Genomic DNA, 72089 nt, shown 5'->3' on the forward strand with positions numbered 1-72089 from the left:
AAGAACCTCACAACCAACACGATAAAGGGGTTGTCAATCCCTTCACGGTCACTTACGAGAGTGAGATCTGATAGATATGATAAGAAAATATTTTTGGTATTTTTATGATAAAGATAAATAAAGATGCAAAGTAAAATAAACGACAAAGGAAATAGCTAAGTGTTGGAAGATTAATATGATGGAAGATAGACCCGGGGTCATAGGTTTCACTAGTGGCTTCTCTCATGAGCATAAGTATTACGGTGGGTAAACGAATTACTCTCGATCAATTGATAGAATTGAGCATAGTTATGAGAATATCTAGGTATGATCATGTATATAGGCATCACGTCCGCGACAAGTAGACCGAAACGATTCTGCATCTACTACTATTACTCCACACATCGACCGCTATCCAACATGCATCTAGAGTATTAAGTTCATAAGAACAAAGTAATGCTTTAAGTAAGATGACATGATGTAGAGGGATAAACTCATGCAATATGATATAAACCACATCTTCGTATCCTCGATGGAAACAATACAATACGTGCCTTGCTACCCCTGCTATCACTAGGAAAGGACACCACAAGATTGAACCCAAAGCTAAGCACTTCTCCCATTGCAAGAAAGATCAATCTAGTAGGCCAAACCAAACTGATAATTCGAAGAGACTTGCAAAGATAAACCAATCATACATAAAAGAATTCAGAGGAGATTCAAATATTGTTCATAGATAAACTTGATCATAAACCCACAATTCATCGGATCTCGACAAACACACCACAAAAGAAGATTACATCGAATAGATCTCCAAGAAGATTGAGGAGAACTTTGTATTGAGATCCAAAGAGAGAGAAGAAGCCATCTAGCTAATAAATATGGACCCGAAGGTCTGAAGTAAACTACTCACACATCACCGGAGAGGCCATGGAGTTGATGTAGAGGCCCTCCGTGATCAATGCCCCCTCTGGCGGAGCTCCGGAAAAGGCCCCAAGATGGGATCTCTCGGGTACAGAAGGTTGCGGTGGTGGAATTAGGTTTTCGTGGTGCTCCTGGATGTTGGGGGGGGGGGTACGTGGATATATATAGGAGGAAGAAGTATGTCGGTGGAGCAACAAGGGGCCCACGAGGGTGGAGGGCGCGCCCAAGGGGGGTGGGCGCGCCCCCTGCCTCGTGGCCTCCTCGATTGTTTCTTGACTCCCACTCCAAGTCTCCAGGATCACGTTTGTTGAGAAAATCACGTTCCCGAAGGTTTCATTTCGTTTGGACTCCGTTTGATATTCCTTTTCGGCGAAACTCTAAAATAGGCAAAAAATAGCAATTTGGGCTGGGCCTCCGGTTAGTAGGTTAGTCCCAAAAATGATATATAAGTGTAAAATAAAGCCCATTAACATCCAAAACAGATAATATAATAGCATGGAGCAATAAAAAATTATAGATACGTTGGAGACGTATCAAGCATCCCCAAGCTTAATTCCTGCTCGTCCTCGAGTAGGTAAATGATAAAATAAGAATTTTTGATGTGGAATGCTTTCTAACATATTTCTCAATGTAATTTTCTTTATTGTAGCATGAATGTTCAGATCCGAAAGATCCAAGATAAAAGTTTAATATTGACACAGAAATAATAATACTTCAAGTATACTAACTAAGCAATTATGTCTTCTCAAAATAACATGGCCAAAGAAAGTTATCCCTACAAAATCATATAGTCTGGCTACGCTCTATCTTCACCACACAAAATATTTAAATCATGCACAATCCCAATGACAAGTCACATAATTGTTTCATACTTTTGATGTTCTCAACAAATTTCAATCTTCACGCAATATATGAGCGTGAGCCATGGATATAGCACTATATGTGGAATAGAATGGTGGTTGTGGTGAAGACAAAAAAGGAGAAGATAGTCTCACATCAACTAGGCGTATCAACGGGCTATGGAGATGCCCATCAATAGATATCAATGTGAGTGAGTAGGGAGTGCCATCCAACAGATGCACTAGAGCTATAAGTATATGAAAGCTCAACAAAAGAAACTAAGTGGGTGTGCATCCAACTCGCTTGCTCATGAAGACCTAAGACATTTTGAGGAAGCCCATCATTGGAATATACAAGCCAAATTCTATAATGAAAAATTTCCACTAGTATATGAAAGTGATATCATAAGAGACTCTCTATCATGAAGATCATGGTGCTACTTTGAAGCACAAGTGTGGAAAAAGGATAGTAGCATTGTCCCTTCACTCTTTTTCTCTCATTCACATTTTTTCATTTGGGCCTTTTTTCTTTTCTTTTTTGTGGCCTCTTTTTCTTTCATCCAGAGTCTCATCCTGACTTGTGGGGGAATCATAGTCTCCATCATCCTGACTTGGGACAATGCTCTAATAATGATGATCATTATACTTTATTTACTTACAACTCAAGAATTACAACTCAATACTTAGAACAAAATACGACTCTATGTGAATACCTCCGGCGGTGTACCGGGATGTGCAATGATGCATGAGTGACATGTATGAAGAATTATGAACGGTGGCTTTGCCACAAATACGATGTCAACTAGATGATCATGCAAGCAATATGACAATGATGAAGCGTGTCATAATAACGGAACAGTGGAAAGTTGCATGGCAATATATCTCGGGATGGCTGTGGAAATGCCATAATAGGTAGGTATGGTGGCTGTTTTGAGGAAGGTATATGGTGGGCTTATGGTACCGGCGAAAGTTGCGCGATACTAGAGAGGCTAGCAATGGTGGAAGGGTGAGAGTGCGTATAATCCATGGACTCAACATTTGTCATAAAGAACTCACATACTTATTGCAGAAATTTATTAGTTATCAAAGCAAAGTATTACGCGCATGCTCCAAGGGGGATAGATTGGTAGGAAAATACCATCGCTCGTCCCCGACCGCCACTCATAAGGAAGATAGTCAATAAATAAATCATGCTCCGACTTCATCACATAATGGTTCACCATACGTGCATGCTACGAGAATCACAAACTTCAACACAAGTATTTCTTAAATTCACAACTACTCAACTAGCATGAGTCTAATATCACCATCTCCATATCTCAAAACAATTATCAAGTATCAAACTTCTCATAGTATTCAATGCACTTCTATGAATTTTTTTACATTATTCCTAAAAGCAAATTTCCATGTTGTTCTAAAGGACTCTCAAAATAATATAAGTGAAGCATGAGAGATCAATTTTTTCTATAAAATAAAACCACCGCCGTGCTCTAAAAGATATAAGTGAAGCACTAGAGCAAAAACTATATAGCTCAAAAGATATAAGTGAAGCACATAGAGTATTCTAATAAATTTCAAATAATATGAGTCTCTCTCAAAAGGTGTGTACAGCAAGGATTATTGTGGTAAACTAAAAATCAAAGACTCAAATCATACAAGACGCTCCAAGCAAAACACATATCATGTGGTGAATAAAAATATAGCTCCAAGTAAAGTTACCGATGTACGAAGACGAAAGAGGGGATGCCTTCCGGGGCATCCCCAAGCTTAGGCTTTTTGGTGTACTTGAATTTTACCTTGGGGTGCCATGGTCATCCCCAAGTTTAGGGTCTTGCCACTCCTTGTTCCATAATCCATCAAGACTTTACCCAAAACTTGAAAACTTCACAACACAAAACTCAAAATAGAAAATCTCATGAGCTCCGTTAGCGAAAGAAAACAAGACACCACTTCAAGGTACTGTAATTAACTCATTATTTATTTATATTGGTGTTAAACCTACTGTATTCCAACTTATCTATGGTTTATAAGCTCTTTTACTAGCCATAGATTCATCAAAATAAGCAAACAACACACGAAAAACAGAATCTTTCAAAAACAGAACAGCCTGTAGTAATCTGTAGCTAAAGCAAACTTATGGAACCCCAAAAATTCTAAAATAAATTTCTGGAAGTGAGGAATTTATCTATTAATCATCTGGAAAAAGAATTAACTAAATATCACTCTCAAAATAAAAATGGCAGCAATTCTCATGAGCGCTAAAGTTCTGTTTTTTACAGCAAGATCAAAAAGAATTTCCCCAACTCTTCCCAACGGTTCTACTTGGCACAAACACTAATTAATCACAAAAACACAACCAAAACAGAGTCTAGATAAATTATTTATTACTAAACAGCAAGGAAAAATATTGGGTTGTCTCCTAACAAGCGCTTTTCTTTAAAGCCTTTTAGCTAGGCATTGATAATTTCAATGATGCTCACATGAAAGACAAGAATTGAAGCACAAAGAGAGAATCATAAAACATGTGACAAACACACTTAAGTCTAACATATTTCCTATGAATAGGTATTTTATAAGCAAACAAATTATCATACCAAGCAAAAACTAGCATATGCAAGGAAGCGGCAAGCAACGATAGCAATCTCAACATAACAAGAGGTAATTTTGTAACATGAAAATTTCTACAACCATATTTTAGTCTCTCATAATAATTACATGAAGGATCATAAGCAAATTAAACAATATAGCTATCACATAAAATATTCTCAACATGATCCACATGCATGCAAGGTTGACACTCTTCCGAGATACTGGGATTAACATTAGCTAAAGTCATGACCTCTCCAAACCCACTTTCATCAAAAACTTCATAAGATTGAACATTCTCAAAATATGTGGGATCTAAAGTTGACACTCTTCCAAACCCACTTTCAATATTATTGCAAATATTATCATCAATCTCATATTCATCATGGGGCTTAAATAAATTTTCAAGATCATAAGAAGAATCACCCCAATCATGATCATTGCAACAAATAGTAGTCATAGCAAAACTAGCATCCCCAAGCTTAGGGTTTTGCATATTATAAGCACAATTGACATTAATAGAATTTATATTATCATCATTGCAATCATGCTTTCTATTCAAAGATCCATCGTGAATCACTCCATAAAGTACTTCATCACAATTTTCAGATTCACGAATTTCAAGCAAAACTTCATAAAGATAATCTAGTGCACAAAAATCACTAGCAATTGGTTCATCATAATTGGATCTCTTAAAAATATTAGCAAGAGGATGAGGATCCATAGATCTTAGGTTCCCTGTTTAGCAATAAATAAACAACTATTCCAACCAAACGAGCAAACAAGCCAAGTAAGACATCAAAGCAAATGGAAATACGAACAGAAGAAGGGCGAATAAAACAGCAAGGGTGAAGTAGGGGAGAGAAAAACGAGAGGCAAATGGAAAATAATGTAATGTGAAGGATAAGAGTTTGTGATGGGTACTTGGTATGTCTTGACTTGTGCGTAGAATCTCTGGCAACGGTGCCAGAAATGGCTCGTTGTCGGGAGTCGAATCTTGACTTGACTTGGCGCGAATCTCCCCGGCAACGGAGCCAAAAATTCTTCTTGCTACCTCTTGAGCATTGCGTTGGTTTCCATTGAAGAGGAAAGGGTGATTGTCGGTGTCAAAACCGGCAGATCTCGGGTAGGGGGTCCCGAACTGTTCGTCTAAGGCGGATGCTAACAGGAGGCGGGGGACAAGATGTTTACCTAGGTTCGGGCCCTCTTGATGGAGGTAATACCCTACTTCCTGCTTGATTGTTCTTGATGATATGAGTATTACAAGAGTTGGTCTACCACGAGATCGTAGAGGCTAACCCTAGAAGCTAGCCTATGGTATGATTGTATGTTGTCCTACGGACTAAAACACTCCGGTTTATATAGACACCGGAGGGGCTAGGGTTACACAAGGTCGGTTACAAGGGAGGAGATCTACATATCCGTACTGCCTAGCTTGCCTTCCACGTCAAGGAGAGTCCCATCCGGACACGGGACGAAGTCTTCAATCTTTTATCTTCATAGTCCAATAGTCCGGCTGTCCAAAGACCCCCTAATCCAGGACACCCTCAGTAGCCCCCGAACCAGGCTTCAATGATGACGAGTCTGGCGTGCAATATTGTCTTCGGCATTGCAAGGCGGGTTCTTCTCCAAATCCTGAATATCTAAGTAGTGTCCGGCTCCCGTAAATGTTGGACTTCTTGGCTTCTGCGCCCAATAAGGGCCATCTTCCACACGTCGAGCGAATGCGAGGAGCCAGGGCGTTTTTACATTCCCCCCCCCTCACCAGGTAAGTAAATTGCCTATTAAAGGGATGGGGATTCTTAGATCCAATCCACACCATCTTCCCACGGCGAGAATCCATCGGAGCGCGTTCAGAAAAATCCATTCCATCATGGCCGGCCATCACAGCTCCTCCTCTCACCCCCGTAGCCCCAAGCCCAGTGATTGGGAGAAGTGTTCCGTCCCACACGGCCGATTAGTAGAGTTGTAGACCCAGGGATTTCTCCCTCCGGCATATATGGTTCCCGTCAGAGCCGGGCTCGCCACTTATAATGGCGGGGAGCAAGCAGAGAGCTTCCCCAATCCCTCCAAGGGGGAGCGGGTATGCCTTGTCCCTTACTTACTAAGGGGACTCGGATTTCCGATTCATCCGTTCCTCCATGGACTCCTGGAGTTTTACGGCCTCAAGTTGCATAATTTCACCCCCGCTTCCATGTTACACATCGCCGGCTACGCTGCCATTTGTGAGCTGTTGTTGGGCTGCGAGGCTCATTTCGAGCTGTGGAAAAGGCTATTCTGCCTTATGCCCCGCACACAGAAGGTGTCACTTTATCAAGTGGGCGGAGCCGAAATATGGCGCGCCGAGACCGGATACCCGTCCGGTACTCCAAAGAAGACATCTGAGGACTGGCCTTTGGAGTAGTTTTACATGGAGGACGTCCCTCTTCCAGACCCTATTCGGCGGGGTCTTACTGAGTTCGACAATGCTCCTCTGAAGAAACGTCGAAGTTGGCGCCCACGGAGCTCCCGGGAGGAAGATAACGAAGAAGTCCTTTATCTGATGAACCGGATTAAAGCGCTGGCTCAATCAGGATTGACAATAATCGAGGTTATGTCAATATGCATAATGCGGGGGGTGCAACCACTTCAATATCGAGGGCACCCCCTGTGGTGTTTTAACGGGGAAGACGATGCCACCTGTTGCGGGCGCAAGGGACCAGACTCACCAGCTGCTTTAGCAAAAGTTCTGTCTGAGTTTTTCAAGGGAGAGGAAGAGGAGTTCATCCACATTAAACCACGGGACAGATTCTCCATGTACAACCCTCCAAGCTGGGTGAGTTGTACCCTTTTACTCTCAACCTTCCCGCATTCTTCGTCGTAGGTACTCACCTTGCCATTTCACGGCAGGAACTATGAAAAGCGATAAGGGAGGTCAACAGCCCAGCTCCACAACAAGAGGACCCTGGCCGGGCCCTCGATCCCGGACTTGAAGAGGATCCGGAGATATTCGTGGAGCTGATAGACAGGCAATTCTATCAACTGAGCTGCGACGACGCCATGGTGGCCATAATGGCCGACTATCCGGGACTACTTCCTGTGTCGCACGTAAGAAAAACCAAAGTCCCAACTCCCAAAAAAGGATTCCCTTTTATGCACTTCACCTACCGTACACGTATGGTGTCTTATAGGGAAGGCCTTCGGGACGCTGTGCCGAATCTGCAGCAACTCGCTAACAAGAGGCGCCGAAGCCGGGTAGGAAAAAAAGAAAGGCGGTCAGGACAGAGACGCCATCACTGAGGTATAACACAAAACCCCATTCCGTGGTTGTCATCTTGCTTAAAATATAATGACATCCGTGTTTCCTAGAAAAAACGCCCGCCGGACTATATCCAGAAAGGCTGCCGATCACGCCTCGACCAGTCGGACTCCAGGGCCGGACATAGAGGCAGAAGCTAATGCAAGGCAGACACCGGATGTTCCTCCTATAGAGGATGGAGACAGACTATCCGCTACAAATTCCGAAGCGGAGAGCGCCATGAATCACAAGCGTCGCTGGGCTGTACGCCATGACACTTATTTCTCACTAGAGGCATTTGATGCCTTCAATTCCGGAGACGCGTACATCCGTGCTGCTCAAAATGGTCTAGCCAGAGCCACGGACCAGTATGTAAGGGATATACGGGTAAGTAAATCTGACGATTATATGTATTTGTAGCCCCTGAGACTTGAAACAGTTGACACAACTGATTTAAGGATCATTTATTTGAGTAGGTTCTTACAGAGAAGAATTCCCCATTGTCTCGAGAGCTGGAAGAGTGCAAGGCCCAGCTAGGGGCCGCTGTTGCCGCGTTGAGGGAGTCCGAGAAGGGTCCCTCTGGTAACACCTGTTTCCCTTGCAAAGAAGGCAGGTACCAGGTAGTATGCGGCATTTATGCAAATCTAACAATAGATGTTGCAGGTGACCTTAGAGTGAATCCGGAGGTCGTAGTGGTGAATGGGGCACGTGCTGATCGACAGCTAAATGCTGGTGAGCGCGTGCTTACGCGAGTCAGGCAGGAGAAAAACAATCTCTAAGACGCCAATACCCGACTAGGCGAGGAACTGAAAGATGTCCGGGCCCAGCTAGCGGACTCCGTGAAGGAGAATAAGCGGCTTCGGCGCGGCATTTTTAGTAAGTGCTTGAACGAACTTTTAAAGTAGTTCGGCGAAGAAGCTGGCTGACAGAGTTGTGTCTGCAGGTATACTGACGGGTCGTCCCACGGAAGAGATGCCCGGGCCTTCGGGTGATCTTCTACCAGAGCTCTCACAACTGCACGAGCAAGTTCGGCAGGTGATGCAGGGTATTGCCCAAGCCTTGTGGCCGTCCGCATCCCTGCCAGGAGGCATGGGAGAGCTTGTAGAGAAGCTCAAGGGAGCGCAGCGATGCTTCCGATTATGGAAGATATCAGCTTGCCGACAAGGTGCGAGGGAAGCCTGGGCTATGGTGAAGACGCGATCACTAGTAGAAAAAGGGTCAAACGTGAAGCACATTAGTGCCGGTTTGTATTTGAGCCGGCACTAATGTATACATTAGTGCCGGTTCCAACGGCTAGCTGGGCCGCTTTCATTAGTACCGGTTCGTGGCGAACCTTTAGCACCGGTTTGTGCCACGAACCGGTACTAATGATAGTGGTGGCAGGATGTTGTCAGACTGGGGCCCCTCCAGCCCCTTTAGTACCGGTTCGTGGCACGAACCGGTACTAAAGGTCGTCCTACATAAACCCTTCACACCCGAGCTCGCTCTGTTCTTCCCCTTTCCCCTCTCCTCTCTGTTCTTCCCCTCTTCCTCTTGAGCTCATCACACATTTTGCCCAAAATTTGTCAAGATTTAAAGGCCCCCATCCATTCAAATGATCACAAAGGTTAGCAACTTTGTCCTTTCATCTCTCATTGCTAGATTAGCTCTTGCAATGCTTTATATAGTGATTAATTTGTGAGTTTAGTAATTTGGGAGGATATATATATGTGCTAGTATTTGATTTATATGCAATCTGAGGTCAAAAATAACACTTAGTTTGCATATGTAGGTGTGGTTTACTTAGTGCCTTCTAAATCTCCATCGTAACCACCGTCGATCGCCCGCACCGTCCCGTCGCCGGCACCACCTTGTGGTGAGCCTCTTGTTCATGAAATTTTATATAAAAATTGATGTTTGTGTGATTCGGATATATAGTTACTCATATAATTATCTTACCCGTATGTTGTTTGTTATACATATAGTGCCATGGTTTTGATATCCGTCCCCGTCGGCCCTCGTCCTTGTTATGATTCGGATGTGGTATACATATTCTCTTTTAAAACTAGTTGCATTTCGTGTTTATGACAAATTATGCCCATCAAGTTGACATAGAATTTTTTCTAGGAGGTATGTGAACCGGAAATTCCAACCGACCCTATTGTCGAGAGGTTAAATTTAGTTGAAAGAGAAAACAAGTACTTGAAAGAAAAATTGAAAAGAATTGAGGGGGAGAAGATGGAATTGGAGTTGCTTGTTGCCGATGTCGTCGATGATCACAAGATCAAGATGGAGAAAATGCGCTTGAAGATTAGAAAGATTAGAAAATATGCCATCGATAGTGAGGCTTGGTATCATTATGTTGTTGGATCCATTGTTACCTTAGTTGCAATCTTGATCGTATTTGTTGTTGCATTTAAATGCTTTAGCTAGAGAGTTATTTGTTTGTTGCATTTAAGTGTTGTATGAACTTTATGTATGAACTTGTATTAATTTGTTCTATTCGGTGTTGTGTAATGAAGATGAGCCGGCAATGGATGTATGATGACCGATGCTCTCCCCAGTTCGTTGAGGGCGTGCATACTTTTCTGCTTGCGGCTGAGGCAAACAAGCGGGCGGATGGTTTTATGCCTTGTCCATGTGCTCGCTGTAAGAATGGTCACAATTACTCTACGTCAAGAACCATTCACGTCCACCTGTTTAAGTCCGGTTTCATGCCCCACTATAATGTTTGGACCAAGCACGGAGAAAGAGGGGTTATGATGGAAGACAATGAAGAAGAAGAGGACGACGACAGCTATCCTGGCCATGGGTTCCCTGAATACGATGATACAATAATGGGGGAAGAAGCTGAGCCAGTAATGCGGGAAGAAGCTGAGTCGGCAATGCGGGAAGAAGCTAAAGAAGAGGCATCAGATGAGCCCGTTGATGATCTAGGTCGGGCCATTGCCGATGCAAAGAGAAACTGCGCAAGTGATTTGGAGAAGAAGAAGTTGCAGCGCATGTTAGAGGATCACAAAAAATTGTTGTACCAGAATTGCGTAGGTGACAAGAAAAAGCTGGGCACCACACTGGAATTGCTGCAATGGAAGGCAGAGAATGGTGTATCTGACAAGGGATTTGGAAAGTTGCTGGTAATGATAAATGATATGCTTCCAAAGGACAACGAATTGCCCGAGAGTACGTACGAAGCAAAGAAGGTTGTCTGCCCTCTAGGGTTAGAGGTGCAGAAGATACATGCATGCCCTAATGATTGCATCCTCTACCGCGGTGAATACGAGGATTTGAACGCTTGCCCGGTATGTGGTGCATTGCGCTATAAGATCAGCCGCGATGACCCTGGTGATGTCGAGGGCGAGCGCTCCAGGAAGAAGATTCCTGCCAAGGTGATGTGGTATGCTCCTATAATACCACGGTTGAAACGTTTGTTCCAAAACAAAGAGCATGCCAAGGCGATGTGATGGCACAGAGAAGACCGTAAGAAAGACGGAAAGTTGAGAGTACCCGCTGACGGATCGCAGTGGAGAAAAATCGAAAGAAAGTACGGGAAGGAGTTTGCAGATGACGCAAGGAGCATATGGTTTGGTCTAAGCGCAGATGGCATTAATCCTTTTGGGGAGCAGAGCAGCAACCATAGCACCTGGCCTGTGACTCTATGTTTGTATAACCTTCCTCCTTGGTTGTGCATGAAGCGGAAGTTCATTATGATGCCAGTGCTCATCCAAGGCCCTAAGCAACCCGGCAACGACATTGATGTGTACCTAAGGCCATTAGTTGAAGAACTCTTACAACTGTGGAATGGAACAGGTGTACGTGCATGGGATGAGCACATGGGGGAAGAATTTGACCTAAAGGCGTTGCTGTTCGTGACCATCAATGATTGGCCTGCTCTCAGTAACCTTTCAGGACAGACAAACAAGGGATACCGCGCATGCACGCACTGTTTGGATGATACCGACAATATATATTTGGCTAATTGTAAGAAGAATTTGTACCTGGGACATCGTCGATTTCTTCCGAGCAGGCATCCCGTAAGAAAGAAAGGCAAGCATTTCAAAGGTGAGGCGGATCACCGGACAAAGCCTCGCCACCGTACTGGTGCTGATGTACATGATATGGTCAAGGATTTGAAGGTGGTCTTTGGAAAGGGTCCTGGTGGACAACCTGTTCCGAATGACGCTGACGGACGCGCACCCATGTGGAAGAAGAAATCTATATTTTGGGACCTGCCCTATTGGAAAGACCTAGAGGTCCGCTCCGCAATCAACGTGATGCACGTGACGAAGAATCTTTGTGTGACCCTGCTTGGCTTCTTGAGCGTGTATGGGAAGACAAAAGATACACCTGAGGCACGAGAGGACCAGCAACGTATGCACGGAAAAGACGGCACACACCAGGTTCATGCAAGCTACGCTCTTACCAAAGAAGAGAAGGAAATCTTCTTTGAATGCCTGCTCAGTATTAAGGTACCGTCTGGCTTCTCGTCGAATATAAAGGGAATAATAAACATGGCAGAGAAAAAATTCCAGAACCTAAAGTCTCATGACTGCCACGTGGAGGTCATTGAGTTTTGTATTGACTTTATTCCTGACCTTAAGCCGATTGGTGTTCCTGAATCGCAGCATAAGGGCGGACTGGATGGAAAAGGCACGCTAGGAGGGGAACAAATAATATGTATGGACGGACATTCTCTCACTGAAGCACACTACACAGTTCTACAGAATTCCGCCTTGGTGGCTCCGTATATGGATGAACACAAGAATTTGCTATGCTCCAAACACCCGGAGCGGTCTAATGACTGGATTACACGTGAACAAACCAGGAGTTTCGCCAGCTGGTTGCAGACACGTACCATGCATGACGCCTCTATTGAAGATGACCTATACTTGCTGTCCCAGTTACCATCTTCGAATATAATGACTTTCAAAGGGTAAGAGATAAATGGTAATACATTTTACACGATCGCCCAAGATAAGAAGAGCACCAACCAAAACAGTGGTGTCCGCTTTGATGCAGAAACCAAGACGGGAAAGGAAACATATTATGGTTATATACAGGACATATGGGAACTTGACTATCGACGTGGTTTGAAGGTCCCTTTGTTTCGGTGCAAATGGGTCAATATGACACGAGGCGGGGTAACAGAAGACCCGCAGTACGGAATGACAACAGTGGATCTCAACAATCTTGTGTATGCGGACGAACCATTCGTCCTAGCCAATGATGTGGCACAGGTTTTCTATGTGAAGGACATGTCTACCAAGCCGAGAAAAAGAAAAGATAAGGAAGCGAATGCATCGTACGATGAGCCAAAGCGGCACATAGTTCTTTCTGGGAAGAGAAACATCGTGGGAGTGGATGACAAGACAAACATGTCAGGAGATTATGAAAAGTTTGATGAAATTGCTCCATTCACAGTGAATATTGACCCGAGCATCCAGTTAAATGATGAAGATTTTCAATGGCTACGGCGCAAAGGGACACACGCGAAGAAAAAGTTTCACACCCAAAGATCTGGGATGTGATCGGCTTCACTATCATCACTTTCTTCTGTGTTTCACACCCAGGAGGGAATCTCTGTAATAGTTAGGGTAGTTAGTTATGTGTTTTGGCATTTGAAACACGAAGAAATTTTATGTGCAAGCAAATTCTTTCATGCATTTTTTCAGCTAAATGGCCCTGAAATTGAAAATCATTTCAAATGAACTCAGAAAAGGTTGAAAGTTGGCATGGTATCATAATTTCACCCACATAGCATGTGCAAAAAAGTAGAGAGGGTTACCGCAAAAACTGGATGCACTTCGTGTACAAAATGGACAATCTCTTTCGAAGTATCAGGGTTTCGGACGAAACTCATCCGTTACAAAGGCATTTCATTTTTTAAATAACCTAAGCATTACCAAATTGAATATAATGATAAAACACACTAATATTAAACATAAGAAAAAAGAATCACTAAAAATTCTATTTTCAAAGTTAAGTTATTCACAAACTAGTGATTCACACAAATTTCAAATAATTCAAAATTTAAACTATTCAAATTTGTAAACTACCGGTACTAACAGAAAGTTTGTAATTTTTTTTACCTAAAGCAAAAATATTCACAAACAAACTCTAAATACAGCAAAAAACAACTCTAAAATAAATAAAGCAAAAAAATAAGAAAAAAAGCCCACCTACTGGGCCACAGCGACCTGCATACGACTAGAAACCCAAATTCTAGCTGGGCCAGGATGCAGGCCCGCTAGCCCAGTAGGCCCAACAGGGCATCGCAGAAGAGGTAGGCCCAGAAGGCCTGCTTAAGAGAGGAGCTCGAGACAGCAGCGACAACGGGGCTTATAAGCAGGTGCGAGTGCCCCTCGGCTAGCGAGGTGGGACTAAACTTTTGCGCCCCTCGCTTGGCAGCACACACCCTTTAGTACCGGGTCGTGGCTCCAACCGGTACTAAAGGGGGGCCTTTAGTACCAGTTGGTGCCATGACCCAGTACTAAAGGGGGTGCGGTTCCCGCCGCTTCGCCTGGCCAAAACAGACCTTTAGTATCGGTTGGTGGCTCCAACCGGTACTAAAGGTGGGTTCTATATAAGAAAACACTTCAAAAAAATTGTCAGTTTCTCATCTCTTCCTGCTTCTTTCTCCTCTGCCCCGTCGCCGCCGCCCCTCGTCGCTGCCCCCGTCGCCGTCGCCGTCCCCGTCCCCGTTGTCCCCATCGCCGCGCCATGCCCCGTCGCCGCGCCCCGGCCCATCCTCCCGTCGTCCCCGCCCGGCCTGTCCTCCCGTACGTCGTCCCCTCCCGGCCCATCCCCGTCCCCGTTGTTGCTGCCCCGTCTCCGTCTCCGTCCCCGTCCCCATCGCCGCCCACCATCGTCGCGCCTCGCCGGTGAGCTCCTGCCCCGGCCACCAACCACACACACACACACATTGTTATAGAATTGTTAGCAATCTTTCTGTTTTGTAGTTATAGAATTATTAGAAATGTTAGTTTTAGTTATAGAAATGTTAGTTATATAGAAATGTTAGTTATATAGAAATATTAGAAATGTTAGTTATATAGAAATGTTTTTTAGTTATAGAAATATTAGAAATGTTAGTTTTAGTTATAGAAATATTAGAAATGTTAGTTTTAGTTATAAAATTTAGAATTTGCATATATGAAATCACAATCCATCATTTAAAAAATGTTACTTTACTTTTGCGGCATATAGTATTTGTTGTCGACGATGCCCGGCCCGCATCCTCGCCGTCGACCCGTTCGCGACGACGTCCTGCTTCAGAGGACCCATGTCCGGGACTGGGCTCCGCCGGGCTGGCACTGGGAGGTGCTACCTTCAGGGGCGCGACGCTTGGTGAGGAACCCGGCCCGGGTCCCGTCGTCGACCCTCATCTCCTTTGGTGGCATTCGCGTGGGCCACTTTTGGTGCGGAGGGAGCCGGCCCAATCGGAGGTGGTATGTCGCCGTGTCAGGGAGGAGGACGAGCACGTCCATCGCTACATGGCTGCTATGGACGTCAGGTTCTCCAATACCTGGCAGGTTCTTTTGGGAGATCACCCGAGCTATGATCCAGTGATGGTTCCTTCTCTTTGGGTGTCCACCGCCCGCACCTCAGGAACCGCGAGTGGCCTAGATTACTCTGTAGTATTCGATCTTTATTAGCTTGCTAGCTAGCTAGCTAGTGATGTATTCGATATTATATCTATTATTCGAGACGATGTATTCGAGATTATATCTATTATTCGAGACGATGTATTCGAGATTATATCTATTATTCGAGACGACGTATTCGAGATTATATTCGATGATGCTTATTATGTACTATGATTGATTCAGTTTTTCCTTATTAATTGATTGCATCCATGCATTGTAATTTGAATATATTTCTTTTGGATTAGTTAAACAAAACCTATGGCGGACAATACCGGCAGAGAGGGAGAAGAGGCCCTGTTCAATATCATACGCAATCCTCGCGGGCCAGATGATGATCAGAATGAAGAAGATTATGACGGCTCCGAATATCTAAACAACACCGGGGAGGGTGATATGATATTCGATCGCGACGACCGAATTGATGAAGTCATGAACTATGAACATGACGAAGAAAATGTTGATCTTGAAACAACAAAGACCGGCGAGGTATATATATTTATATAAGCAGGCATCTGGTGATCATCACATGTTTTAAATGACTTGAAGATATATTAACGAATCGATCTTTCTTCTTTCAGCCATCCGGATCGAGCAAATCTTCAGGCAACAGGAAACGAGGCCCGAACAAAAAGTTGAAGGAGGGCGTAAAGTACAATATCGAGGCCATCAAACCTAATGGCGAACCATTAGCGCCTAAGAAGATTGCGGACAAGTTCATTCGTCAGTGCGGAGTTCTTGTGAAGGACCAACTCCCGATCTCCCTTCAAGAATGGAGAGAGCCAGCAAAGCCACGTCCAGGAGTTACTTTTGTCGACGACAGACAAAAACTTCTGCTTTGGGAAACGCTCATGGAACATTTCACCCTACCAGATCATTTCACAGATGCAGATGTGGAGAAAGTCAAGGACGCTGCTCTTAGGAAGATGGCGGTTGCATTCAAGAACCACAAGATTCGTGAATGGGCCAAGTACGTCAAGGGAGGAAGGAAGACTCCAGTATTCGAGGGAACACTAGAGAAGCAAAGTGCTCATTGGGACGATTTCGTGAAATTCAAGGATTCGGAATTATCTAAGGAACGGTCGAGAATAAACAAGGCCAATGCCGCAAAAAAGGATAAGTTCCATAAGCTGGGGCCAGGTGGCTATGCGGTGGGAATGCCTAAGTGGGATAAGTCTGAGAAAGAGATGCTGGATGCAGGTGTCACTCTAGAAACATTGAGCTGGCCCCCCAGGTGCAGGACTTGGTTCTATGCGCATGGGGGGGAGTTGGACCCGAAGACAGGCAAAGTTTCGAAGAAGGCATGTCTGGACGGAGCCGAAGATAAGCTACTTGTTGCAATAGAAGAGGCTCGATCGGGGGTGTTCGAGCCCAACAGAGAGAACGACGAGCTTACGCGTGCCCTGGGAAATCCTGAACACCCGGGAAGAACACGAGGCATGGGCGCTATGCCGTGGTATGAGGGGTTTTCGGACTGGAACGCCGACTACAGAACCCGTGCGAGAAAGAAGATTGCGGAGGAGAAGAAGAGGAAGATGGAGGAGGAGCAGAGGAAGCTAGACTATGAACGCCTTCAAGGCCTAGAATCAGCGCACGCGGACTTGGCAGTCAAATTCCAGCGGCAGCAGGAGCAGATCGACTCACTTAGCCAGCAAAGGGGGTCTCAGCAGCTAGCGGATGATCCACCATTGGATAGCACCGTCCCATCCATGCCGAGAAGCAGCGTGGGTTCCGCCCCGGGCGACGCATTGCTGGATAGCTACCCAGTGGATGACATCATGGAGAACACTAACTGCGAGCTACACTTCAAAATGAAGAACATATCCATGAAGGTGGCGGACGCCCTTGCTTTTACAAATCCCCCCGAGGCAACCTTCCATTGCAACCCGATTCCAGCGGGCTATGCTCGTGTCTTGGTTGATGAGGTGGTGGACCAATATTCGGGGCTAGAGCTTGACATTCCTGGAGGTGACGATGAGCACACACTGGGAGAGGCCAACCATCGTATCATCCTATGGAGAAAGGATTGCATCATCTTTCGAAGGCCACCGACACCGCGTCATCCGACTCCTCGTCGAAGTCCGCCACCGAGTCAGCAGACTCCCGCTCCTCCAAGTCCACCAACGCGTCAGGCCACTCCTCCTCCAAGTCCGGCACAGCTTCAGGCCACTCCTCCTCCTCCAAGTCCGGCAAAGCGTCAGGCCACTCCTCCTCCAATTCCGGCACAGCTTCAGGCCACTCCTCCTCCTCCAACTCAGCCACATCAGTCGTCTTCGCCACCTCAGCAATCACGGAAGAGAGCCGCCTCAGCTATGGTGCGTAGCGGTACAAGTCGAGGTAGTACTGGAGGTACAGGCGGAGGCAAGCGATTTCAATATGGTCCAAGCCTCGCGCCTCTTCCGCAGAGGCCTTACGACAAGTCCGAGGAGGAAAACGTAGCCATATCGAAGGCCGAGGTGGAAGCCCATTTTGCACTAAAACCACCATCGCGCCAAGGGAGAAAGTGCCTGTGGAAAAGATTGACCACTTCATTCGTATGTCTAGAGCACCAGCTCCCAAGCCTGTTGACACAGACTATGAGCGCCACATCAAGAAGTTAAATCGAGCATGTCTACAGAAAGAGGCGAGCTCGAGCTCGAGCAAATCAGCTGGCAAAAGGAGTGGTAAAACCGTTCCCCAGCTGGGAGAACAGGTGGCGCAATCAATCCCCCCCGCTTGTTGTGCCAACAACACATGAGAGTAGGCGCGCCCAATATTATTGTGGGCAAACCGTTAACGTTCCCGGGGTGGGCGATGTGGTAATAACCGAGGAGCATATTTCGCAGGCTGAAGTGATCGGGATCACTGTTGGACAACTCCTCGATATCGAGCCCATGTCTCCGACTAGAGAGGAGGAAATAAAACGGAAATATGTCCGGGGCCAATCTTTGGTCGAGCCAGACGAGGTCAAGAACCTCCCAACGAGAATGTATGAATTGCATTGATGGTACATGGACATTACCAAGATTTCCAATCGAGAGTCCCTCATGGTGAATGTCAAGTAGGAGCATTACTACCATGAGAAAGCTCTGACCGTTGAGTATTCAGAACTGTTTCAGCTATACAATCAAGACGCACTCGACAAATCTATCGTCAGTTGCTATTGTCTGTAAGTGATTTCTTTCTGTAATTTAACTCTCAAGCTAGCTGTAGTGATCATTTTGATCAATCATTACCTGTAATTATCCTCACTATATTCTTTTCTGTGGTATTATGCAGGATGAAGATTTATGAAATGAAAAAAGGTGGACGCTATGGCATTGGGTTTGTTGACCCAAATACCATTAATGAATACACATGGAAATTAGATCCATATTACGAAAAAAGTGTAGAGGAAAGCATGCTAGAGTTCTTCAAGCGCCTCAAATACAATGAAGATATACTACTTCCTTACAACTTTGAGTGAGTCACACTGTCTTGTACTATAAATTCTGTTTTTGCCTACTAGCTAGCTACATGTTTTTGCTTACATATGCCCGCTTAATTAAGACATGCAAACGCGTGTGCATGCAGATTTCACTGGATCTTGTTAATCATTAAAGTTGATGAAGGAACAATTGAAATACTAGACTCACTATTTAAGAAAGAAAGTGACTACACCATCGTGAAGGGGATAGTCAATAGGTAATTTCAATCATTATTAACTATATCTTGGCCTATTTAATTAGTTCGTCATTTCCTGATAAAAACTATTTAATAACTCATTTATTCATTTTCTTTGTCGGCGGGCAGGGCTTGGGCAAAGTTCATCAGGGTCACTCCAGGCCCATGGAACCAAAATCTAAAATGGTATCGACCCCAGGTAAGTAATTAAGTAGTACTAGTTAGCTGCCATCTCTTTAATTATCATGCTTGATTAATTATTATCTGATCAAATTTCATTCTCGTAAAGGCCCTGAAGCAGGCGCCGGAGAATAATCTGTGTGCATACTACGTTTGCGAGAACATTCGCATGATGGCGTCCGAAAAGAGCAAATCTCAAAGACAGGAGTGGGTACGTTTGTCAGAACACTATTCACAATTTTTACACCATTATCGATATCTAGTCACACAACTAATACACATGCATATTGATCTCCTTCCTAACAGTTCAAAGAGGTGCGGGAGAAGCTCCTAACAGAGGAGCGCATACAAGCAATTCAAGAGGAAATAGCGGGATTTTTGCTCGACCAGGTCATAGATCCCAAAGGAGAATACTATTACCCGCTACCGCCCCCATGAACCACTTCCAATTGTTATCGTGCTCCGAATGCACCAATTAGGCTAATGCCACTGGCTCCGAAGGCACCAATTAGGAGAAATTGTATATATATTAGGAGAAATTGTATATATAGAAGGCTAATGCCACTATATATATACTATATATATATATTATGACCGGTTCTACTAGAAATTCTATTTATATATATGCATAATGTGTACAATATGTAGTATCGTAAAATACCAGCAAACGAAAAAGAATTAAATGGAAAACACAAAATTAAATGAAAAAGAAATCATAAACCCAAAACCGCCCCAACCTTTTAATACCGGTTGGTGACACCAACCGGTACTAAAGGGCTCCCTACCCCCGAAGCTGGCTCGTGCCACGTGGTTGCCCTTTAGCACCGGTTCGTGATGAACCGGTACTAGGGGGGGGGGGGCTTTAGTGCCTACACTTTAGTGCCGGTTACGAAACCGGCACTAAAGGGCCTTACGAACCGGTGCTATTGCCCGGTTCTGCACTAGTGTCGATAGAACTTGAGGAAATATTTGTTCTACCTTTAGCTCCTTGTTGGGTTCGACACTCCTACTTATTGAAAAAGGCTACAATTGATCCCCTATACTTGTGGGTTATCATCCCCCGATGAGTTTAGGCCACCGGTGACGGTGTAACACCCTACTCCTACCTCAGTGTTCTTTGTATATGTCGAATAAATCTCCTCCCCTTGCAAGAGCCTCTCTCAGTCTCTTATATATTTTGGCTAGGCCCACCATGCCGTGACATAGGCAGCCACGGGGTCACCTGGCCCCTTCGAGACCGTACTCCTCGCGTCCTCTCACAAAGGACTTCTAACATACATCCAAACGTTGCCCATGCCACGGTATGGCCTTCTCTAGTCATGTCAACTTTTGGTCCTCGGGGGTGATTGGACGTGCAAAGGTGGGGAGGAGACCCTTCCCCAAGAAGAAGGTGTGGCCTGAAGACACACACCCCCTCCCTCGAGACCCCCTCCGGGCCCGCAGAGTTGGTCCTATGACGCGTCAAGCATAATTGGTTTGGTGTCAAAAATTGGCATCCCAATATTTGACATTGTGCCAAATATTGGCTACTAATTGGTTAGTTACCAAGTTGCCTTGTCCAACTCACATAAAGTTGCCAATATTTACAAGTCATAGTATTTCCATTATTTGGCAATGCCAACATTTGGCTAGCTAAATATTGGTAGCAAACCAATTATGCTCATAAGATGGCTTCCCTGGGAAGGACAATAGAGAACCCCCCACCTTGATCCCGCCAACACCCACGTTTTTAGAACCAGTTCTACGCACTCATTGTAATCATTAGGAACGTTATTTCCGACTTCACTCTCTGAACTGATCGCCTTAGGGTAAAACATCAGAAGGTGGACGCCTTGTCATAACACCAATACCTCTCTCCAAGCACTACACAACCTTTTAATCTCGCCACTCGTGGTCCTTTTGAGTAATGCATTCATGGGTGGACTCTCCCCCATGATTGTTCAAAGATTTTTGGAAATGATGTCACGCTAGTTATGGAAACGTCAATCAACCTTCTTTAACCTAGAAAGGAAATCCCCCAAAAAACAAACATCAACCAACCTCTTTCCCACCCACCCCGAGCACGTGCAGTTTATATAAGAAACCAGTGTTGGGTTCCCAGCACTGCGACGAGAGAACTAGTCCCCCGCCGGCCCCTAGGAGAGGCAGCTGGTAGGTAGCCCTTGCCCTTGCATCACTACACGGCGGCCAGTGAGCATCGTGAATATGGAGGAGCAATATCACGACGGGCTGCGACAGCATGAGGCGGCAGCAGAGTCGTCAGTGCCGTTGCTGGAGAAGAAGGCCGGCGGCGTGTTGTACGTGGAGGGGTGCCCCGGGTGCGCGATTGACCGGAGGAAGGCCGAGAACCCGGGCATCCCCTACAGCAGCTTCCTGTACGTATGGGTCATCACCCTAAGCACCGGTGAGTGCTACTACTACGACTCCATCGATCAACATCGCTAGTTTAGATCCCCGTCTGCACCTTGATTCGTTGATGCAAAGTACCTCTTCTGATTATTTGATTGATTTGATTCCGAAATATATCCAGCATTCATCCATTAATCTATCGCGCGCGGCTGCATATACATGAACTGGTAGCCCATACCCTTATTAACAGTATAAGATATTTTGAATATTTTAATATAAACTTTTTTCGGATTAAAATGAATAAATAAAGACATTAAAACGTGACTATGTACATTTGATTCACGAAAATATTAAAACATCTTATATTTCTAAACAGATCGAGTAGTATACAACGGTAGGTTGGTGAACCTAACTGCTTCTACTTGGGATTCAGAATATGAAAGTTAATGGACGCCGATAAGTGCCACACGTGTGGGCGTTAGAGAGTTCACCCACACATTTTGTGTGGTGTATAAGAGGAACAGCCCACACACTTACGTGTGGGCAAAACAATTAGCGCCCACACGCCTCTTTTTTTTCCTCTCGATCCCTCTCACACGCGTGTGTGTGGGCGAAGTTGATAACGCCCACACGCCCGTATGTCAGGCCTCGTACCTCCTGGCCCCGCACGCCACGCGTGACGGTCACCGCGTGCCCGCAGTTGCCATAGTCCAGACCCTCGTCCATGTTCGTTTAATTGCAGTTGCCATGTCGCTGAACTACGGTCGCCATGTCGGACAACTGCAGTTGCCATGGTTGCTCAATTGCAGTTGCCATGTATGATCTGATCTAATGTAGTTGCCATGATTTCATAACTTTAGGAGTTGTCACATACTAACACTAGGCAGTTGAGAGAGTTGCCATGTGCTCACAAGCATGCTAGGGCAGTTGCCATGTAAAAAGGAAGAGTTACCATCTGCTTACGTGCACGTTAGGGCAGTTGCCATGTACATGCACGTTAGGGCAGTTGCCATGTACCATGCAAAAACATATGGTAACTCGGTAAAAGAGAGTTGCCATCTGCTTACGTGCACACTAGGCAGTTGTCGTGTATCCTGCAAAACACATGGCAAACTCGGGTAAAAAAGAGAGTTGCCACCTGCTTATAAAAGCACACTAGAGGCAGTTGTCATGTGCAGTGCAAAAATACATGGCAACTAGCAGCTTGGGTGTGGGAGAGAAGAAGGGCGTGTGGGCAAGATGTCAAATGCCCACACACTAGCCCTTGTGTGTGCGTGCAAAGTGGCGTGTGGGCGAACTGCTGAACGCCCACACACCAGCCCCTCCTGTGTGGTGAAACGGTCGTGTGGGCGACCGGCTAAACGCCCACACATCAGACCAGTCCTACGTGGCACTACAAACATGCCAAGATTCGTGCGCTCACAAACGGACGCGGATCCACGCGTGTGGGCGAGATGCAAACGCCCACACGTGTGGGCGTTAACATTTCTGAAGTTAATAAAATCGACATTTATCAGGAAAAAAAATCAATATCAATACAACTCTCTATTTTTCTTTTAACCTTTTGGTTACCCAGTTATGCAATGACAGCACAGAATAGCATCTAAAGGGTGCCATTTGCATCGTAAGATATCTTTATCAAGTCTATCGAGAACATATTCTATCGCTATGGTGCTTCCAAGTCATTGCAGCACTCTTCCAACTTTATTATATTTTTAGTAGATGAGCACTACAATGACACCAATCAAAAAAAAATCCCTGGGACATTTTAAAAGATTGCCGAGGAAAAACAACCCACCTGAACATTTCTTTAAGCCGCACAGCGGCAAAAGCAGCAGTTTTACAGGTTCCAAACGCACGTGCGACCGTGCAAGACACGGTAGGATGCAACACCAAAACGAGCAATATGAACAGAAGAAATTCTATTGTGAACCGTATATATTATTAAAAAATGCATTTTGGCAATTAGAGCATCTCTAGTTGTAGTGGCTAATTGGGCCCTCGATATGTTTGCGGATATTTCCGGACGTGTTCACGGACAGGAGATGACCGAGCCTCATTTGTTCGCCCGAGCAACAACGTCCCCTCATTTCCCCCTTCCCATTTGTCCGCCTGGACCACGACGCTCCAGGTGGGGGCAAGATGGGGAGGGCGCGGCATGGACACAACCATAACAGAAAGAAAGAGGGCATGCCTAGGGCAAGGGGCTAGGGGTCGATTCGAGAGGATTTGGAGTGTTTCTGATGTGCTGTGTTCGATGTGGCAGACGGGTCTAGACGGCCCCAATTCCGGCCCACATATAGACCGGCTTTGGGGGCTGCTGGACAGTCGGAACAAATGGATTAGGTACCGGAAGCATCATTGGAGATTTTTTTTTTGTCCGGGTATTGCCCGGTTACCCGCTCGGACACACGAAGATGGTTGTGGGGTTTGGTTGAAGATGATGTTGTGCTTTCGTGACTTGAGCCCTAAATCGTCTTTCGTATATACTCCATTTCTTCTCCCTTCACCGACTGTGAATAACTTCTCTCATACATAAAAAGAAACGGGTTTTGTTCGACACGTACGTGAATAAAGATATCTTTAGTGCACGATGTCACTCCGCCCATCCGATCATAACGTGGTTGCAGGCCCCTGCGCAGATCTCGCGTTCGCGACCGGTCCTGATAATGGCGTTAGAGCTTACCGTATAAAGAGAATCTTGAGATGAGACATGAAGGAAGAAGATTGTGAGTGCACGTTTCGTTGCCCAGACTCATCTGTATCCGGTCAGGAAAAAAATCAAAACAAGTTCAAAAAATTCCAATTTTTTTTATGTGGTAGATAATTTGATGCATGAGGTTCGCTCTATTTTTTAGATCATTTGGATATCTGAGCAAAAAAGACAAATCGGGTCAGAAGCGTGAATAGTTAACATTTTTACAGACCTCGAATTGGCTTTTTTTGCGGAGAGCTGCTCAGATGTTCAAATGATTTAAAAATTAAAGCGAACCTCACGCATCAAATTATCTGCCACCCAAAAAATTGGATTTTTTTAGTATTTGTTTTGAATTTTTTTGCCAGCGCGGGTGCAGTTGAGCCTAGGCTCAGAAGTGGACATAAACCAGTTCGGAGTCCCGGATGAGATTACAGACACGACGTGGAGTCTTGAAATGGTCAAGAGGTAAAGATTGATATATATAGGACGATGGTATTCGAACATCTGAAGTGTTTCGGGGGTACCAGATACTTATCGGGTCACCGGAAGGGGTTTCGGGCACCCCCGGCAAAAGATATGGGCCTTATGGGCCAAGAGGGAAAACACACCAGCCACAAGGGGCTGGTGCGCCTCCCATATGGGCCGGCCTAGGAGGAGAAGGAAAGGGGGAAAGGAAAGGAACCTTCCTCCCACCTATATATATGTGGGAGGGGGACGCCTAGTAACACCAGATCAATTGTTAGCCGTGTGCGGCGCCCCCTCCACCGTTTACACTCCCGGTCATATTTTCATAGTGCTTAGGCGAAGCCCTGCGGAGATTACTTCACCATCACCGTCACCACGCCGTCGTGCTGACGGAACTCATCTACTACTTCACCGTCTTGCTGGATCAAGAAGACAGAGGATGTCACCGAGCTGAACGTGTATAGAACACGGAGGTTCCACGCATTTGGTACTTGATCGGTTGACGTGAGAAGAAGTTCGAGTACATCAACCGCGTTGTGAAACGCTTCCGCTTACGGTCTATATGGGTACGTAGACACACTCTTCCTCTCGTTGCTATGCATCTCCATGAATAGATTATTGCGTGTGCGTAGAATTTTTTTGTTTTCCATGCAATGATTCCAACAGTAACCAATCCATGTCTATGATCATGCCATATGCTTCCAGTGAGATGATCTTGAAATCAGTGACAAACTCCTGCCCTTATGTGTTCGAAGAACAGCAGGTATGTATGTGGTACACTCAAGAATTGCTCCGTCTGCAACTTTTACTTGACATGCATTTTGCAAAGGTGTGACCCCCTGAAGCTTAGCTACCAACTTACTGTCAATAAAGGATGTTGAGCTTCCTGAATCCACCAGGAGAAGCACTTCATGACCCCGGATCCAGACATGCAATTGGAGAACGCCCAGATCAGAGGAGCCATCCATCGCTTGGCGCGAAACTGTGCACAAATTTTATTCATCGCTGGAAGGCGATGTAGGTGGTGTTTCTCCGAGAGTCTCTTCATGACTGGACATTGCAAGCAGCTCCTCCATGATGTGCATATGGATTGTAGGATGGCAGGTGTGGTCTTTTCCCCATCGTTCGCCGCATTTCAAATGAAGGCCCTTCGGCTTGATGGAAGTTGCGAGAGATGCAATCTTGTTGCCGTTGTCCGTGCTAGCACGAGTGACGTTAGTGCGACGACGGTCTTCAACAATCGGTGCAGGTGTTGTTAGTTGTGGAAAGAACTAGGGTACACTGTTGCGTGCCATCGCACTTGAATGCAGATGATGTGCTTGGTACATGGCATGCGCAGGTTCGTTATTGGCCACTTCCTCCTGAAGTAGGGAAATCGAGCATGCGGCGTCAAGATTCGGTGGCCGTTGCACCAAGACCACCGCCTGGATATCCGATTGAAGGCCCTCCACAAAGCGAGTGAGGAAAAAGTATATATGGGTGAGTACACTTAGAACAAGATATCAGGTGGTTCATCAGAGTTTCGAAAGGCTCGATGAAATCGGCTATGTGTTTCTGTATGGACTGAAGCCTGATACCAGGAGGCCCAAAAAAATTCAAAACAACCATAGGTACCCAGTAGGATTTGTGCACTATGAACATTTGGAAATATTGTTCGCATGGTGTTTTCCAGAGTTGTGGATTATCACCGGTGACGACACATTTGGAAATATTGTTTGGATAGTGTTTTCCAGAGCTGCGGGTTATCACCAGTGAAGACGGGGATGCTCATGGAGGGTGGTGGCTGGCCTATGGCGGCGAGAACAGAGGAGAGATGGGTTGTGGATGCATACCCATGACCGGGAGTGCCGTCAGTGACACTGGGGTCACCAACGGAAGTCCCCGGTGAGATGTTTCTCATCGTGGATGATTTATGTGTGGAATGCCTCCCGCAGGGTGAGCGGCGGATGCGGTGTTGTCATTCCACTCAACGAGGATGGGGCACTCCTAGAGTCGTCGCCTAAAGCAACCGATGACCCCGAGCTTGGCGAAGCGAGCTTCCAGATCTGGCTTCTTGTGATGCAGATCGTCGATCTGCAACGACTGGTTGCGGAGTTGGGATGCTTGCGCATTGAGCTGCTTCATGATGTTGGTAGTGTCCTCCTTGGAATCCTAGTGAAGCTTGTCGAGGTAGACCTTCAGAGCTGGACCCATGGTGCCGATGAGGATCTGGGGGGTGTGGACACATCATCGGATGTTGATGGCCTGCAAGTGCACAGGATTTAGTTGTAAATTTTTCGAAGTAAGAGTATTGATCCCATAGGGAGCACGGAAATCAAACTTTTAACTCTTGTAGTGAATTATGTATTTTATGCCTGCAGATAATTGTGGAATTCAAGCAAAGTGAGGGAGGAAATAAATTGTAATTGAGTAGTGGAAAAAACTTTAAAGTAAATAACATAAAAGTAAATAAAGAACAGTATCTAGAGTGATTGATGGAACAACAGAGTAGTACGGTGTTCCCAGGAAGTCCGAAATCCCCATTGATATGTTTCTAGTGCACCTATGCATGGGCATAGTATAGTATGGATACTTCAGCCTCTTGACGATTATGCTGGGTGGAGCCGGCCACAGAACACATTCTACTCGAGGTAGACTTCATGCCACATACACCACCATCATAGTCTCCCCCATAGGGTTACAACTCATTATAAATTAAGGGTTTACCCTATGGACATAACCTCTCTAAGGGTTCTCCGTAACTCCCTTGTCAATTGCAAAGGTTAGGAGCAAAGGTTTTTACTGTCACCTCGAATTACCTTCACATCCTAGCCCTTTACAACGACAGTGATATACTTTGTGGCCATAAGGCAAAAATGCCGAGTGGGGCCCCTTCACAACAATAATGAAGTTATTAAACTAAGCATTCAACAGAGGATCTCATATCCAAAATAACGATTCAGATCCTACACATACCAAGGTTCATCCAGATCCCCGAGAACTAGGGGTCTAACCACACATGGAGACAACAAACATCATGACAAAGGTGATGACAAACATGGGTTGATGATACAAATAACACACATGATGATCCACTAGGGTTCCTGATGTTACAATCATAAGGATGTGGATGATGATGGCAATGACAGTGGTGATGATGTTGATGACGATGATAGTGGTGATGATGTTGTAGTCCCCTTGTGCTTGATGAGAAGATGGCCCTCTTCTCCTTGCCAATCCCTCCTCCGGATGATCTCCGGAGGCTAGGGTTCTGCCTTCTGGACAAGTTTCTGATCTCTCTGGGCGTCTGATCCCTGATCCAATTTCATGGGGTGGAAGTAGTCGACCAGGCAGCAGCGCTGGCACCTCATACGACCACCCATGCGAGCAGGTGCGTCGCATGGAACGCCGTCCTTTGCTCTAGAGGTGCAGTGGTTACTCCTTCTTTGGTCTCCTTACTTGATTCATTTATGGTAGGTGATTATCACTTTAAATACGTGATTTCAGTACCATTTTTGGGGATCTCCTCCATATTATGCTAAGTGGTCCAAAAAACATTACCTGAGAGATTATCAATAAAAAGAGGTGTGTGAACACGGTAAAATTTGACAAAGCCTACATGTAGGCACAAAATATCTAGCAAAATTATCACATAAATTGGACTCATTAGGTGTCCATGATGATCTAGGGAGGAGAGGAAGGGTGGTAAGTGGTCTCTGATACCACGAGGTTATGTACCACTTGATCTATTCACTCATAGATACACTTTCTACGGTTCATACGGATCACATGATTTGGTAGGTAGTTCTTGAGAAAGGAGAAAGGAAAATAAAAGAGAAAAGCCGTTGCAATCCAAGCCTGATCCACTAGTGCCTTTTCCGTTCACTCCTCTTCTCCTTAAGTAGTTGCAAATGACGTGTTAGCCTGAGTCTTGGCGTAGTTGACCCAGTTGGACCCCTGTATTTCCTAATGGGTTGCACCAGCCGAGACGGCCTTCAGATGACGCACCTCCCTTCACGGTTTGTCCTAGTGGCTGCCATGGCAGCGTTTCTCACTTTGATGTCATCTGCGTTGGCTTCCATGGCAGCGGTTTGAGTTGGCGCTATATTTGGTATCCCAACAAAGATGCAGTGCCGCCTAGAAGGTTTCCGCTTGGAACGACGCGGTCGATTTCAGATGCTCACTAATTCGTTGGCTTCCTTCCTCCTCCTTGTCCTCTTCATGGACAATGTCTGCGCACGCAGGGGGAAATTCCACGGACCTGGGTGGTTAACAGAGTGAAGTCCATTTCGCTTCCGCATTTTACCATTCCGTTCGGTAGGGTCCGGTTCTTGAGGAACAATCCGGGCGGATAAAGGTGGCATTGGGCTGCCATTGATCTCGGTCCTGGCGTGGTTAGTGAGGATGGTGAGGATGAATCGGTTGGTTGGATACTTGTTTGCCAACAATGGCGCGGGAGGAATACCCTAGTTCGTCAGTACCACCTGTTCCCTATATGTGAAAATATGTTGAGCTAGTTTGGTTGGAATCCACGACTCCACGCCTGGGTAAAAAAGGAGCCTGGCTTCAGCCTGGGAAAGTGAAAAATGATGCTTGGTCAGGCTAGCCCGAGTTGGTGTGTTTGACACATGTCCTGAGCCTGGCTAGCAATTAATTGCTTTGTCAGTCTACAAAAAAGATTACATGTAACTTTATCAGACAACAACAAATAAGAAGTACGAACCAATCTGTGGTTGGATGGTTAGAGGGGCAGTGGTATCCCTAGCCCACCAGGGTTTAAGTCCTGGTGCTCGCATTATTTTTGGATTTATTTCAGGATTTCTGGCGTTTGTACTGTGTTAAAAAAACATCCAGATTGTTCTCAAGCACCGTTCAGGCCAGGTAAATCTTTGCTAGGCCTCCAACCAAACAAGCCCGTAATAATGAAAAACTGTATGAGGTCTTTTACACTACTGGAATGGTTCGGTTTTGCTTAACTGTTTTTACCTGAATTTTATTGACTACCATGGAATATGTCTATCAAGTAGTAGTTCAAAGTCAACATTGCAGAACTAACTATGTTAGGCCTCCTTTGGTTTGGAGGAATTTTGTAAGAGTTTCATAGGATAGGATTTTTATAGGAAACATTTCTTTAGAGTCCTTTGGTTTTTATGTAGGAATAACCTATGGAGGAATTCTTCATGTCCTTCAGATTTCGTAGGAAAATAAACATTAGCCTAGACTCAATGGAAAATCCTATGATGTGAACCAAAGGACATCTTCTTTCCTATGTCTATTCATAGGATTTGAATACATGTCATCTCATTCCAATGAATTTTCTTTGGTTCATAGGGTAGAAAAATCATAGGGAATGAGATGTCCTTTGTGGAAAAAAGGAATAAACGTAACCATCTACGTGATTGTACTGTTCTTTGTGGACATAATTTCTGGTTCTAATATTTCCTCTGGCTTTTCCAGCTTTACCAATATCTTCACTGTTCCCCTACTTGTACTTCATGGTATGTATTATTATCCAACTTGTTTTGGTTTGATACTTACATGGCCACTGTTTAGGAAGAAATAGCACTCTTGCTTTTTTTTTGAACATTTCACTTTGTTTCACTTATATTTTCTTATCCATGCATATACCCATCTCTGATGTATCTGTTGCTAAATAATAATATTTTTCATACTATCTCCTACTTCTTTACAGATAAGAGACTTGCATGTTGCAAAAAGAACAGAAGACATTGGGTTCTATGCTGGGTTTGTAGGTGAATTCTCTTAACAAGTTCTGATTGGATGATTAATTACTTGAGCCGCATGATTCAATGATTAAACTGCATGATTACTAAATGTGACAGTTTTTGTTTTCATTGGAAAATTTCAGGCGCTTCTTTTATGTTCGGAAGATTTTTGACTGCAACTATTTGGGGAATAGCAGCAGACCGTATTGGCAGAAAACCAGTTATTCTGTTCAGCGTTTTCTCCGTGTTTGTAACATTTAGCCTCTTATTTACTCCTCTATTTCAACTCCTATTTTATTAGTTGGGTCTCTAAGTTGATTCTTGTTAACATCTCAGGGTAGTATTTAATACTTTGTTTGGGCTTAGTGTCACCTATTGGATGGCGATAGCTACAAGGTTTCTCATGGGTGCTTTGAATGGCTTACTCGGACCCATAAAGGTATGTCGAATTTCAAACACTTTTTATGTCAGATTGTGTATGCCTTACGAATTTGTGCCTGATTTTTGCAGGCTTATTCTATTGAAGTTTGCCGACCCGAACATGAAGCTCTAGCACTATCACTTGTAAGATAGTCATGTGTACCCATGCACTTATAAGTTATAACATATCTACTTTCAGTACTTTTAGTTTTTCTGTCACTTTATTGCAATTCAGGTTAGCACATCATGGGCAATAGGTCTCATCATTGGTCCTGCTCTTGGAGGCTACCTTGCACTGGTATGAAATAGAAAATTTAACTTCATGATATACTTAACTGTCATCCTATTAGTATACTAACCTGGTTGTTTTTATGGCAGCCTGCAGAAAAATATCCAAATATCTTTTCGCCTGACTCACTCTTTGGAAGGTATCCTTTTGTGTTGCTAAATTAGATTATCCTAGATAATTGTTCTGCAGATACTTACTTTTGGTGAAACTTGTCAGGTTCCCGTACTTCTTACCATGCTTATGCACATCAGTCTTTGCTGCCGTTGTTCTGACAGGCTGTCTATGGATGCCGGTATGTGATATTCAAATGGTGTTAGCTTCCTTGGTTATGCAGTCAGTCTAATTGCACCTTCGTAATTACATTTGCTATGTTTTCGCCACTTCATGTGGCCTGCAGGAAACCTTATATTGTCGGCATGAACACAGATATTCTATATTTATAAGTCTTGATGTACCTTCTTCACATACTTTTCTTGGCAATCCCAGAACCAAATATTTTCAAATGTCTTGTTCAAAGGCCATATATAATATAATTGACCTTCAACATTTTCTGAATGTGGTTCTACAACCAAGTCCGCGACTCTTTTCTGTTCTTTCCTTTCAGTAACTAGTGGCAGGACTAAAAAGTACATTGAATCTGACATGATACTGTAGAAAAAATATTTTTTTTGGAAAAGGAGGCTTGCCCCCGGCCTCTGCATCTAAGCGATGCATGCACCATCTTGTTAAAAGTCTCAAAAAAGCACAAGGTCTTAGATTCATTACAGCTCGCAAGCGGAGCAAAAAAGAAAAATAGAACTCAATACCACAACCGGTATGTATAATAGGACAAGATCCCTAAACTCCTATCCTATTATGAGACCCCCATCCAAGCCGGTTGAATATAGCCCGTGCTACCATCTCCCACTGGTTGCACCCAGTAACCGAAGGCTCCCTGGAGTTTGTAGGTGTGAGTAAGGACCACGTACGGATCCGTAGCCCTGAAAATGACCTACAGAAACTTTAAGATGTGTTGTCTGTTAAAAATCATGTCGTTCCTACAGTTTCATGTAGCCCAAATAAGCGCCCATATTTCAATCCGAATACGAGACGCAGTAATATGGTCTACTCCAGCTAACCACGTCCCAAATAACGATTCAATGCTAACTGGAGGAATAATGTTAAAGGCTATATGAATCGTTCGCCAAAGTAATTTCGCGAGAGGGCAATCTGTGAATAGGTGTTGTATTGTTTCATCATGATCACAAAAACAACATCGTGCACTGCCTACTCAACGTCGCTTTAGTAAATTATCTTTGGTGAGGATCACTTGCTTGTGAACAAACCACATAAAAATTATAATACGCAAGGGAACCTTAACTTTCCATATACTGAAGAAAAGATGATGCTCTTCGTAGTTAATGTTGATTATTCCCCCGTTTGTTGTAATATATCTTGAGACATATTTCAGGAAACATTACACAAGCATAAGGCCAGTGAAAATGGCAAACAAAGTGTTGATGCTTTGGAGGCCCATCTGATTGATCCGCAAGAAAAGGTCGAAGAAAGTGACAGTGTAGATACCAAGAAGAGCTTATTCAAGAATTGGCCATTGATGTCTTCCATAATTGTTTATTGTATCTTCTCCTATCATGACATGGCTTATACAGAGGTATTATTTTCTATTTATTTAGTTCATGGAATTGAAGTTTTCCAAGAGAAAAGCATACAACCTTTTGTGCTTTAAATAAACTTGTGGTGAATGGTAGAAAACGAGAATAATTAGTAGGAGCAGAATCAATGTGCTCTCTGTAGTATATCTATGTGTGTACGGTAGCTATATCTGTGAATGTCAAATGTTAACTTTTTCTTGGTTTACACTGAGCTGAGCCCTTGAACAATTTTATAAGAGACGTGATATTTGATGTTTAACACAATTTTTTGAGTGTAATATGCACCATAGGTATGATCTTAAGTACAATAAAACATACAACTTGCAACGGCAAATTAATGTTTTTTACAGTTAGAGATGCCCTAACATTAAAAACTTGCTTACCACAAAGTAACTTGTAACTTCAGAAAGAATGTATTAGTAGTTCAATGTTAGTGTAGATGATGGTAATTACTTGGGACAATCATAAGAGAGAATTTGAGTGTATAGTTGCTCCAATTCATACATGCGCTCTAGAGTATTTTACTTGTTCAACCTCTGTGCTAACATATGACTTGGATTTCTCGTACCATCATATATTTGGTTGCTAACACAGTTTTTTTTTCTAGTTTTCTGATAGCTATTACACAACCTATTTCAAATAAACTCCAGCTTGTTTTTGAGAAACCATGGTATTTGAAATCAACTTCAGGTGTTCTCTCTATGGGCTGAAAGTGACAAGAAGTATGGTGGACTAGGTTTATGGTCCCAAGATGTGGGCCAAACGCTCGGAATAACAGGTATTATTTTGTTTGTGCTTTGACAAGTATCTATTTTCTTATGGGAACAGTATGGAAGAACTCCACTGTGGTGTATATTAATATTCAGTAACTAAAGTACAAAATAATCGCGTATCTTTATTTTGCTTTTCAGTTTTCACCTTTATTTAGGACATGGTCAACTCTTTATTTAGGAATTCTTCCTTTCAAGTCTGCAAATGGTAGTCATTTCCATCTTAGGTTCAACCTCGCTTATAATAATATGGCTGTGTGCATTGCTTGATGCAGAGGCTAGGAGTTCAACCACCTTTTCGAAAAAAGTCTGCTAATGGTAGCCATTTCCATCTGTGTTAATGATGGAATCTTCTCATCGTTTGTTCAAATGTTCTAGCAGCCGAGAGTAATCAACTCAATTAAAAGTATAATAATTTGGGCCCAACGTGAGCTTTAACCGTTAGACAAAATAGGAAATGGACAAATCGATTTTCTCTATTGTAGTGAGAGATAGAGAGATGGATACATCATAGGCCTCATGGGTTACTCTGCGCCTAAAACTAACGTATACATGATATACAAGAGTAATACTCTTAACACCCCCATCAAGCTCTAGGTGGATCTGAAACATTGAGTTTGAGAACATGAAGCCGATATTGTTCTCTAGTTTGGGGCTTGGTGAAGAAATCCGGCAGTTGAATCTATGTTGGTTGGGACATATTGCAAACAATGAAACGAATAGTTGACTGTTGGCAGTGAGAGTGCATGAACAATGCTTCCATGCCAATATGCTTGGCTAGCTCATGCTTAACTGGATCATTGGCAATCTGAATAGAATCATTGCTATCACAAAGGAGAGATGTGAAACATCACATGGAACACGAAGCAACCCAAGAGCCGTCGAAAACATACAATCTCTGATGTGGCAGTGCCGCAATGGCAAGGGGCTCGAAGTACATTAAAATTGGATGCATTATCAACCATATTTCACTAACATAGTACACACTTAGTAGCATCTATCTTTAAGTTCTTTTCCTCAAGCATATTCCTTGGTATTAACTTTCCTTTTCAGTAGAGCCAGCCTTCTGTGATAACAACACTGTCAGTATCGTACGTCCATTTCAGGTGGCAGTTTGCTTGTGTATCAAATGTTCATATACCCACGCATCAATAAAGTTCTTGGACCGATCAAATGTTGTCAAATCGCAGCCGTGAGTAAAAAACTTCTATTGTTTAATTGCTGAAGTTCTCCTATCCTCTGACTGCATATATTGACTATTGTGATTGACCTTGCAGGCTCTGTGCATACCTATTCTATTCACCTATCCCTATATGACATACCTCTCAGGAGCTGCATTATCAATCATTCTGACTATTGCATCAGTCTTAAAAAATAATATTTCTGTGAGTATTCCTTTTATCTCACTTCAAAATCCTTATTACTACATTAAGTTTCAGAATTGACTGAGTAGATGGCAACTATATAAATGTGAAAATTCTACATTAGTGCTTGGTCGCCTCTTACGAGTAGTACATGTTTGTGGCTTGTAACATTTTTTATTTTAAGATGAGAAAACCAGATAATGTGTATTATTTGTCCGGCGGTCACTAAAAGTTATCTCATGTTAATAATGTTCCTCATGATTACTATAACAGGCTACCATCATTACAAGCATCTTCATCCTTCAAAACAACGCTGTGGTATGGAAACCATAGATTAATCTCGATTCAATGCATTTTATATTAGATATCTGTCGCACTAATGACCATGCAATTACTAACAGTCTCAGGACCAAAGAGGAGCAGCCAATGGATTAGCCATGACTGCAATGTCCCTTTTCAAGGCAGTTGCTCCTGCAGGCGCCGGCATTGTGTGAGTATTCTTTGTTCCTCATTGCTTCTAAAAAATATTTTATATGTTACAAGGCAAATTAAACTTTAATACTAGCTCACACTGCTAGTACTTTGGCAACCACATTTAAACTGAATGTATTTAAAGCTCAGAAGTTCACATGTCTTTAATGTATGCAGGTTCTCATGGGTGCAGAAACGCCAACATACTTTCATCCTTCCAGGTAAACATTGTTATCCTTTTTTGAGGAAATTTCACATAACATACATTTTATTGCCAAATGCAGCTATTCTTCGATCCTCGGTCTGCTTTAGATATTATTTTTAACATTTTAACTAGTTGAGACTTGATAGATCTTGCGAGGTTTTTACTGCTGTATAATTTTTCTCCACTTTCGTCTCATACAGGTGATCATATGGTGTTCTTTCTGCTGAACATGATAGAGCTCCTTGGACTTGTCCTCACGTTCAAACCCTTCCTCGCCGTGCCAGAGCAGTATGATAGAAACTAGCTTTTCAGTTATTATTCTAGAAGTTTTGGATTATAACTCAGATGTTGATTACTCATGGGTCCCGCACCCGCAACGCTTAAGGCGCCCTTGAACCAGGATAGAGGTGATTAAGTACTACCTGTATTTTGTATGTAACATTGTTAAGCAATGGGTAAAGCGTCTCAACCCCTAGACAAGGAGCCCGCATGGTTTATATTGATCTGTCGAGGAGGAGTTCCTCGTAGGGTTTATAGGATGTGGCGCACAACCCAACAACCAGAGACGATTACAACGGGAGGTTAACAGGGAGAAAGGATAAGAGGTTGGGAAAGATTTAAACAAGAAGATCTCCCCAGTAACTCTATTCCTATCGTGAACATCAAGGAGAGTCTGGTCGGTCCACCTCATGACCGAACCAACATATACTTTAACATCCTCCCTTAATCTAAACTCCTCAAGTCTAGATTATGTTTAAACTCTTCAAACGGTCTTGTGGACAAAGCTTTTGTAAAGCCATCTGCAACTTGTTCTTTTGAGGAAACAAACCGAATCTCCAACTCTTTTCTAGCAACTCTTTCTCTGACAAAGTGATAGTCAATTTCAATGTGTTTAGTACTTGCATGAAACACAGGATTGGCACAGAGATATGTGGCACCAAGATTGTCACACCGAAGACAAGGAGTTGGTGTGTAACATATTCCAAGTTCCTTGACTATTGACTTTACCCAAATAATTTCTGCTGTTGCATTTGCCAATGCTTTGTATTCTGCCTTAGTACTTGACCGTGATATTGTTGGTTGTTTCTTTGCACACCATGAGATCAAATTGGGCCCAAAGAAAATGGTGAAGCCACCTGTTGACCTTCTATCATCCAAGCACCCTGCCCAGTCAGAGTCAGAGAAGGCACTAACAAGGGTAGATGATGACTTGCTGAAAGTCAGGCCAATACTCAAAGTATTCTTAATATACCTCAGTATGCGTTTGGCAGCAGTCAAATGAGCTGTAGTAGGTGCATGAAGAAACTGACACACTTTATTGACTGCAAAGGAAATATCAGGTCTGGTAAGTGTCAAGTACTGGAGTGTTCCTACCAAACTTATGTATTTGGTGCCATCCTCTTGACTCAAGGGGTCACCCTCTACAAGAGAAAAAAATTCAGAGCTAGAGAGTGGTGTTGGAGAGGGCTTACAACCTCGCAACCCTGCCTTGCTCAAAAGATCAGTTGCGTATTTCTCTTGAAAAAGATGAAGACCACCTGCATTGTTTCGTTTGACCTTAATCCCAAGGAAGAAGTGCAAGTCCCCTAGATCCTTAAGAGCAAAATCTGAGTTCAAGTCTTGCAAAAGAGCCTTGACTGCTTCAGGAGAGGAACTTGTAACAATGATATCACCAACATAAATAAGCACAAAAATGATCGTGTTGGACTTATTGTAAATGAACAAAGATGTATCAAACTTGAAGGGAACAAAACCAAGGGCTTGCAACTTCATGTTCAAACGAGAGTACCATGCTCGAGTAGCTTGCTTCAGTCCATAGAGAGATTTATCAAACCTGCATATATGAAAGGGATTATTCTTGTCCTCAAACCCATGAGGTTGCTTCATATACACTTCCTCTTCCAGAACACCATGAAGAGACGCATTCTACACATCTAGCTGTCGAAGACTCCAGCCTATGGACAAAACAAGACGAATGGTGGCAGCTTTAACAACAGGATTGAACGTATCCTCATAATCCAAACCATACCTTTGCTTGAACCCTTTTGCAAGAAGACGTGCTTTGTAACGATCGATAGTGCCATCTGACCTTCGTTTGATGCGAAACACCCATTTGCAATCAATAACATTTTTACCAGGGTGTGAAGGAACGAGGTGCCACGTTTTATTTTTCTGGAGAGCGTGAAAGTCATCATCCATGGCCTGTTTCCACTTGGGATCGGCAAGGGCCTCATGAACAGTACGAGGTTCACCTGTGGAAGCAACAGAAGCAGCTAAATTGTATTTAACTTTATAATTCACTGGTTGATTTTTTCCTGATTGGAGACGTGTACGCGGTGGAGTTGGCGTCAAAGACGCATGCACAGAGGATCCTAGCGCTAGCGCACCGGCCAGAGCAGAGGATCCAGCCGATCCCGAGAGATTGAGCCCGCTCAAACCACGCGGATCTTCTATGGCTGGTAAGGTGGGTGTAGACGAAGAGAGCGCCGCAGAAGATCCCGCAGCAGGCACGGGCCGCAGCGCCCGCCTAGCGTATACAAGCGGGGCTGGCGCATAGCGCACGGTTGCCTAGTTGAGAGGCATGGATTGGGCCGCCTCACCTGGCTCGGCAGGCCCAGTCGCAAGCCGGCGTGGCGGACGGGGAGAGGCGCGGAGCGGGGGAGGGCGGTTGGTCATTGTCCAGCTAACGGGTCGCGGATCCCAAGGAGGGTTCGGTCGGGTCTGTGGCAGTCAGACGTGCCGATCCCAAGGGACATCCTGTCTCTGCAACAGAAACCTCTTGAACTGAATTGTGTGATGCATTTTCACTAGTTGATGCACCATTTTCTGTGTGGTTGCTTCCTTTATTATCAAACTCGGGTACAATAATAGGAGATATATTAGTCAATATGTTAGCATCAACATTATCATCACCCACACGATCAACGTCGGAGAGATGGAAAGGAAAAAGAAGGATCTCTTTTCGAATGAGGGCGCTGACGTTGGGATGAAGCTTTGCAAAGGGGAATTGTGTTTCATCGAAAACAACATCACATGATATGTAGAAGAAACATCAAGACACTTAACACCCTTGTGTTGAGCACTATATCCAAGAAAGACACATTGCTTAGAACGAAACATGAGTTTTCGAGTGTTATAGAGACGAAGATAAGGCCAACAGGCACAACCAAATACTCTAAGGGTGGTGTAATTTGGTGTGACATGCAAGAGACGTTCAATGGGTGTTTCATGAGAAATAACACGACTAGGCCACATATTGATAAGATGAATGGCTGTAAGAAACGCTTCATCCCAAAATTTAAGTGGCATGGATGCAGAAGCAAGAATTGCTAAGCCAACCTCAACTATATGCCTATGTTTACGCTCGGCGGACCCATTTTGCTGGTGTGCATGTGGGCATGATACATGATGCGAAATACCTATCTGTGTAAGGTGATGTCTACTACACAACTTTATTCTTGTAGACTCGTGTTGGGCCTCCAAGCGCAGAGTTTTGTAGGACAGTAGCAATTTTCCCTCAAGTGGATGACCTAAGGTTTATCAATCCGTGGGAGGCGTAGGATGAAGATGGTCTTTCTCAAACAACCCTGCAATCAAATACAAGAAATCTTTTGTGCCCCCAATTCACCTAATACAATGGCAAATTGTATATGTGCACTAGTTCGGCGAAGAGATGGTGATAAAAGTGTAATATTGATGGTAGAAATATATTTTTATAATATGAATAAATAGAAACATCAAGGTAGCAAATAGTAAACATGCACAAAAACGGTATTGCAATGCTTGAAAATGAGGCCTAGGGTCTGTACTTTCGCTAGTGCAATCTCTCAGCAATGCTAATATAATTGGATAATATAACCAGCCCTCAAAGTGCGATGAAGAATCACTCGAAAGTTCCTGTCTAGCGGAGAACATACGAAGAAATCATTTGTAGGGTACGAAAACACCTCGAAGCTATTCTTTCCGATCGATCTATCCAAGAGTTCATACTAAAATAACACCAAATAATTTTAGATTCATAATACTCAATCCAACACAAAGAACCTCAAAGAGTGCCCCAAGATTTCTACCAGAGAAACAAAGATAAGAACATGCATCAACCCCTATGTGTAGATTACCCCAATGTCACCTCGGGAATCCGCGAGTTGAGTGTCAAAACATATAGCAAGTGAATCAATACGATACCCCATTGTCACCACGAGTATTCATATGCAAGACATATACCAAGTGCTCTCAAATCCATAAAAGTATTCAATCCAATAACAACGAAATCTCAAAGGGAAAAACTCAATTTATCACAACAAGATAGAGAGGGGAAAACACCATATGATCCGACTATATTAACAAAGCCCGTGAAACATCAAGATTGTGAAATCTCAAGAACACGAGAGAGAGAGAGAGAGAGAGAGAGATATTAAACGCATAGCTACTGGTACAAACCCTCAGCCTCGAGGGTGGACTACTCCCTCCTCATCATGGTGGCCACCGGGATGATGAAGATGGCCATCGGAGATGATTCCCCCCTCCGGCAGGGTGCCAGAAAGGGTCTAGATTGGTTTTCGGTGGCTACAGAGCCTTGCAACGGCGGAACTTCTAATCTAGGTTAACCCCGAAGGGTTTCAAAATATTTGAGAATTTATAGTGCAAAGAAGGGGTACGGGAGGCCACCGAGGTGAGCACAACCCACCAAGGCGCGCCTAGGGGGGCCAGGCGCGCCCTGGTGAGTTGTGCCCCCGGGGCACCCCTAGGTGCAGCTCTGGCCCATTGGGTGTTTTCTGGTCCATAAAAATTCTCCAAAAAGTTTTGCGGTGTTTGGACTCTGTTTGATATTGATTTCATGCGATGTAAAAAACAAGCAAAAACAACAACTGGCACATGGCACTGGGTCAATAGGTTAGTCCCAAAAAAGTTATAAAGTTGCTATAAAATTATTGTAAAACATCCAAGAATGATAAAATAACAGCATGAATACTTCATAAATTATAGATACGTTGGAGACGTGTCAGCATCCCCAAGCTTAATTCCTACTCGTCCTCGAGTAGGTAAATGATAAAAGAAATAATTTATGAAGTGTGAGTGCTAGCAAAGTGGACAAGTTTGATCAATGATAATTTCAATCACTTTTCCTAGCATCATAACAACAATTCTTTCTTATAGCACTTCTCATGTTAAAGTGGCAACCAGTTCACATGTTAAGGTTCAGACAATGAATTCTCTTGAAACTCAACAACCTATGTTCTCAGTCACCAAGCAATTGTAATTCAACTTATTCAACAGAGTTTAAGTAAGAGCTCCACATACTCAACCATCATATAGTCTTCTATGATTGCTAACACTCGCCGCATACACATGAGCAAAACGTTTCAACCGGACACATAGAAAGATAGGGGCTTATTGTTTTGCCTCCCAATGTATTCACCTCAAGGGTGATGTCAACGATAATAACTCATGCTACCCATATTCAACTGGACATATGTGCCTAGATCTTCCCTCACCACATGATGCTAAAAGGGAATAGAGAGAAAAACTTTGACTCTTTGCATAAAAGTAAATACTGAAAAGTAAAAGATAGGCCCTTCGCAAAGGGAAGCAGAGGTTGCCATACGCTTATTTATTTGTATGCTCAACCCCTTAGTGCAAAAGAACGTCACATTATATTGCCCCTTATGATATCAACCTTTATTATGCAGTCTGTCACTTTTATTCTTTGTCATCACAAGTTCATACAACGCTCAATTTTCTTTTACACTAAATGATCTCACACTTTTAGAATCAATTTTTATTGCCTTATTGCACTGATGACAACTTACTTGAAGGATCTTGCTCAATCCTTAGGTAGGTATGGTGGACTCTTGAAAATAAGATTTGGGTTTAAGGGTTTTTGGATGCATAAGTAGTATCTCTACTTGGTGCGGAATTTTTGGCTAGCAAAGATGGGGGGCAAGCACCACATGTTGAAGGATCTATGACATTATAACTTCTATGAACAAACATAAACCATTACGTTGTCTTCCTTGTCCAACGTCAACAATTTTGGCATATAATATTTTGATGGGGGCTCACAGTCACAAAATATTTCCATGATAGTGTATTTGCATGTGAAAGTTCTCTTCCTTATACTAATTATTCGTGAATTGCTTGTATGACCAATATTGTGATTGTCAAGCCTCAAAAGATTTCACTTTCTAAACCCAATGTGAAGCTACCACTAGGCATGATATGATTTCAACTTCATGACATTCAATTTATTCAACAATTTACTAATATGATATAAGTGAAGCACAAGAATAAATGACATAGAAAAGAGCTTCGTTGACGGGATGTGAATGCCGCTTACTTAGCCTCCCTGTCAACTATTTGAGGACTCTATTTTATTTAAAAACTTTCAGATCTAAGTACTTTATTAAAACAGCAAGCAAAACAAAATAAAATGACAATCCAAGGATAGCACACATCATGTGAAGAAGCACAAACTTAGGCTCAACCGATACTAACCGATAATTGTTGAAGAGGAGAGGTGGGATGCCTATCGGGGCATCCCCAAGTTTAGATGCTTGAGATTTCTTGAAATATTATCTTGGGGTGCCTTGGGCATCCCCAATCTTGAGCTTTTGTGTCTCCTTAATTCCTCTCATATCACGGATTTCCTAAATCTCAAAAGCTTCATCCACACAAAACTCAACAAGGACTCATGAGATAAGTTAGTATAAACCAATGCAAAAACCTTATCATTCTCTACTATAGCAAATCACTAAAATTATTATTCAACTAAATGCCTCTGCATATTTAATACTCTTATCCTCAAATAGAATCATTAAACAAGCAAACATATGAAAACAATGCAAACATAACAGCAATTTGCCAAAACAGTACAGTCTGTAAAGAATGCAAGAGTATCAATACTTCCCTAACTCCAAAAGTTATGAAAATTTACCACACTGTAGAAAATTTATCAGAGCTTATTTTGCAACAAGTTTCAACATTTTATCACATTCTGACTTTTCTAGGGAATTTTTGCAACATCGATAAACTTTCTGTTTTGAAACAGCAACATGTATACTTGCAAAATAAGCATGGCAAAGGCTGTCATTGCCACTTCTATTGAAATAAAAGATGCAAACATTATTCTAAATAACAACAAGAAAATAAAATGATTCTCCAAGCAAAACACATATCATTTGATGAATGAAAACATAGCTCCAAGTGAGGCTACCGATAATGTTGGAGACGAAAGGGCATCCCCCAAGCTTAGTTGTTTGGATCTTCCTTGAATTACCTTGGGGTGCCCTGGGCATCCCCGAGCTTAGGGTCTTGTCACTCCTTATTCTCCTCATATCGACATCCCACCCAAAATTTGAAAACTTCAATCACACAAAACTTAACGGAACTTCGTGAGATAGGTTAGTATGATAAATAGCAAACCATTTGACTTTTGGTACTGTCAAAGACAAGATTCATAATTGTTCTCACACAATGCCTACTGTAGCATATCATTTCCACAATTTATATTGAGCAATATAAGCCATAGAAACTAGAAAACAAGAAAACTATGAATCGAAAACAGAATCTGTCAAAAACAGAACAGTCTGTAATAATATGTACTCTAACTATATTTATGCTACTCCAAAAATTCTGAAAATAGGAAAACCTGGGTAATTTGTCTATTAATCTTCTGCAAAAAGAATCAACATTTTATCATGCTTCTGTTAAAAATGAGAATTGTTTTCCTGAGCACAAAAGTTTCTGTTTTTCAGCAAGATCAAATCAACTATCACCGTAAGCCATCCCAAAGGTCTTACTTGGCACTTCATTGAAACAAAAGCTATAAAACATGATTACTACAGTAGCTTAATCATGTGAACACACAAAAACAGTAGGTAAAAGTGTTGGGTTGTCTCCCAACAAGCGCTTTTCTTCAATGCCTTTTAGCTAGGCATGAAAATTTCTATGATGCTCGCATAAAAGATAAAAATTGAAACATAAAGAGAGCATCATGAATCATAAGTTCCTCTCTCATAATAATTTTCAGTAGCAACATGAATAGATTCATCAATATAACCATGACATAAAGCATTCTTTTCATGATCAAAAAGCATAGAAAATTTATTACTCTCCATATAAGCAATTTTATTCTCATTCATAATAGTGGGAGTATCATAGGAAATCCGAATACTATAAATTGTTCCCACATTAAAAGAGTAATTTTCAGTAAAAGTGATATAGGGTGGAACCCTAATCGCCCGATCTTTCACGAAAGGAGCGGATCCCGCGATGAACACGAAGAACACGAGGGGAAACATGAGAAAATCACTAAACCAACAAGAAATAGTCACACATATGCTAGATCCTCGAGTACGTAAGAGATCACACGATCCACGGACAACTAAGGACGATACAAAGGTAGCCGGTCTTCTCCGTGAGGAGGTCTTGAAACCACAAGGGCATCTTCCCTTAGAGGGGTCTTGAATCCAAAGGGATCTTCTCCGAAGAGGGGCCGGGTCTCTCTCGTGGAGTAGATCCGATGTGATGAGCAATGCTCTATCTCTAAATATGAGCTAATCCAATGCTAACCCGAGCTACGATGAATAGGAGGTCTATTTATAGTCTTAGTGCAAATGGGGGGGTGAAAGAAGGGGGGTACATGGGCTTCGGGCCCGAAACTGGACATAGCCAGGTACCGGACGTCCGATGTGGATCGTCCATCCAGTGTCTCATGGGCGGCCGGACGTCCGGTGGTCGTCGGTCGTCCGCTCGTTCTGGCTCAGATGCTGGTGTAGCGGATTTCCGGAAGAGGCCGGTCATCCGGTCGCCGGACGTCCGGTGGCGCCAGACTTCTGCTCGTTTGGCTCGGGTGCAGGGGCACCGGTTGTCCGGTCCGGGCCAGACGTCCGCTCACAGTAGCTCGGCTAGGGCTTCAGGCACCGGACGTCTGGTCCCGACCGGTCGTCCGGTGGCTGGGACTTCTTCCGCAGCTCTCCTTCTTCTCCGTCTTCACGTCCATCTTCCTCTTCTGATCCTCCTTGCTCCTTAGCTTCTTCATGGCCAACTCCTTGATACCTGAGTATGAACAATGTCTCATTTTGAGGTACTAGCCATGTCTCATGTGCATCGAAGTGGAAATGTGAGAGGAGAGATGTCACCTTGGTTTTGAGAGCTCTTGCACGTGCTCGTGTCATGGGTCCGCTAGGCACTTGGTGAGACGATGGTAGGTCCATGGGAATGACCTTGGGATGCTCTGTATCATCTCCCCTCCCTTGGGGAAGATCCATCCTCGGATCAAATTCTTCATCACCATGGTAGGGAGAGAGATCTTTGACGTTGAAGATGTCACTCACGGAGTACTTGACGTGTGGAATGTCGATCTTGTATGCGTTGTTGTTGTAGCGTGCAAGCACGTTGAAGGGTCCATCCGCTCATGGTCAAAGTTTGGACTTGCGTTCTTGGGGAAAGCGGTCCTTGCGAAGGTGTAGCCACATAAGATCTCCAATGTTGAATAGCATAGGGTGTTTGTTGATGTTGAGCTTGGTCGCAAGTCATTGTACTTGTCACTCAATGGTATGCATTGTATCTTCATGCACCTTCTTGAGATGATTCACACGTGCACTTGCGTCCAAATTGATGCGCTCTTGGAGTGGTAGAGGAAGAATGTCCAATGGTGACAATGGGTTGAATCTGTAGACGACCTCGAAGGAGGACTTGCCGGTTGTTAAGTGGTTTGCTAGGTTGTAGGCGAACTTGGCGATAGGTAGACACTCCTCCCACTCCTTGATGTTCTTCTTGATGAGTACTCGAAGTAGAGCGGAGAGTGTGCGGTTGGTCACCTCCATTTGACCGTCGGTTTGCGGACGGTACGCCGTGGAGAAGAGTAGCTTGATTCCAAGCTTGGTGCATAGGGTCTTCCAAAAGTAGCTTAGGAACTTGATGTCGCGGTCTGAGACGATCGTCTTTGAACTCCATGTAGACACAATATTTCCCTACAAAAGAGATTGGCAACATGTGAAGCATCGTCTATCTTGTTGCATGGTATGAAGTGTGCCATCTTAGAGAATCGGTCCACAATGACAAATACCGAATCCTTTCCATTTCTAGTCCTAGGAAATCCAAGTACAAAATCCATGCTAATGTCTTCCCATGGTTGATATAGAATTGGGAGAGGCATGTAAAGGCCATGGGATTGAGCTTTTGACTTAGCTTTGCGACATGTAGAGCATCGGTTGGTGAAGCGGTTGACATCGCAAAACATTTTGGGCCAATACTAGTTCTTTGAGAGCATAGCGAAAGTCTTGTCGCGTCCAAAATGTCCCATTAGGCCTCCTCCATGAGATTCCTGCAAGAGTAACAAATGAAGAGAAGACTCGGGGATGCAAAGTTTGTTAGCTCTCATAAGATATCCATCTTTGATGTAATAGCGTTCCCAAGATGTATGCGTCAAACATTTGGCATAAGGAGTACAAAAGTAGGATCATGCTCATACAAGTCTTTTATGTGTTGAAAGCCAATGACATCTAATTCAAGTTGAGTAACAAGCATGCATATGTGGGAAAGAGCGTCCGCCACAATGTTTTCCTTACCTTTAATGTACTTGATGACATAAGGAAAAGACTCAATAAACTCACTCCATTTAGCATGACGCTTGTTCAACTTGGTTTGGCCCCTAAGGTACTTGAGCGTTTCATGATCGGTATGAATGATGAATTCATGAGGGCGAAGATAGTGTTCCCATTCTTGCAAAACACGCACTAAAGCATACAACTCTTTGTCATAGATGGGATAATTGAGTTGCGCGCCGGAGAGTTTCTCACTAAAGTAAGCTATGGGGCGCTTCTCTTGCGTTAACACACCTCCTATGCCATTACCACTAGCATCGTAATGAATCTCAAAGGGCTTGTCAAAGTTGGGTAAAGCAAGCACGGGAGCATGTGTAAGCAAAGTCTTAAGCTCATTGAATGCGGTATCTTGGGATGGTCCCCAAACAAAAGGCGCATTTTTCTTGCTCAAAGCATGCAAAGGCGAAGCAATGGTGCTAAAATCTTTTTCAAAGCGACGATAGAAACCCGCAAGGCCAAGAAAGCTACGCACTTGCTGCAAGTTGGTTGGTTGGGGCCAAGTATTAATAGCATTGATCTTGGACTCGTCTACATGAACACCCTAAGAAGATACAACAAAACCCAAGAAAACAAGCTTATCAACGCCGAAAAGGCACTTTTCCATGTTAGCAAAGAGGTGCTCGTTTCGAAGAGTTTGTAAAACGGTTCGAACATGGGTGACATGATCTTGAAGAGATTTGCTATAAACAAGGATATCACCGAAGTAGACCACAACAAACACACCAATGTAAGGGCGAAAGACATGATTCATAAGATGCATAAAAGTACTCGGTGCTTTCGATAGGCCCATAGGCATGACTAACCACTCATACAACCCAAACTTGGTTTTGAAAGCGGTTTTCCATTCATCACCCTCTTGTATGCGGATTTGATAGTAACCACTTTTAAGATCAATCTTGGAGAATATAGTGGCACCACTAAGTTCATCAAGCATATCGTCAAGGCGTGGAATGGGATACCTATAGCGAACGGCGATAGCATTGATAGGTCTACAATCGGAGCACGTGCGAAAGCTACCGTCTTGTTTTTGCACAAGAATGACCGGAACGGCACAAGGACTCAAACTTTCATGCACATGTCCATGGTCTATGAGATGCTTTACTTGCCTTTGTATTTCTTTGGTTTCTTCGGGGTTGACACGGTAGGGAGCTTTGTTCGGAAGAGGTGCTCTGGGGATGAGGTCGATGCGGTGCTCGATGCCTCGTAGTGGAGGTGGTCCCGGAGGTAGCTCATCAGGGAAAACATCTTGAAATTCCTGCAAAAGAGAAGACAACACTAAAGGTAGAGCGTGAGAGGTGTTAGCTTGTGTTGCATTGTCCTTGCAAAAAAAAGACATAGTGTAGGACACTAGATGGGTTCTCACACACTCCTCTTATCTCACTTTTGGTGGCAAATAGGACTAAGTTTTTCTTTTCGCTCATCGTGGAGGCGCTCGATTTGGGCTTGTGGCGCTCACTCTCTTTTTGGTGGCTCGTTCTCTCACTATTCTCTCCACGATGGGTGGCTTGCTTGTCGGCGATCACTTGGCTAGGAGACATGGGGAGAAGTACGTACTCCTTTCCTGTCATCTTGAAGATGTAGTGGTTCGTTCGGCCGTTATGGATGACACCTCTATCAAATTGCCATGGGCGTCCAAGGAGAAGGTGGAAAACGGTCATTGGAACGACGTCACATTCCAAAGTGTCTTCGTAGGCACCAATTTTGATGGAGACTTGTACTCGATGCTCGACTTCGATAGTGCCGGGGTCGCTAAGGCATTGAACTTTGTAAGGGTGTGGGTGCTTCGTCTTGGGCAATTGGAGCTTGGAGCAAAGTTCTTCACTTGCGATGTTATGACAACTCCCTCCATCGATGATGACCTTTACGGATTGTCCATTGATGCCGGCCTTGGTATGAAAGATTTGGCATCGTTGGTCTTCTTCTTGGTGATGTTGGAGAGTCAAGACCTTCGAGACAACTAGAGCGGGACTTGAATCTTCATTGCAAAAGACTTGTTCCTCTTCATCATTCACTTGCCGGTGTATGGCCACTTGCTCAAGGGCTTCCATTTCTCCTTCACTCATTGAGTCATAAGTGTCTTCATCGTTAAGGATCATGGTCCACTTGTTGGTGCACTCGTAGGACTTGTGGCCTCGGCCTCCGCATGTGAAGCATTTGAAGGAACTCATCTTGACGGTCTCATCGGTTGGGGTAGATGATGATGAAGCTCTCAGCTTGAAGTTGCTCGTTGTAGGAGGATGACTTGGAGTTGACGAAGCTTTCTTGGAACTCGACTTGTCGATGTTGCTTGTAGAAGGCTTGGTAGACGGTGTTGGAGTCATTGAAGCTTGGGTGTTGGAGAAGCCGTATGACTTTGATGAGAATTTGGCATACTTGTAATCATCTTGCACTTGACGTTCCGCTTTGGTAGCTTGATGCACTAGCTCGATGAGGTTCGAGTATGGTTGGAAGTCGGCAATCTTCCTGATAGGGTGGTTGAGTCCATTCAAGAAACGTGCCATAGTTTTCTCATCATATTCCATGACATTGGCTCGTATCATGGTAATCTCCATCTCCTTGTAGTACTCTTCAACGCTCTTGGTTCCTTGCTTGTGTAGTTGGAGTTTCTTGAAGAGGTCGCGGTTGTAGTAGGTAGGCACGAAGCGTGCTCTCATGACATCCTTCATTTGCGCCCAAGTAGTGATGGGTGGTTCATCTCTTGCCTCACGGTGCTGTATTACTTGTTCCCACCAAATGAGGACATATTCTTGGAACTCAAGGATGCCATCGCGATCTTCTTCTCTTCTTCATAGTTGTGCAAATGGAAGATTTTGTCGACCTTCAATGCCCTTGAAAGGTACTCTTCGAGATCGTTGCTTCCATTGAACTTGGGCATGGTGAACTTTAGCTTGCCGTAGCGTTGCTCTTCATTGTGTTAGGGTCGAGGATGATGACGCCCATGTTGTTGATGATTGTCAAGCTCGTGTTGCTCTTGGTGAGGAGGGTTGTCAACCTCATGTTGCTCTTGTCGTGGAGGATTCCCGTTGTCTTCATGCTCTTGGTGAACTTGATGTCCTTGAGGAGCTTGTGGAGGGGCTTGTCGAGCTCGAGGAGGAACTTGAGGAACTTGACAATGCATGCGAGCTTGAAATATTTGTTCGTGAGCTTCTTTGCGAAGTGTTTCTTCATGTCCATGAGTTTGTCGGCCTCGGTTGGCTACGGCTTGACTTGAATCTTGGAGGGCTTGTTGCACCTCAAGTGCTTGAGCTTCACGGAGTTGTTGTTCTTGGCTTTGAGCCTCGGCATCTTGTCCATCTTGTTGGAGACGTGCTCGCTCTTCCTCTTCATGTTGGCGTTGTCATTGACGTTCTCGTGCTAGCGCGAAAGCCGCTTGGATTTGACGTTGTCGGTGCTCTTGAGAGTTGGTGTCGCATAGAGGATTAAGGCTTGCTTGATGATCGTTGTGCGCGGCACGTCGAAGAGTGTTCCATGTCGGTGTACTTGAGCCGGAGAGGGTGAAGTCGAAGTGTCAACTTGAGCGGCTCTGTCTTGATGAGGACGAAGTGGAAGAAGAGCGGTTGAGCAACAAAGCGCGTCCATTCTTGCGTCGTTTTCTTGCTTGTGATCGTCGATCTTATGGTTGAAGTAGTCCCTTGTACGTTGCTCGGAGAGTCGCAAGTCGGCGGTGAGGTTGTCGATGCGTTCACTCATTGCTTGTTGATCTTGATGCAAAGCACGTTGTGCGCCAAAGAGGTGGCTCTTGGTGACGTAGGAGTTCATGTCGTCATCGTGCTCAATGAAGAGTGGGTTGGTAGAAGTACTTGGCCTATCCATCATTCCAAGAGAAAAATGTGAGTGGTAGAAAGAGAAGAACAAATACTAAATGTACCTTGACCTAAGTTGAAGGTGGATCAGTGATCACTCCAACATGGACAAGGAAATAACACAATTGGTACCAATTCTTGTCGGCTTCTCACACCTACACAAGTAAAAGCTTATGGTGGAGCTTGGTTAGGATGGTGGCACAAAATTTGATGCAATTGTAAGTGAGCTTCAATAATGTTGGAAAAGATTCACAAGTTTGCAATGTAACAAGTAGACCAAGCAATATAAGGTACACGGAAACACACACGCAAAAAGATAAGTGGGGTCGTGCAACCAAGGATGAGCCAAAATGTGGAATCCACAAAAGTGCTCTTGTTGCACAACACTAGAGAGACGCTAGCATGATTGCACAATAGGCGGATACAAAGACTTGTGCACAACCTACTAAGCAAAAATGCAACGACTTCTATCCCAAGTATGCTCTATGCAAGGTGTTTCTATGATATGATCCAGGATGATCTAGTATGGCAATCTTAATGTTGTATGATGCTATGGTTCTTGCTTAAAAGCTCTTTGCTTATCTTTCCCTTTTGCTTAAAAGCTTGTTTGGCTCTTTGTTGTTTGAGCTCTTTTCTCATGCAATGCTTGACGAACCAAGATAGCAATTGTGTATGTGATAACCCACAAGTATAGGGGATCGCAACAGTTTTCAATAAGTAAGGGTGTCGAACCCAACGAGGAGCTAAAGGTAGAACAAATATTCCCTCAAGTTCTATCGACCACCGACACAACTCTACGAACGCTTGACGTTCGCTTTACCTAGAACAAGTATGAAACTAGAAGTACTTTGTAGGTGTTGTTGGATAGGTTTGCAAGATAATGAAGAGCAACTAAATAAAAAGTAGGGTTTGTTTAGATAAAGACACAACTAAGTTAGTTTTAGTAAAAAGCTTTTTGTTATGAAAAAGTTATTTGTCCCTAGGCAATCGATAACTAGACCGGTAATCATTATTGTAATTTTATATGAGGGAGAGGCATAAGCTAACATACTTTCTCTACTTGGATCATATGCACTTATGATTGGAACTCTAGCAAGCATCCGCAACTACTAAAGATCATTAAGGTAAAACCCAACCATAGCATTAAAGCATCAAGTCCTCTTTATCCCATACGCAACAACCCCCTTACTCGGGTTTGTGTTTCAGTCACTCACGCAACCCACTATAAGCGAATCATGAACGTATTGCAACACCCTACATAGGGGATCCCTCACACTTGCGCAACACGGAGAGCACCATAGGACAGCACCAATAATAAAACATGCAACTCAAACCAATCTTGATCATCAAATAGCCCATAGGACAAAACAGATCTACTCAAACATCATAGGATAGGCATACATCATTTGGAAATAATATATAGCGTTGAGCACCATGTTTAAGTAGATATTACAGTGGGTAAGAGAGAGGTTACACCGCTGCATAGAGGGGGGAAGAGTTGGTTATGATGGCGGTGAAGTTGTTGGTGAAGATTGCGGTGATGATGATCGCCCCCGGTGGCACTCCGGTGCCATCGGAAGCGAGGGGGAGAGAGCCCCCTCCTTCTTCTTCTTCCTTGACCTCCTCTCTAGATGGGAGAAGGGTTTCCCCTCTGGTCCATGGCCTCCGTGGCGTGGGAGGGGCGAGAGCCCCTCCGAGATTGGATTTGTCTCTCTGTCTCTCTTTGTTTCTGCGTTCTCAGATTCTACCCTTTCACCATTTCTTATATTCCCGGAGATCCGTAACTCCGATTGGGCTGAAATTTTAACACGATCTCTATCCGGATATTAGCTTTCTTGTGGAGAAAGAAGGGCATCAACCGCCTTACGGGGTGGCCACGTGGGTCAGGGGCGCGCCCCTGCCTCGTGGCCCCTCGGGCATCGTCTCGCGTGGATTTTTCTTCCCAAAAATCATATATATTCCAAAAAAATCTCCGTCAGTTTTTATACCTTTTGGACTCTGTTTGATATGGATATTCTGCGAAACAAAAAAACATGCAACAAACAGGAACTGGCACTGGGCACTGGATCAATATGTTAGTCCCAAAAATAGTATAAAAATTTGCCAAAAGTATATGAAAGTTGTAGAATATTGGCATGGAACAATCAAAAATTATAGATACGACGGAGATGCAGCATCCCCAAGCTTAATTCCTGCTCGTCCTCGAGTAGGTAAATGATAAAAAAAGATAATTTTTGATGTGGAATGCTACCTAGCATAATCTTGATCATGTAATCTAATCATGGCATGAATATTAAGACACGAGTGATTCAAAGCAATAGTCTATCATTTGATATAAAAACAATAATACTTCAAGCCCACTAATAAAGCAATCATGTCTTTTCAAAATAACATGCCCAAAGAAAGTTATCCCTACAAAATCATATAGTCTGGCTATGCTCCATCTTCACCACTCAAAATATTCACATCATGCACAACCCTGATGACAAGCCAAGCAATTGTTTCATACTTTTGACGTTCTCAAACCTTTTCAACTTTCACACAATACATGAGCGTGAGCCATGGACATAGCACTATAGGTGGAATAGAATATGATGGTGGAGAAGACAAAAGGGAGAAGATAGTCTCACATCAACTAGGCATATCAACGGGCTATGGAGATGCCCATCAATAGATATCAATGTGAGTGAGTAGGGATTGCCATGCAACGGATGCACTAGAGCTATAAGTGTATGAAAGCTCAAACTGGAAACTAAGTGGGTGTGCATCCAACTTGCTTGCTCATGAAGACCTCGGGCATTTGAGGAAGCCCATCATCGGAATATACAAGCCACGTTCTATAATGAAAATTCCCACTAGTATATGAAAGTGATAACTCAAGAGACTCTCTATATGAAGAACATGGTGCTACTTAAGCACAAGTGTGGTAAAAGGATAGTAACATTGCCCCTTCTCTCTTTTTCTCTCATTTTTTTCTCCTTTTTTGGGCGTTCTCTTTTTTGGCCTTTCTTATTTTAATTATTTTTATTATTTTTTTTGTCCGGAGTCTCATCCCGACTTGTGGGGGAATCATAGTCTCCATCATCCTTTCCTCACTGGGGCAATGCTCTAATAGTGATGATCATCACACTTTTATTTACTTACAACTTGATATTACAACTCGATACTAGAACAAAGATATGACTCTATATGAATGCCTCTGGCGGTGTACCGGGATGTGCAATGATCTAGCGTAGCAATGACATCAAAAAAACGGACAAGCCATGAAAACATCATGCTAGCTATCTTACGATCATGCAAAGCAATATGACAATGAATGCTCAAGTCATGTATATGATGATGATGATGGAAGTTGCATGGCAATATATCTCAGAATGGCTATGGAAATGCCATGATAGGTAGGTATGGTGGCTGTTTTGAGGAAGGTATATGGTGGGTTTATGGTACCGGCGAAAGTTGCGCGATACTAGAGAGGCTAGCAATGGTGGAAGGGTGAGAGTGCGTATAATCCATGGACTCAACATTAGTCATAAAGAACTCACATACTTATTGCAAAAGTCTATTAGCTAGCGAAACAAAGTACTATGCACATGCTCCTAGGGGGATAGATTGGTAGGAAAAGACCATCGCTCGTCCCCGACCGCCACTCATAAGGAAGACAATCAATAAATAAATCATGCTCCGACTTCGTTACATAACGGTTCACCATACGTGCATGCTACGGGAATCACAAACCTCAACACAATTATTTCTACAATCCACAACTACCCACTAGCATGACTCTAATATCACCATCTTTATATCGCAAAACTATTGCAAGGAATCAAACATATCATATTCAGTGACCTACAAGTTTTATGTAGGATTTTATGACTAACCATGTGAATGACCGGTTCCTGTCATCTCTCTAAATAGATATAAGCGAAGCAAGAGAGTTTTATTCTTTCTACAAAAGTCATGCCCACGCTCTAACAAATATAAGTGAAGCAAAATAGCATTATACAAATGGCGGTTTTCTATGTAAAGAGAAACAGACAATCCAAACTTCAAATGATATAAGTGAAGCACATGAAGCATTCTATAAAGCCATACTCAAAAGATATAAGTGAAGTGCATAGATCATTCTATAAATCAACCAAGGAATATCTCATACCAGCATGGTGCATAAAAGAAAGATGAAAACTAAATGCAAAGGACGCTCCAAGATTGCACATATCGCATGAACGAAACGAATCCGAAAACATACCGATACTTGTTGAAGAAAGAGGGGATGCCTTCCGGGGCATCCCCAAGCTTAGACGCTTGATTCTCCTTGAATATTTACTTGGGGTGCCTTGGGCATCCCCAAGCTTGAGCTCTTTCCTCTCTTCCTTCTTCTCACATCGAGACCTTCTCGATCGTCGAACACTTCATCCACACAAAACTTCAACAGAAAACTCGGTAAGATCCGTTAGTATAATAAAGCAAATCACTACTCTAAGTACTGTTGCGAACCAATTAATATTTTGTTTTTGCATTGTTTCTACTGTAATATAACTTTTTCATGGCTTAATCCACTAATATAAATTGATAGTTCCATCAAAACAAGCAAACTATGCATCAAAAACAGAATTTGTCTAAAACAGAACAGTCTGTAATAATCTGGACATTCACCATACTTATGATACTTGAACAATTCTTCAAAAATTAGGAAAAATAAACAATTTGTATATAAAGACAGTGCAAAAAGAATCATAACCGTTTGACGTTCCAACAAAAAATGTAAAATCGCGCACTACAACCAAAGTTTCTGTCCTGCACCGTACAAACCATCAAGCAAATGTAAACATCCTCAAGGCAAACCTTGGCACATTATTTTTATAATACAATGGAATTGTACAAGGGGATAATTATTTTTGTTGAAAAGTTTCTATAATCAAGATTCACAAAGTTGTCGTGAGCATGAACAAAGTTCAAGGAGATCTCCCACTTTAACAATGCTTGTCTTTCTCACTTTCACTTTCCTTTTTGAAAAAGTTTTGGGTTCCCCTCTTTATTTTTGTTGTTTTTAAACTATATAAAAGCACTCAAAGGAAATAAATGACTCTCTAAAACTTCCGGGTTGTCTCCCTGGCAGCGCTTTCTTTAAAGCCATTAAGCTAGGCATATAGTGCTCAAGTAATGGATCCACCCGGATCCCAAGGTATATCAAAGCCAATTTTAATTAACAATGATTTGGAATTTAGTAGTGAGCAGAAAGTAACATATATCATGCAACAACAAAGTCTAACTCTCTTCCTATGCATCGGCATGTCATAAAAGAACAATTCATGCACACAAAGTAAAGGCCAATGCATAGTATAAACAGTTTCTTGCAATTTTATCATGTGGGAAACATAGAGAGGTGGAGATATAGTTCCTCTCTCATAATAATTGCAATTGGGAGCAGAAAGCACATGCATATTATATCTATCAAAATCATCATGTGTAGTAGTAAAACGCAACCCCTCAATATAATCCTTAATAAGTGCAAACTTCTCCGATATAGTGTAGTCGGGAGAATTCAAAAAGATAATAGGACTATCATGCGTGGATGCAATAGCAACAATTTCATGTTTAACATAAGGAACTATAGCAAGTTCATCTCCATAAGCATAATTCATTTTGGCATCTTGGCCACAAGCATAGTAAGCATCATCAAAAAGGGATATTTCAAGAGAATCAACGGGATCATAATAGTCATCATAGCAATCATCCTTCGGTAAGCACGAAGGGGAATTAAATAATGTATGAGTTGAAGAGTTACTCTCATTAGAAAGTGGGCACGGGTGATCAATCCGCTCTTCCTCCTTTTGTTCTTCACTCTCCTCCTCATCTTTTTCATCCAATGAGCTCACAGTTTCATCAATTTCTTCTTCCATAGACTCCTGCAAAATATTAGTCTCTTCTTGGACAGCGGAGTAGTCCTCAATATATGGTTCAACATAGGCATTAGAAGCATAATTATCATAGCAATATTTAAGTATGGCAAAATTTTCAGATTTGTAAAGAGTAGCACCATACGTTTCAATCAAAGAAGCAATTTCATAAGCACCCTTAAAAGCAACAAATTCTTCAATTTGTTGAACATCATAGTAATTATAAACACCCTTAGCATACGAAGATACAATTCCATTATCACTAAACTCACATTGATAGGGAAGGTGTTTCTTAGGGTTTTCAGAACAACAAGTAAAATCATATATTTCACATAAATTCAAAGCATAGCATTGCAAACGATGAATTTGACCTAGTAAAAGTTTCCCCTTTTCAGATATACGGTGTCGCACATAACAAGCATGCTCATCTAAAGATTTTCCCTCAACTAAGCTAGTTGGGGTTTCAGCACGAGCACATAGGGATCGAAGATGATCCAAGTAATTGAGTGGTTCTTCAACCATTGGTTCAGTAGGTACAACTAATTTTTTTGGTATTTCGTGTTCCATATCCATAACTAAAGATAAAGAACAACTAAGAACAGCAAATAATCATTACTTAGTGATAAAGCAAACAAGCACACACGAGAATATTCACCCCACGCTATTGCTCCCCGGCAACGGCACTAGAAAAAGGTCTTGATAACCCATAAGCATAGGGGATCACAATAGTTTTCGATAAGAGTGTCAAACCCAACGAGGAGCTAAAGGCAGAACAAATATTCCCTCAAGTTCTATCGACCACCGATACAACTCTACGCACGCTTGACGTTCGCTTTACCTAGAACAAGTATGAAGCTAGAAGTACTTTGTAGGTGTTGTTGGATAGGTTTGCAAGATAATAAAGAGCAAGTAAATAAAAAGTAGGGTATGTTTAGATAAAGACACAACTAAGTTAGTTTTAGTAAAGAGCTTTTTGTTACGAGAAAGTTATTTCTCCCTAGGCAATCGATAAGTAGACCGGTAATCATTATTGTAATTTTATATGAGGGAGAGGAATAAGCTAACTTAGTTTCTCTACTTGGATCATATGCACTTATGATTGGAACTCTAGCAAGCATCCGCAACTACTAAAGATCATTAAGGTAAAACCCAACCATAGCATTAAAGCATCAAGTCCTCTTTAACCCATACACAACAACCCCCTTACTCGGGTTTGTGTTTCAGTCACTCATGCAACCCACTATAAGCGAATCATGAACGTATTGCAACACCCTACAACGGGGATCCCTCACGCTTGCGCAACACGGAGAGCACCATAGGACAACACCAATAATAAAACATGCAACTCAAACCAATCTTGATCATCAAATAGCCCATAGGACAAAACGGATCTACTCAAACATCATAGGATAGCCATACATCATTGGGAAATAATATATAGCATTGAGCACCATGTTTAAGTAGAGATTACAGCGGGTAAGAGAGAGGTTACACTGCTGCATAGAGGGGGAGGGAGAGTTGGTGATGATGGCGGTGAAGTTGTTGGTGAAGATTGCGGTGATGATGATGGCCCCCGGTGGCACTCCGGTGCCACCGGAAGCGAGTGGGAGAGAGCCCCCTCCTTCTTCTTCTTCCTTGACCTCCTCCCTAGATGGGAGAAGGGTTTCCCCTCTGGTCCATGGCCTCCGTGGCGTGGGAGGGGCGAGAGCCCCTCCGAGATTGGATTTGTCTCTCTGTCTCTCTTTGTTTCTGCGTTCTCAGATTCTACCCTTTCACCGTTTCTTATATTCCCGGAGATCCGTAACTCCGATTGGGCTGAAATTTTAACACGATCTCTATCCAGATATTAGCTTTCTTGCGGCGAAAGAAGGGCATCAACCGCCTTACGGGGTGGCCACGAGGGTCAGGGGCGCGCCCCCCTGCCTCGTGCCCCCTCGGGCATCGTCTCGCGTGGATTTTTCTTCCCAAAAATCATATATATTCCAAAAAAAATCTCTGTCAGTTTTTATCCCGTTTGGACTCCGTTTGATATGGATATTCTATGAAACAAAAAACATGCAACAAACAGGAACTGGCACTGGGCACTGGATCAATATGTTAGTCCCAAAAGTAGTATAAAAAGTTGCAAAAAGTATATAAAAGTTGTAGAATATTGGCATGGAACAATCAAAAATTATAGATACGACGAAGACGTATCAGTATGCGATGACAACTTTGTGACACAACAGATGATACCAATATATGCACCAATGATGTATGTATGCTATGGGAAGTATGATCACTAATGTGCACAAGTCTAGTTGTCGGCAATACTCAAAAGCTAGTCTCGATGGGTAAGCAATGCAAAGGAGTAAGGCTATGATGTCTATCAATGTAATGGCAAGAATGATGTATCACGATACCAAGACGAGGTTACCGTTCTTGCTTACGGTATGGTGTCAAAATGATGGCACGAATACCAAGATGTAGCCGATGTGTTCGTTGTTGATGAAACGTCCATGGCGAAGATGAGCGGCGGTGATGTTGATGTCGAACCGTACCTAGATAGCCGAAACACAAAAGGACACGGAACCGCAACTCAAATTCTCAAAACTCAATGTGGCAACACATGTCAGAGTGCGAAATAGGTAAGCAATGGTGGTGGTATGCGGAAGTGGTGATGGTGTATAGGTGGTGGGAGTGCGTATGCAAAAATGGGGCGGTGGTGGTGATGAAAACTGAAAAAAAAATCAGTTTCGTTAGGGTACTTTGGACGTCTGGTGGTGAGCGGTCGTCCGGTCGTCGGACGTCCGGTGGCGAGTGGATGTCCGGTGCCTGGGCACTGTTCGGGCATGGGATGAACTGCACGTGGGCGGGGTGGATGAGGTGAAATTCATCGAATCCGGGCGATTTCGTGGATGGAAAGGGTGGGGAAAGGGGGGAAAAGCTAGATCCACTCAAAACAAAGCAAATCCACAGATCAAATCCAACAAAATTTCAACACACCATCAAATCACAAAAAATTGGGGCTATTTTTGTGGGGAATTTTCGAATTAGGGACAAAATCAACAAAAACTAGGCTAGCAACACAACGGGGAGGCCCCGAAATCGTGATCAACATGGCTCTAGATACCAAGATGATGTAGGGTGGAACCCTAATCGCCCGATCTTTCACGAAAGGAGTGGATCCCGCGATGAACACGAAGAACACGAGGGAGAACACGAGGGGAAACACGAGAAAATCACTAAACCAACAAGAAATAGTCACACATATGCTAGATCCTCGAGTACATAAGAGATCACACAATCCACGGACAACTAAGGACGATACAAAGGTAGCCGATCTTTTTCGTGAGGAGGTCTTGAATCCACAGGGGGATCTTCCCTTAGAGGGGTCTTGAATCCAAAGGGATCTTCTCCGAAGACGGGCCTCGCTCTCTCTCGTGGAGTAGATCCAATGTGGATGAGCAATGCTCTATCTCTAAATATGAGCTAAACCAATGCTAACCCTAGCTAGGATGAATAGGAGGTCTATTTATAGTCTTAGTGCAAATGGGGGGCAAAACGAGGGGGTACATGGGCTTCGGGCCCGAAACTGGACACAGCCAGGTACCGGACATCCGCTGTGGACCGGTCGTGCGATGTCTCATTGGCGGCTGGACGTCCGGTGGTCGCCGATCGTCCGCTCGTTCTCGCTCAGATGCTGGTGTAGCGGATTTCTGGAAGAGGTCGGTCATCCGTGTTGGGGAACGTAGCAGAAATTCAAAATTTTCCTACGTTTCACCAAGATCTATCTATGGAGAGACTAGCAACGAGGGGAAGGAGAGTGCATCTACATACCCTTGTAGATCACTATGCGGAAGCGTTCAAGAGAACGGGGTTGATGGAGTCGTACTCGTCATGATCCAAATCACCGGAGATCCTAGTGCCGAACGGACGGCACCTCCGCGTTCAACACACGTACAGCCCGACGATGTCTCCCACGCCTTGATCCAGCAAGGAGAGAGGGAGAGGTTGAGGAAGACTCCATCCAGCAGCATCACAACGGCGTGGTGGTGGTGGAGGAGCGTGGCAATCCTGCAGGGCTTCGCCAAGCACCACGGGAGAGGAGAAGGACTTGGGAGAGGGGGAGGGCTGCACCAGAACATTGGTATGGCTGCCCTCCCACCCCCCACATATATATAGGGGCAAGGGAGAGGGGGGGAGGCACAGCCTTGGCCCTTCCTCCAAGGAAGGGTGCGGCTAGGACGAGTCCCTCCTCCCCAAGGCACCTCGGAGGTGCCTTCCCCCTTTAGGACTCTTCCTTTCCTTATCCCTTGGCGCATGGGCCTCTTGGGGCTGGTGCCCTTGGCCCATGTGGCCCCCCGGGGCAGGTGGCCCCACCCGGTGGACCCCCGGGACCCTTCCGGTGGTCCCGGTACAATACCGGTGACCCCGAAACTTGTCCGGTGACCAAAACAGGACTTCCCATATGTAAATTTTTACCTCCGGACCATTCCGGAACTCCTCGTGACGTCCAGGATCTCATCCGGGACTCCGAACAACATTCGGTAACCACATACAAACTTCCTTTATAACCCTAGCGTCATCGAACCTTAAGTGTGTAGACCCTACGGGTTCGGGAGACATGCAGACATGACCGAGACGTTCTCCGGTCAATAACCAACAGCGGGATCTGGATACCCATGTTGGCTCCCACATGTTCCACGATGATCTCATCGGATGAACCACGATGTCAAGGACTTAATCAATCGCGTATACAATTCCCTTTGTCTACGGTACGATACTTGCCCGAGATTCGATCATCGGTATCCCGATACCTTGTTCAATCTCGTTACCGGCAAGTCTCTTTACTCGTTCCGTAACACATCATCCCGTGATCAACTCCTTAGTCACATTGTGCACATTATGATGATGTCCTACCGAGTGGGCCCAGAGATACCTCTCCGTCACACGGAGTGACAAATCCTAGTCTCGATTCGTGCCAACCCAACAGACACTTTCGGAGATACCCGTAGTGTACCTTTATAGCCACCCAGTTACGTTGTGACGTTTGGCACACCCAAAGCACTCCTACGGTATCCGGGAGTTGCACAATCTCATGGTCTAAGGAAATGATACTTGACATTAGAAAAGCTTTAGCATACGAACTACACGATCTAGTGCTATGCTTAGGATTGGGTCTTGTCCATCACATCATTCTCCTAATGATGTGATCCCGTCATCAACGACATCCAATGTCCATGGTCAGGAAACCGTAACCATCTATTGATCAACGAGCCAGTCAACTAGAGGCTTACTAGGGACATGGTGTTGTTTATGTATCCACACATGTATCTGAGTTTCCTATCAATACAATTATAGCATGGATAATAAACGATTATCATGAACAAGGAAATATAATAATAACTAATTTATTATTGCCTCTAGGGCATATTTCCAACAGTCTCCCACTTGCACTAGAGTCAATAATCTAGTTCACATCGCCATGTGATCAACACTCACAGGTCACATCGCCATGTAACCAACATCCAAAGAGTTTACTAGAGTCAATAATCTAGTTCACATCACTATGTGATTAACACTCAATGAGTTCTGGGTTTGATCATGTTGCTTGTGAGAGAGGTTTTAGTCAACGGGTCTGCAACATTCAGATCTGTATGTACTTCGCAAATCTCTATGGCATCTCCTAGATGCAGCTACCACGTTCTATTTGGAGCTATTCCAAATAACTGTTCTACTATACAAATCCAGTTTACTACTCAGAATAATCTGGATTAGTGTCAAAGTTTGCATCGGCGTAACCGTTTACGACGAACTCTTTTACCACCTCCATAATCGAGAAAATTCCTTAGTCCACTAGTTACTAAGGATAACTTTGACCGCTGTCTTGTGATCCATTCTTGGATCACTCTTGTACCCCTTGACTGACTCATGGCAAGGCACACTTCAGGTGCGGTACACAGCATAGCATACTGTAGAGCCTATGTCTTAAGCATAGGAGACGACCTTCGTCCTTTCTCTCTATTCTGCCGTGGTCGAGCTTTAAGTCTTAACTTCATACCTTACAACTCAGACAAGAACTCCTTCTTTGACTGATTCATCTTGAACACCTTCAAGATCATGTCAAGGAATGTGCTCATTTGAAAGTACTATTAAGCGTTTTGATCTATCCTTATAGATCTTGATGGTCAATGCTCAAGTAGCTTAATCCAGGCTTTCCATTGAAAAACACTTTCCAAATAACCCTATATGCTTTCCAGAAATTCTACGTCATTTCTGATCAACAATATGTCAAGAACATATACTCATCAGAAATTCTATAGTGCTCCCACATGCTCACTCCAGCCCTCAGAAGGATAGCTGGAGCTTTGCATACTTATTAGCATCTTTCAGGATTGACAAAACCTTCCGGTTGTATCACATACAACCTTTCCTCAAGAAAAATCGTCGAGGAAACAATGTTTTGACATCCTATCTGCAAGATTTCATAAATAACGCAGTAATCGCTAATATAATTCCAGTAGACTCTTAGCATCGCTACGAGTGAGAAAGTCTCATCATAGTCAACTCCTTGAACTTGTCGAAAAAAAATCTTAACGACAAGTCGAGCTTTCTTAATGGTGATACTTACCATCATTGTTCGTCTTCCTTTTAAAATCCATATGTACTTAACAGCCTTACGACCATCAAGTAGTTCTCCCAAAGTCTACACTTTGTTTTCATATATGGATCCTCTCTCGGATTTTATGGCCTTGAGCCATTTATCGGAATCCGGGCCCACCATCGCTTCTCCATAGCTCGTAGGTTCATTGTTGTCTAGCAACATGACTTCCAAGACAGGATTACGCACCACTCTGAAGTAGTACACATCCTTGTCGTCCTACGAGGTTTGGGAGTGACTTGATCCGAAGTCTCATGATCAATATCATAAGCTTCCACTTCAATTGGTGTAGGTGCCACAGGAACAACTCTTTGTGCCCTGCTATACACTAGTTGAAGTGACAGTTCAATAACCTCATCAAGTCTCCACCATCCTCCCACTCAATTCTTTCGAGAGAAACTTTTCCTCGAGAAAGGACCCGATTCTAGAAACAATCCCTTATTGCTTTCAGTTCTGAGACAGGAGGTATACCCAACTGTTTTGGGTGTCCTATGAAGATGCATTTATCCACTTTGGGTTCGAGCTTATCAGCCTGAAACTTTTTCACATAAGCGTCACAGCCCCAAACTTTCAAGAAATGATAGCTTAGGTTTCGGTGTCATCTCATCGGAATTACGTGGTGCCCTATTTAAAGTGAATGCGGCTGTCTCTAATGCCTAACCCATAAACTATCGTGGTAATTCGATAAGAGACATCATGGTATGCATCATATCCAATAGGGTGCAGTTATGATGTTCGGACACACCATCACACTACGGAGTTCCAGGCTGTATTAGTTGTGAAATAATTTCCACAATGTCTTAATTCTGTGCCAAACTCGTAATTCAGATATTCATCTCTATGATCATATCATAGATCTTTTATCCTCTTGTCACGACGATCTTTCAACTTCACCCTGAAATTACTTGAACCTTTCAATAATTCAGACTCGTGATTCATCAAGTAAATATACTCAACATCTACTCAAATCATCTGTGAAGTAAGAACATAACGATATCCACTACACGCCTCAGCACTCATTGGACTGCACACATCAAAATGTATTACTTCCAGCAAGTTGCTTTCTGGTTCCATTTTACTGAAACCAAGGCTTTCAGTCATCTTGCCCATGTGGTATGATTTGCATGTCTCAAGTGATTCAAAAACAAGTGAGTTCAAACGGTCCATCTGCATGGAGTTTCTTCATGCATATACACCAATAGACATGGTTCGCATGTCTCAAACTTTTCAAAAACGAGTGAGCCCAAAGATCCATCAACATGGAGCTTCTTCATGCGTTTTATACCGATATGACTTACGTGGCAGTGCCACAAGTAGGTGGTACTATTATTACTATCTTATATCTTTTGGCATGAACATGTGTATCACTACGATCGAGATCCAAGAAACCATTCATTTTAGGTGCAAGACCATTGAAGGTATTATTCAAATAAACAGAGTAACCATTATTCTCCTTAAATGAATAACCGTATTGCGATAGACATAATCCAATCATGTCTATGCTCAACGCAAACACCAATCTCGATGGTAGAGGGAGCGTACGATATTTGATCAACCTTGGAAATACTTCCAACACATATCGTCATCTCACCTTTTAGCTAGTCTCCGTTTATTCCGTAGCTTTTATTTCAAGTTACTAACACTTAGTAACCGAACCGGTATCTAATACCCTGGTGCTACTAGGAGTACTAGTAAAGTACACATCAACACAATGTATATCCAATATACTTCTATCGACCTTGCCAGCCTTCTCATATACCAAGTATCCAGGGTAATTTTGCTCCAGTGGCTGTTCCCTTTATTACAGAAGCACTCAGTCTCGGGTTTGGGTTCAACCTTGGGTTTCTTCACTAGAGCAGCAGCTGAATTGTCGTTTCATGAAGTATCCCTTTGTTCCCTTGCCCTTCTTGAAACTAGTGGTTTCACCAACCATCAACAATTGATGCTCCTTCTTGATTTCTACTTTCGTGTCAAACATCACGAATATCTCAAGGATCATCGTATATGTCCCTGATATATCATAGTTCATCACGAAGCTCTAGCAGCTTGGTGGTAATGACTTCGGAGAACCATCACTATTTCATCTGGAAGATCAACTCCCACTCGATTCAAGCGATTGTTGTACTCAGACAATCTGAGCACAAGTTCAACAATTGAGCTTTTCTCCCTTAGTTTGCAGGCTAAGAAAATCGTCTGAGGTCTTATACCTCTTGACGTGGGCACGAGCCTGAAATCCCAATTTCAGCCCTCGAAGCATCTCATATGTTTCGCGACGTTTCAAAAACGTCTTCGGTGCCTCAACTCTAAACCGTTTAACTGAACTACCACGTAGTTATCAAAACGTGTATGTCAGATGTTCGCAACATCCACAGACGACGTTCGAGGTTCAGCACACTGAGCGGTGCATTAAGGACATAAGCCTTCTAAGAAGCAATGAGGATAATCCTCAGTTTACGGACCTAGTCCGCATAATTGCTACTATCAACTTTCAACTAAATTTTTCTCTAGGAACATATCTAAACAGTAGAACTGAAGCGCGAGCTACGACATAATTTGCGAAATCCTTTTGACTATGTTCAGGATAAACAAGTTCATCTTATGAACTCCCACTCAGATAGACATCCCTCTAGTCATCTAAGTGATTACATGATCCGAGTCAACTAGGCCGTGTCCGATCATCACGTGAGACGGACTAGTCAACGTCGGTGAACATCTTCATGTTGATCGTATCTTCTATACGACTCATGCTCGACCTTTCGGTCTTCTGTGTTCCGAGGCCATGTCTATACACATGCTAGGCTCGTCAAGTCAACCTAAGTGTTTGCATGTGTAAATTTGTCTTACACCTGTTGTATGTGAACGTTTGAATCAAACACCCGATCATCACGTGGTGCATTAAAACAACGAACTGTCGCAACGGTGCACAGTTAGGGGGAACACTTTCTTGAAATTATTATGAGGGGTCATCTTATTTACTACCGTCGTTCTAAGCAAACAAGATGCATAAACATGATAAATATCACATGCAATCAAATAATAGTGACATGATATGGCCAATATCATATAGCTCCTTTGATCTCCATCTTGGGGCTCCATGATCATCTTGTCACCGGCATGACACCATGATCTCCATCATCATGATCTCCATCATCGTGTCTTCATGAAGTTGTCTCGTCAACTATTACTTCTACTACTATAGCTAACGGTTAGCAATAAAGTAAAGTAATTACATGACGTTTATGTTGACACACAGGTCATAAATAAATTAAGACAACTCCTATGGCTCCTGCCGGTTGTCATACTCATCGACATGCAAGTCGTGATTCCTATTACAAGAACATGATCAATCTCATACATCACATATATCATTCATCACATCCTTTTGGCCATATCACATCACATAGCATACCCTGCAAAAACAAGTTAGACGTCCTCTAATTGTTGTTTGCATGTTTTACGTGGCTGCTATGGGTTTCTAGCAAGAACGTTTCTTACCTACGCAAGAACCACAACGTGATATGCCAATTGCTATTTACCCTTCATAAGGACCCTTTTCATCGAATCCGATCCGACTAAAGTGGGAGAGACAGACACCCGCCAGCCACCTAATGCAACTAGTGCATGTCAGTCGGTGGAACCGGTCTCACGTAAGCATACGTGTAAGGTTGGTCCGGGCCGCTTCATCCCACGATGCCTCCGAATCAATATAAGACTAGTAACGGCAAGCATATTGAACAAAATCAACGCCCACAACTACTTTGTGTTCTACTCGTGCATAGTAACTACGCATAGACCTAGCTCATGATGCCACTGTTGGGGAACGTGGCAGAAATTCAAAATTTTCCTACGTGTCACCAAGATCTATCTATGGAGAGACTAGCAACGAGGGGAACGAGAGTGCATCTACATACCCTTGTAGATCGCTATGCGGAAGCGTTCAAGAGAACGGGGTTGATGGAGTCGTACTCGTCGTGATCCAAATCACCGGAGATCCTAGTGCCGAACGGACGGCACCTCTGCGTTCAACACACGTACAGCCCGACGATGTCTCCCACGCCTTGGTCCAGCAAGGAGAGAGGGAGAGGTTGAGGAACACTCCATCCAGCAGCAGCACAACGACGTGGTGGTGGTGGAGGAGCGTGGCAATCCTGCAGGGCTTCGCCAAGCACCACGGGAGAGGAGAAGGACTTGGGAGAGGGGGAGGGCTGCACCAGAACATTGGTATGGCTGCCCTCCCACCCGCCACATATATATAGGGGCAAGGGAGAGGGGGGGAGGCGCAGCCTTGGCCCTTCCTCCAAGGAAGGGTGCGGCTAGGAGGAGTCCCTCCTCCCCAAGGCACCTCGGAGGTGCCTTCCCCCTTTAGGACTCTTCCTTTCCTTATCCCTTGGCGCATGGGCCTCTTGGGGCTGGTGCCCTTGGCCCATATAGGCCAAGGCGCACCCCCTTACAGCCCATGTGGCCCCCCGGGGCAGGTGGCCCCACCCGGTGGACCACCGGGACCCTTCCGGTGATCCCGGTACAATACCGGTGACCCCAAAACTTGTCCGGTGACCAAAACAGGACTTCCCATATATAAATCTTTACCTCCGGACCATTCCGGAACTCCTCGTGACGTCCGGGATCTCATCCGGGACTCCGAACAACATTCAGTAACCACATACAAACTTCCTTTATAATCCTAGCGTCATCGAACCTTAAGTGTGTAGACCCTACGGGTTCGGGAGACATGCAGACATGACCGAGACGTTCTCCGGTCAATAACCAACAGCGGGATCTGGATACCCATGTTGGCTCCCACATGTTCCATGATGATCTCATCAGATGAACCACGATGTCAAGGACTTAATCAATCCCGTATACAATTCCCTTTGTCTATCGGTACGATACTTGCCCGAGATTCGATCGCCGGTATCCCGATACCTTGTTCAATCTCGTTATCGGCAAGTTTCTTTACTCGGTCCGTAACACATCATCCCGTGATCAACTCCTTGGTCACATTGTGCACATTATGATGATGTCCTACCGAGTGGGCCCAGAGATACCTCTCCGTCACACGGAGTGACAAATCCCAGTCTCGATTCGTGCCAACCCAACAGACACTTTCGGAGATACCCGTAGTGTACCTTTATAGCCACCCAGTTACGTTGTGACGTTTGGCACACCCAAAGCAGTCCTACGGTATCCGGGAGTTGCACAATCTCATGGTCTAAGGAAATGATACTTGACATTAGAAAAGCTTTAGCATACGAACTACACGATCTAGTGCTATGCTTAGGATTGGGTCTTGTCCATCACATCATTCTCCTAATGATGTGATCCCGTCATCAACGACATCCAATGTCCATGGTCAGGAAACCGTAACCATCTATTGATCAACGAGCCAGTCAACTAGAGGCTTACTAGGGACATGGTGTTGTTTATGTATCCACACATGTATCTGAGTTTCCTATCAATACAATTATAGCATGGATAATAAACGATTATCATGAACAAGGAAATATAATAATAACTAATTTATTATTGCCTCTAGGGCATATTTCCAACAGTCTCCCACTTGCACTAGAGTCAATAATCTAGTTCACATCGCCATGTGATCAACACTCACAGGTCACATCGCCATGTAACCAACATCCAAAGAGTTTACTAGAGTCAATAATCTAGTTCACATCACTATGTGATTAACACTCAATGAGTTCTGGGTTTGATCATGTTGCTTGTGAGAGAGGTTTTAGTCAACGGGTCTGCAACATTCAGATCTGTATGTACTTCGCAAATCTCTATGGCATCTCCTAGATGCAGCTACCACGTTCTATTTGGAGCTATTCCAAATAACTGTTCTACTATACAAATCCAGTTTACTACTCAGAATAATCTGGATTAGTGTCAAAGTTTGCATCGGCGTAACCGTTTACGACGAACTCTTTTACCACCTCCATAATCGAGAAAATTCCTTAGTCCACTAGTTACTAAGGATAACTTTGACCGCTGTCTTGTGATCCATTCTTGGATCACTCTTGTACCCCTTGACTGACTCATGGCAAGGCACACTTCAGGTGCGGTACACAGCATAGCATACTGTAGAGCCTATGTCTTAAGCATAGGAGACGACCTTCGTCCTTTCTCTCTATTCTGCCGTGGTCGAGCTTTAAGTCTTAACTTCATACCTTACAACTCAGACAAGAACTCCTTCTTTGACTGATTCATCTTGAACACCTTCAAGATCATGTCAAGGAATGTGCTCATTTGAAAGTACTATTAAGCGTTTTGATCTATCCTTATAGATCTTGATGGTCAATGCTCAAGTAGCTTAATCCAGGCTTTCCATTGAAAAACACTTTCCAAATAACCCTATATGCTTTCCAGAAATTCTACGTCATTTCTGATCAACAATATGTCAAGAACATATACTCATCAGAAATTCTATAGTGCTCCCACTCACTTCTTTGGAAATACAAGTTTCTCATAAACTTTGTATAAACCCAAAACTTTGATCATCTCATCAAAGCATACATTCCAACTCCGAGATGCTCACTCCAGTCCTCAGAAGGATAGCTGGAGCTTTGCATACTTATTAGCATCTTTCAGGATTGACAAAACCTTCCGGTTGTATCACATACAACCTTTCCTCAAGAAAAATCGTCAAGGAAACAATGTTTTGACATCCTATCTGCAAGATTTCATAAATAACGCAGTAATCGCTAATATAATTCTAGTAGACTCTTAGCATCGCTACGAGTGAGAAAGTCTCATCATAGTCAACTCCTTGAACTTGTCAAAAAAAATCTTAACAACAAGTCGAGCTTTCTTAATGGTGATACTTACCATCATTGTCCGTCTTCCTTTTAAAATCCATATGTACTTAACAGCCTTACGACCATCAAGTAGTTCTCCCAAAGTCTACACTTTGTTTTCATATATGGATCCTCTCTCGGATTTTATGGCCTTGAGCCATTTATCGGAATCCGGGCCCACCATCGCTTCTCCATAGCTCGTAGGTTCATTGTTGTCTAGCAACATGACTTCCAAGACAGGATTACGCACCACTCTGAAGTAGTACACATCCTTGTCGTCCTACGAGGTTTGGGAGTGACTTGATCCGAAGTCTCATGATCAATATCATAAGCTTCCACTTCAATTGGTGTAGGTGCCACAGGAACAACTCTTTGTGCCCTGCTATACACTAGTTGAAGTGACAGTTCAATAACCTCATCAAGTCTCCACCATCCTCCCACTCAATTCTTTCGAGAGAAACTTTTCCTCGAGAAAGGACCCGATTCTAGAAACAATCCCTTATTGCTTTCAGTTCTGAGACAGGAGGTATACCCAACTGTTTTGGGTGTCCTATGAAGATGCATTTATCCGCTTTGGGTTCGAGCTTATCAGCCTGAAACTTTTTCACATAAGCGTCGCAGCCCCAAACTTTCAAGAAATGATAGCTTAGGTTTCGGTGTCATCTCATCGGAATTACATGGTGCCCTATTTAAAGTGAATGCGGCTATCTCTAATGCCTAACCCATAAACTATCGTGGTAATTCGATAAGAGACATCATGGTATGCATCATATCCAATAGGGTGCAGTTATGATGTTCGGACACACCATCACACTACGGTGTTCCAGGCTGTATTAGTTGTGAAACAATTTCCACAATGTCTTAATTCTGTGCCAAACTCGTAATTTAGATATTCATCTCTATGATCATATCATAGATCTTTTATCCTCTTGTCACGACAATCTTTCAACTTCACCCTGAAATTACTTGAACCTTTCAATAATTCAGACTCGTGATTCATCAAGTAAATATACTCAACATCTACTCAAATCATCTGTTAAGTAAGAACATAACGATATCCACTACACGCCTCAGCACTCATTGGACTGCACACATCAAAATGTATTACTTCCAGCAAGTTGCTTTCTGGTTCCATTTTACTGAAACCAAGGCTTTCAGTCATCTTGCCCATGTGGTATGATTTGCATGTCTCAAGTGATTCAAAAACAAGTGAGTTCAAACGGTCCATCTGCATGGAGTTTCTTCATGCATATACACCAATAGACATGGTTCACATGTCTCAAACTTTTCAAAAACGAGTGAGCCCAAAGATCCATCAACATGGAGCTTCTTCATGCGTTTTATACCGATATGACTTACGTGGCAGTGCCACAAGTAGGTGGTACTGTTATTACTATCTTATATCTTTTGGCATGAACATGTGTATCACTACGATCGAGATCCAAGAAACCATTCATTTTAGGTGCAAGACCATTGAAGGTATTATTCAAATAAACAGAGTAACCATTATTCTCCTTAAATGAATAACCGTATTGCGATAGACATAATCCAATCATGTTTATGCTCAACGCAAACACCAATCTCGATGGTAGAGGGAGCGTACGATATTTGATCAACCTTGGAAATACTTCCAACACATATCGTCATCTCACCTTTTAGCTAGTCTCCGTTTATTCCGTAGCTTTTATTTCAAGTTACTAACACTTAGTAACCGAACCGGTACCTAATACCCTGGTGCTACTAGGAGTACTAGTAAAGTACACATCAACACAATGTATATCCAATATACTTCTATCGACCTTGCCAGCCTTCTCATCTACCAAGTATCCAGGGTAATTTTGCTCCAGTGGCTGTTCCCTTTATTACAGAAGCACTCAGTCTCGGGTTTGGGTTCAACCTTGGGTTTCTTCACTAGAGCAGCAGCCGAATTGCCGTTTCATGAAGTATCCCTGTGTTCCCTTGCCCTTCTTGAAACTAGTGGTTTCACCAACCATCAACAATTGATGCTCCTTCTTGATTTCTACTTTCGTGTCAAACATCACGAATATCTCAAGGATCATCATATATGTCCCTGATATATCATAGTTCATCATGAAGCTCCAGCAGCTTGGTGGTAATGACTTCAGAGAACCATCACTATTTCATCTGGAAGATCAACTCCCACTCGATTCAAGCGATTGTTGTACTCAGACAATCTGAGCACAAGTTCAACAATTGAGCTTTTCTCCCTTAGTTTGCAGGCTAAGAAAATTGTCTGAGGTCTTATACCTCTTGACGTGGGCACGAGCCTGAAATCCCAATTTCAGCCCTCGAAGCATCTCATATGTTTCGCGACGTTTCAAAAACGTCTTCGGTGCCTCAACTCTAAACCGTTTAACTGAACTATCACGTAGTTATCAAAACGTGTATGTCAGATGTTCGCAACATCCACAGACGACGTTCGAGGTTCAGCACACTGAGCGGTGCATTAAGGACATAAGCCTTCTAAGAAGCAATGAGGACAATCCTCAGTTTACGGACCTAGTCCGCATAATTGCTACTATCAACTTTCAACTAAATTTTTCTCTAGGAACATATCTAAACAGTAGAACTGAGGGGCGAGCTATGGCATAATTTGAGAAATCCTTTTGACTATGTTCAGGATAAACAAGTTCATCTTATGAACTCCCACTCAGATAGACATCCCTCTAGTCATCTAAGTGATTACATGATCTGAGTCAACTAGGCCGTGTCCGATCATCACGTGAGACGGACTAGTCAACGTCGGTGAACATCTTCATGTTGATCGTATCTTCTATACGACTCATGCTCGACCTTTCGGTCTTCTGTGTTCCGAGGCCATGTCTATACACATGCTAGGCTCGTCAAGTCAACCTAAGTGTTTGCATGTGTAAATCTGTCTTACACTCGT

At 43.5% G+C, this 72089-nt stretch overlaps 1 protein-coding gene across 2 annotated transcripts; it reads left to right on the forward strand.

Moving 5' to 3' along the window:
* Positions 1-21164: 21164 nt before the first annotated feature.
* LOC123086672 (protein ZINC INDUCED FACILITATOR-LIKE 1) lies at positions 21165-35909 on the forward strand. 2 transcript variants are annotated; one of them, XM_044508449.1, is made up of 18 exons: positions 21165-21450; positions 29995-30035; positions 30230-30290; positions 30407-30509; positions 30600-30702; positions 30774-30827; positions 30919-30981; positions 31062-31111; positions 31189-31264; positions 31370-31423; positions 32423-32623; positions 33315-33402; positions 34501-34586; positions 34672-34779; positions 35032-35076; positions 35160-35248; positions 35407-35450; positions 35635-35909. In XM_044508449.1, exons 1-18 carry the CDS (start codon positions 21252-21254, stop codon positions 35736-35738), a joined length of 1569 nt encoding a protein of 522 aa, XP_044364384.1. In that variant the 5' UTR covers positions 21165-21251; the 3' UTR covers positions 35739-35909. The 2 variants fall into 2 exon arrangements, with proteins under 2 accessions (XP_044364384.1, XP_044364385.1); XM_044508450.1 differs by lacking the exon at positions 31370-31423.
* Positions 35910-72089: the final 36180 nt, after the last annotated feature.

Source organism: Triticum aestivum, chromosome 4A (genome assembly GCF_018294505.1).
Source record: "Triticum aestivum cultivar Chinese Spring chromosome 4A, IWGSC CS RefSeq v2.1, whole genome shotgun sequence".
In the NCBI taxonomy this organism is placed as follows: domain Eukaryota; kingdom Viridiplantae; phylum Streptophyta; class Magnoliopsida; order Poales; family Poaceae; genus Triticum; species Triticum aestivum.

What these genes read in the sequence shown, in the direction of transcription:
- LOC123086672 (XM_044508449.1), top strand. Translation starts at nt 21,252, where the DNA reads ATGGAGGAGCAATATCACGACGGGCTGCGACAGCATGAGGCGGCAGCA. An exon ending in CCTGACTCACTCTTTGGAAG is followed by an intron (nt 31,112 to 31,188) that starts GTATCCTTTTGT and finishes GAAACTTGTCAG; the next exon opens with GTTCCCGTACTTCTTACCAT. An exon ending in TCTTAAAAAATAATATTTCT is followed by an intron (nt 34,780 to 35,031) that starts GTGAGTATTCCT and finishes TTACTATAACAG; the next exon opens with GCTACCATCATTACAAGCAT.